This window comes from Garra rufa, chromosome 13, assembly GCF_049309525.1.
Source record: "Garra rufa chromosome 13, GarRuf1.0, whole genome shotgun sequence".
Classification (NCBI taxonomy): domain Eukaryota; kingdom Metazoa; phylum Chordata; class Actinopteri; order Cypriniformes; family Cyprinidae; genus Garra; species Garra rufa.
The window spans coordinates 20,662,167-20,734,255 of NC_133373.1; the positions used below are offsets into that span (position 1 = coordinate 20,662,167).

General features: G+C 36.8%; 1 protein-coding gene and 1 non-coding gene across 2 annotated transcripts; one reads left to right on the top strand and one right to left on the bottom strand.

Moving 5' to 3' along the window:
- The first annotated feature begins 18,411 nt into the window (after positions 1 to 18,411).
- LOC141283939 (small nucleolar RNA U3) lies at positions 18,412 to 18,623 on the top strand. Its single transcript, XR_012338305.1, has one exon. It is a non-coding gene; the product is annotated as a small nucleolar RNA U3 (small nucleolar RNA).
- Positions 18,624 to 28,387: 9,764 nt separating this feature from the next.
- On the bottom strand, positions 28,388 to 55,791 carry LOC141283634 (prospero homeobox protein 1-like). The gene is made up of 4 exons (XM_073816942.1): positions 53,942 to 55,791; positions 52,263 to 52,371; positions 51,989 to 52,183; positions 28,388 to 28,874 (listed from the first exon to the last, which is right to left on the bottom strand). Exons 1-4 carry the CDS (start codon positions 55,732 to 55,734, stop codon positions 28,689 to 28,691), a joined length of 2,283 nt encoding a protein of 760 aa, XP_073673043.1. The 5' UTR covers positions 55,735 to 55,791; the 3' UTR covers positions 28,388 to 28,688.
- Positions 55,792 to 72,089: the final 16,298 nt, after the last annotated feature.

Here is a 72,089-nt window from a genome sequence, read left to right on the forward strand (position 1 = left end):
AGCGCACATTTATCTAGGTTTAACGTTTTAAACTAACATTGTTTTATATCTGAACTGTTTTATATCTGTAGATTCTATATCTATATATTTTATATCTATACATTCAACACCGAGAGCGCAGGTGGAGCGCCTTCATATGGGTCTGAGGGCACTCCACCTGCGCTTTCGGTGTTGAATGCTCTGATGTTAGTAAGACCATTTAAACATGTAAATTACACAAACAAAATGTTTACTGTGTAAAAAGAAATCAACAGTGATTGGTAAGCCTATATTTGTTTTTTTTGTAGACCTAGTACTACATTATGTATATTTCAGCAACTTTCGCTTCTCAAAGAGCGCAAAGGTTATAGCAGATGTCCGTCAAAGTTGCGTTCGTTACTATAGCAACAGTAGACTCGTGTTTTAAAAATCAAACAATCAGTAAAAACGAGAAAAACAAGATAGATGCATAAGACAATGCATAATGGATGGTCTCTCAGAACTTACTGATTGCAGCTGAGAAACGAGTCGTGCAGCAGTAAGAACGTAACCATAACAGATACACTTTAAAGCAAAAATAATCATTTTTATTCAAGCATTAAACATTTATAAGTTAATTAAATGTCAATAATTAACTGCACAAACTATAGCAATCACGGAGTGGTCCTTGCTCTGTCCTAAACATGGATATACTGTACATTATGCGTGTCCAATCAGTCATTTGTAATACAATACTGCCACCTGTTGGCGCATTTGTGTAACTTCGAGAACCTCTGTTATGTCGTGATCACTAGAAAAATAACTCATGATAACGAGAAAACAACTTTTGTTATGTCGTGATAACGAGAAAAATAACTCATGATAACGAGAAAACAACTTTTGTTATGTCGAGATAACGAGAAAAATAAGTCATGATAATGACAAAACAACTTTTGTTTTCTCGAGATCACGAGAAAATGAAGTCGTGATCACGAGAAAACAACTTTTGTTATGTCGAGATCACAAGAAAATTATGTCGTTATCACGACAAAACAACTCGTTATGTCGAGATCACGAGAAAATTATGTTGTGATCACGACAAAACAACTTCTGTTATGTCGAGATCACGACAAAAATATGTCGTGATCACGACAAAACCAGAAGAAAAAAATAACACTGCATGGCCTCTTAGGACTTCCGTAATTATCTGTTCACCTTCTTAGAGTCATATAACTGCATTTCTTTCATAGAAAGAAAGTTTAGTAGTACCTCAATATTCTCTGCTTTCAGTAAATCATTAAACTACAGAAAAATATGAGCATTTTAATCCACATAATGTCTGCCATGAACATCAGAAAAAGAGATTTCAGCTAATCTGCAACTTCATCAATCTCTTTTTTTTTTTTTTTATCAATGCTCAGGAGTTCTCTGACATCACCAATGCAACTACTGAAAGAGAACTAATTCATAAAAAAATTCTTGGAATACATCATAAACAGCAAAAAACAAAAACAAAAAAATGCTGTGCAATATTTTCAGTAACTTATTGCAAATAGCTAATTAAAGGTTTAATTATGTATTAATACTGTATTAAAATTATACTCACTGCTACTTGTGAAATTGCTGCCAGTAATTTTTAAATAGCAGCTAACATTATGCAAAGGCCTTTGAACTTTTTTGTTATATAAGGTGTTATTTAGTGCATATAGTTTTTTATTTAATTGTATTAACGTATAATGTAGGCTTATCTGGATGTTTTGAGAACGTTATATGAACAAACTCATTTTAATTTATCATTCTTTTGGCTGTATTTAAACAAAGCATTGCGGTCATATTTTTGTGTCTCTACAGGTTAAAAAAATTGTTTTAGAACATCCCGATTAAAAGATAAGGGTACGCCTACACGTAATGGTATTCAGGTGTCAACATTAATTCCGGAAACACTGATAATTATCCCTTATTCTGTCTCCTATGAGAATAATCATTAAAAAGTCATGCATTTACTACCTAGAAAACATGCACTAATACCTGTCCGCCATCGTCCTTGATATAAGGCAATCCAGTGCAAAAAGCACAGGTGCGCAGGTGGTGATGGTTCATGTTCCAGTATCAGCACCACTATCCCGCCTCCGGTGTGTTTCGGACAGTTTACATTTCAGCTTGTTAACGTGTAAACGTCAACACCAGAATCACACTCAAACACAACATCTAAACCAATCACACGTGGAAAAAAAAAATCAGCGATCGTAAAGTCTTTTGTTACTCCTTGTCAAGCGTCAAATGAATGCAGATGAATTGCTCATCCCCGAGACCGTGTGAAGGAAACAAGACTGCTTTCTTGTCCCAGGAAGAAGTAATTAAAAACCGCAATAGTCTCACTTGTTCTCGTTTAAAGATATTTATTTTAAGTGTGTCTGTAGGGAAGAGCGTTGTGGGTGCGCCCACGGAGGCCGTCAGCTAATTAGAAAAGAGCTATCATCTGATGCTGGACGTGCACGCGACACGGGATGAGCTCCAGCCTTGCGCAGCGTGAATAAGGGCGGAGGATGGAAGATGGCGGGGAAACATGCCTTTTAAGACGGCGTCCTATTAGCTGACTGAGAACAACTTGACAGTGGTCGAAGCCGCCTGTTGGTTGTTTTTAATAAAATCTCGCCCTCTTCTGTCGAAAGTCCGGCAAACCCTGACCACTATCTGAATCACTCAGTCTATTTATGACATTCTTAAAGGCTACTAACTAATCATTATCCTTTGAATTTGTTCAAATGCGTTAATATTATTCAGTGAGCACCGCTTAACTAATTACACATTTAGCTGCATTCACTGCATACATGGGCCTAATTACCGTAATCTCGAGTCAACAAAACGCAACGATTGCACTTTCATTTTCACATCACATTCTACGCAACATACCAAACAATAACATAAAGACTAGCTAACTATGAATTAATAAATGAATGAAAAGTAAAATAAGTTTTTTATATTATAAAACCGTAATCTTTCAGTAAAGAATACAGATTTTGCTTTGTGACTTTGCAACCCTTTTAATGACTCCAAATATATTAGAAAGCCCTCTTTAAAAAACAGTAGCCTAATTATGGAGGATTTTTTTTTTATTACATTTTTTTGTGTGCAAATTCAGCAAAAGCAATAAATTGTTTCTACACAAGTAAATCTAAATTAGGCTCTTCTCCAATCTTCCATTTTTCTCCATTAATTTAAGTTTATCACGTATCCTTTCTTATTTTTATCTTTTAAAAAGCTAATTCGTATGTGACATGTTACATCTGATATGCCCCTGTGCTTTATTCTGTCACTGTAAAAAAAATTAAGCCAGTTCAACTAAAAAAAACTTAGTACTAATTTCCTTTTGTTTTTTCTTGTTTACTCAACTTTTGAAAACATCAGCTACACTGACTGAAAATAATTTGTCAGTGAAACAAAAAATGTCTAGTTGAGTCAACTTAACATTAGTAGTTTTCTGGAGACCTGCACCTGCAGGACAACAAGTCTTTTTAAGTTGTGCCAACTGAACATTTCTTGTCTGAACGGCCGGAAATGACAGAAGTTGAGTGAACAAAAAAATACTATTGGAAATTAATTGCTTTATATTGATTGTCACCATCATTGAGATTCATAAGCTGATTCTTCAGTTCTATGTCTGCCATTCCAAAAACAAACAAAAGAAAAACTGTATAATTTGAGTATAAACTTTTAAATTTCAATTTGCAGACATAATGGTCTCCTATAATAAATCGTGTGCAATATAACATTCACTACATAATGATTATTTTCAGTATCAACATGCCAGCATCTTCCTAATCATATTTTCCTTAAGATTCTACAATGATGTGTCCTTTGAACAGAACTATAGCAGTAAAAGAAATAACATAATTGTAGATTTTAGGGTCAGACCCAACTAAAGCAAATACTGACCACAGTGATGGTGATGTTTTAAGAAATGAAACATCTAAACCTCTGTTAATTCTCATTACGAAATTTTGTATGACTGAATAAAGTCTGACTGAATACTGGTTAATAATGAGTGAAACTGGTGCTGCTGTTTAATCCTCTGCAGAGATATTGAGAGATTTAATGTGCTTTATTTCAGTTGATTTCATCTAAGGCTGTGACTGGAAGTCAATTATAGTTGTGCTTCTGTTTGTCCCTTTCTTTCTCCTTCTCATTAAATTAAGTTCTGCTTCAGTGTTATTTTGTTGTGTTACTTTATTACTGTATTGTGGTACCAAATACACAGCAAAAAATGTGTCCACACTCAGTGTTAAATTAACACTGGGGATTTTGTTATGTATTTGGTACCACAATACAGTAATAAAGTAATACTGAAGCAGAACATCATTTAATGAGAAAAAAGAGAAAAAAAGGGACAAACAGAAGCACAACTACAACTGACTTCCAGTCACAGCCTCAGATGACATCAACTGAAATAAAGCACATTAATTCTTTCAAGATCTCAGCAGAGGAGGATTAAACAGCTCCACAAACAGCGGGCACCAGCTTCACTCTTTATTCATTATATTATTCATTATTAACCAGTTTGACTTTATTCTGTCATACAAAATTTCATAATGAGAATTAACAGAGGTTTGGATGTTTCATTTCTTAAAACATCACCATCACTGTGGTCAGTATTTGCTTTAGTTGGGTCTGACCCTAAAGTCTATAATTATGTTATTTCTTTTATTGCTGTAGTTCTGTTTAAAGGACATGTTGTTTTAATATCTAAGAGAAAATATGATTAGGAAGACACTGGCATGTTATGTTTGTTATTATCTTTGGTAAAATCTTAATCTGTATTCTTCTCTGTATTCAGCATTGTAATTGGTCTATGATTTCTATGTATTCAGCATTGTAATTGGTCAATGATACTCTTTTTATCTCCTGTTCTTTTTATGCATTACATGTCTTGTATTATTTCATTTTATAAATTTTTTTATTTCTTTTAATTAATGTCTTTATCATAGTTCTTTATTATCCTCTTCATCTACATTTGCTGTGATATGTTGAAGTAAAAATCATTCTTCCCTTAATTGGTTCCGTTTGTTCAAAATAATTATTTAAAACAGTTTCTTACCTCCCTTAAAATATAGCTAAACCCATTCACCTCCACTCCATCTTTATTTTTTAAGTTCGTTAATAATTTCTGTTCTTCCTCTCTCCCCAAATCAAAAAATAATTTTGTAGATTTTTCTCCCTCCACTGTGTATTTTGCCTTATATTTACATTAGTTAGGGGTTTTTACATGTAGTCATGAGAGCAGCTATTGGAGCCATAGAATAAAATGAATAAGAAAAAGTTCAAACAGATGCATAATTATTCGTCTGCCTGGATAACCAATCACAGCCTTAACGTCACTGAAATTCAGTCAGAGATGTCCCAACCAGATGATTTTCACATCATTTGGTTAAAAAAATTCTAGCTTACCACATCCAATTCTCAAAAGTCTTGTGAACAAATGTTCCGTATTTGTGTTTCATGTCCTTATTTCAGTGAGTTCAAAAATTTTGTTTTTCACTAACCATGCATAAACGTTGTTTTCTAAAAAACACAAACATGTACATTCATGTTGCTTACATATTATTGTAGCCCAATTAGACATTTATATGTTTTTAAGATACTGAAAACAGCACAAATGTCAGGGCATGTCAAAACTGGCCCCAAAACCACCTCGGACCCCAGTTAGCTGTGTTTACACAGAGTTCAATATTCAACTAATAATTTGAATGCAATGTACAAATCATCAAATACCATTAAATATTTAGTGTCTGTATAAAATTCTTTCCTATGGAGAGTTTGGTTTATGAGGCCAATACACTGTAAAACCCAATAGTTTAGTATAGTTAGTTATCTTTACTTCTTTACTAGTTTCTATACTTACTAGGTTTTACAGCTACTTGCAAGTAAAACAATTTACTTACAGCTTAGAGTAAAGCTTACTTAAAATATTCAAGTAGCCACAAAGGAACCAACAACATTAATAAACCAGTGAGAGGCAGCAGTGCATTAATATGTTGGTAATGTGCAAAAAAAAAAAAAAAAAGAAACGTTTTTGAGGTGGGGCAATTCTTAATAGACTTTTGCAGTTATCTTTCTTTCACTATTTTCCCAAAGTCATCTTAAATGTTGAACTTTCTATACAACTGAAATATTTGAGAGAACATCACATAAGCTGACTGGTTGATTTAAAAAAACAAAAAAACTTACCATTATAGTAATTAGTGTTCCCTTTGGTTGGGCACTTGAAACTTAGTTATAATTTATTTTCTATTGATACAGAAAATGTGTCATGAAATCAGAATTATTCGATTTCAAGGAAAGAAAAATAATAAGGGCATTGATTTCAAAGAGTGATGTATCTTGTAAGTAAGTCATTAGATTTATTTATATTTATTGTTGTTGTTTTGCATGATTATTAATGATCCTTTACTAATTTAATGCTCTTTATAAACACCTTGAGAAGCTTTTAATTGGGTTGATATAGCTCTTTAATGTTTGTGATAATATGCTCGAATCACACACAGACTTTAAAATTCAGCACGTGAATCACAACAATGGAAACAATTCACTTTTGTTTATTTTTATTAATTGTGACAACAACCATTTTATTAGCTCTTTTTGGTGTGCTACTGACACAAGACAGCAAATAAAATTGGCAAATAAAAACAACAACAGTAAAACAAAGCAATTGCATAATTTATTCATGCCGCAATGTACTCAGGGAGTCAGTGAGTAGCTATACTAACTGCAAATTGATATTACAAAAACATTGTAAGTTAAATGAACTGAACTTTGTAATTAATATGACTAAGCATTTTAATGTAAATAAACATATTTTTTAAAGTTCCATTACTTTAATTTTTTAGGGTAACCAGTTTCCAAGTTTTTAAAGTAAATTCAACTTATCCGTGTTTAGAGTGTAAGAGACTATTAAATAACTCTTTCTCCCCCCTTTATAGTACAATGTGACTTTATGTGTCATTGAAATGTCGAACAAAATTAGCCAATTTATCCGAGATCAAGGTAAGCCCATATAGACTGGGTCATCGGTTTACAGATACCCCCTCCCCTCGCACAGCTGCAGATCATTGAAATTTCCAAAGATTTCGGAACAGTTATGACGCAACAAAAGTTTAGTCACAGTAATCGTGTGATTTGGCAGTTTGATACACATTCCAATTCACTGGTTCGAAAAAATTAATTGCAAAGGTTTCCAAGCATCACAAAGCAATTTTTGAAACACACCTATCACTATGTGCAAGAGTGCAACTAATGTCAAGATTCTAAAATGCTCATAATTTTTTATCTAAATATATAAAACCTTTTAGAGGAATAGTTTATAGACTTGTAGAGAATTGCAAATTCTTGTATCCTCTGACTTATCCTCTAAAAGATTTTCTATGTTTAGCTTTGACAGACACACAACAAAACATCACCCAGGGGGCAATAACGGAAGGTTGATATTCCACATCGTAGGTTAACACCAGACTTCGAGGGGATTGGAAAAGTGTTTCGTGCCTGTAGCTCTAGAAAATCAGATTTTTACTGTGGCCGTGTAGTACAGTGTTTTGTTTAAAATAGCAACTGAGAACAACAACGGCTGTGCGAAACAAGCAAATCAGGCACATGTTTCTTTGGCAATGTGAGGTCAGCGTAAGTGGGGACGGGAGAAACAAACTTTTTTGAGACTTTATATGGACTGGACCAATTGATCAACGCAATAATTTGCTGTTGAACTCAAGATGGTGCCGCACAAGGCAACCACTGTGCTAAGCTCTCCATTTGTTTTAGTGTTTGTGTTAGTTTTGTTAGTTTTTCCTGTTTTTTGTTTCGCAAACACGATCAGTTTTACCCGGTATGAACTGCTGAACATTCAGCAGAACACCACAAAACCTCTAATTGGTTTTCAATTATTCTGACGTTTTGTTGAACGTAGTAGTTGGTGGAGCGGCGGCGCTAATCAAACACGCTCATGTAGTTTAGACAGCGCGGAATCCGAACGGCGCAGAACTAGGCCCAGAACTAAGACCCTAAAGAAACATATAAACTTGTGGAAAATGGGCATCGTATGACCCCTTTAATATTATAACCATCAAGTCTAGTCTAGTTACAACACAGTGACATTGTTTGGACAGCTAATTTATAATTTATTGTCATGTGTGTTCATAGGGCTTTGGGAGACATGAGGATGTGTGAAGATCTGAAGCAGTGGAGGCCAGCTGTTATTAGCCACCTCTAATGTTACTGGACTGCAGCTTCCACTCCTAATGGAGATGCAGATGTAATGAAGGCCAAGTGTAAAAGCATGGTCAGCTATGAATGAGATCTAAACTTTTACTTCCTTCTCCCAGCATATGCATCAGCCCTCATAGAGCATCGGAGAGTGGAATACTGCAGGATGCCACAGACTCTACGAGAATGCAGCACTGTCTATCCTGCACTACACCTGCTCCCCTTTCCAGATCCCTCCAGAGGATCAACAAGGTCAGGCTGTTGGCGTGTACAGATCTGGCCATTAAAAATGCGTCTATTTTCACGCGGCAGCCTGCAATTCGGCACGCGTGGCCACTCGTCCTGCCGCAGCGGCTTTTTTAGATTTTTTTTACAACGTTGTTGCGCTTTATATAATATCCACCAGGTGGCGCAAGGAACAACATTCTGTAGCCAAACACCATGGCCAGCTCTAGGGGGCATTGTTCACAAATATCAGTACAATAGTTCAATGATTCCTCTTTCCTGAAATTATGGTTCAAACCAATAGCAAAGAGATAGCCTATTCATAAGCAGGTGCAGTTGTATTGTTATTTTGTTTTCTTTCTTTGTTTTCCTGACGAACATTTATTAGACTGCATCGGAAATAGAAATGTTAATTTCGGTTATTTTATTTTTCCAACCGACAACTGACGTAAACCGCTAAATTCGTTTTCAGGGATTAATTATACACAAGCAAGAAGCAGCATAAACATCAGAACCTCACGCGCAGAGCTTATGCACAGAGAAAAACCCTATAAACCTATTTATAATAATAAATAAAATAGGCCCACATAAGAAATATATGTTTTTCTTTTCTGAATGAATAATAATTTAACAAATTAATAAGTAGCAAGCCTGTATGCAGAATTTTGGGCAATTTCTGTGATGCGCCCTTAAACCAGCATCTTGTTTCCATTTTTATTTTTTTTTTATTTTTTTTTTTACAAATAGCCTACACATCTTTTTTTTTTTTTTGTGATTGTGATTGTACACAAATAACATAAATATGTAAAATAGCATAGTTTTGAGCAATGCCGTACTCTTGAACGAGTATTGTAAGCTGTATCCACTTTATTTAGGGGAAACAAATCAAGTGATCCTGACGGCGCCGCGGGCAGTTAAATAACTCGACAACTTTCACCTTCAGAATAAAATACATTATATATTTCAGCCTTTTAAAGCAACATCAAATTAAGATATGCATGTTTAAGAGGTAGTTCGTCTTTTTCTTTATCAAAGATACACAATTTTAGATACACTGACAATTAATTTGAGTAGAGACAGATAGAAATGGGAAGGATAAATATAAACTACAGTATTTTTGCGTTTATGGTGCTTAGAAATTTATTCTAAGCGGGCAGCGGGCGAATAATATAGTTAATATAGCACGGAGCTGGTGGATGCGGAATAAAACCTTGTGGAAGCGGGACTGGAAAAGCACTTTGTTATATCCTATAGACTATTTAGATACTTCATCATCAAGCAAAAATTTATTCATAAGCAGGAGCAGTTTTATTATTATTTTATTTTATTTTTTTCCCTGACGAACTTTTATTAGACTGCATTGAAAATAGAAATTTTAATTTCTGTTTTTTTTTTTTCCAAACGACAACCGACGCGTTTAGTTATTATTAACGACAAGATTGTGTTAAATTACATTTAAATTGAAACGTGGCTGTGACACATTAATAACAGTTAAATTCGTTTTGAGGGGTTAATTGTACACAAGCAAAAAGCAGCATAAACATCAGAACATCACGCGCAGATCTTATGCACAGAGAAAACCCAAAAAAGCTGTATGTAAAATAAATAAAAATGCCCATATGCGAAATATAAATTTCTTAATGAATAATAATTTAACAAAACGAAATAAAATAAAATTAATAAGTAGCAAGCCTATATGCAGAATTGTAGGCAATTTCTGTGACGCGCCCTTGAACCAGCATCTTGTTTACATTTTTTTTATTTTTTTACAAATAGCTTACACATCTGTTTTTTTCATTGTGATTGTACACAAATAACAGAAATATGTAAAATAGCATAGTTTTGAGCAATCCCTTACTCTTAAACGAGTATTGTAAGCTGTATCCACTTAATTAAAGGGGGGAAAAACGTGATCCTGACGGTGCCGCACACAGCAAAAAGGCCAGAGTTAAATTAACTCTCCAGGGAGTTTATATGAGTTCACTCTCAAAAGTGTAAAGTGTTAAAATCAGAGTGTTAAATTAACACTGAAGCAGAGTTAAAGTTAATGAGATAATTAGTGATTAAGGAAGTGATGATTGATCATTATTGAAGACACCTAATGTTAACAAGCAGAATCACCAAAGGAGAAAATCACATTTTTTAAGAAACCATTACAGTGGTCAGTGTTTGCATTAGTGTGGCTCTTGACCCTTATATCCTTAACATTAGATCTTGCTGGGCTGCTTTATTTGAGGGAAAACAGCCAGACAAGCCAAGACCACAAATCATCAGGGGATGATGGTTACGTTTTAATGTGATCATTGCTTGACCTGAGTCATTGAACTTAATTTAGAGTCAAATCTCAGAGTTATTTTCTTTTAAAGGAATTGTAACTCAGAGATAAACTTCCAAGAGAGTTCAGTCAAATAACTGTTGTTTACATTAAGTCTCATGAGTTCACAACAAACAATTCTCTCCATCTTTCTTTACAATATATTTTGGAAGAATTTCTAATAAGTCAAAATTTGTTTGTGTAGGCACACACAGAGATCAAGTACCAACGTATGAATCTCAGGAACGGTGACAAACGACGTATTCAGATCAACTCTGAACTCTCATAATTTATTCATGCCGCAATGCATGATGGGAGTCATGGATGAGTTCTGATTGGTTACAACACACTTTTTGATGGTCACCATTGTTGTGATTCTCACGCTGATTCTTCATGTCTGTGTGTCTTAACTAGAATATTTTCTTGTTTGGTGTAGACTTTGATCAAAATACTTTTTATTTACATATCTGTCTGATTAAAGATGTGGTCCTCATTCATAGAGTTTCTGTAACCAGTGATAAAACCCATGGTCTATTACTTCACAAAGATTTCTTGAAAACATGTTTGCCTTTTGTCTGGCAGTTGTGACACTGTTACAGCAGCCAAACAAGATCTGATTTTACAAACTTTAAGTTTTAAGAGCCCAACTAATGCAAACACTGACCACTGTAATGGTTTCTTAAAAAATGTGATTTTCTCCTTTGGTGATTCTGCTTGTTAACATCAGGTGTCTTCAGTAATGATCAATCATCACTTAATTAATCACTAATTATCTCATTAACTTTAACTCTGCTTCAGTGTTAATTTAACACTCTGATTTTAACACTTGACACTTTTGAGAGTGGAATCATATAAACTCCCTGGAGAGTTAATTTAACTCTGGCCTTTTTGCTGTGTACTTCATCATCAAGCATGGGCGTCGGAAGCAAAATAAATGTGGGTGGGTCCTCCCCCAGAAAAACAAATACTTTAGTATATGCCATTTTCTGTAGTCTGGTGCCTTTTATTTAATGTTTTTACACAATGCAAATACTCCATATTTACAAATATTACAAAAGACGGCTGCTCTGCAACGTATTCAGTGGCGTAAATGATAATACGAGTAACATATCGTTTTTGACGCGGGAGACCCGAGTTCGCATCCGCCTTTTGGTGAAATCATTTTCGAAATCGTCTCCCTTTTCACTTATATCACATCGGAAAGGCATTTGTTTATTTGTTAATTAATGAAATAATTGAAAAGTTGAAATAAAGTATCAACTAGGGTTAGGTCACCTACCGTAAGTGTATCTGAGCACTATACTGTACTTTTAGGAGTGATAATAATTAATTTTATTATTACTATTGTTATTATTATTATTATTATTATTATTATTATTATTATTGTCTTTAGATTTGTTCTTACATTTTGATGCCGTACATTATTATGGCGCACTGCCCATGCAGTTTTTTTTTTTTTTTTTTTTTTTTCTTAAAAACTAATTGAAGTGAAAGGGAAGAAACCCATGTAGATTTGGCCTAATGTCCATAAATACTATAGCCTAGTATTATATCCTAATATAGAAAATAATTTAGACAAATAAACAGAAGGCTCACTTTTCAAAACAATAAAGCTTAGCCTATATGACTGACAACGAATACAACAATTGTTAAGTATCAAAAGTGCTCCAGTGAGTTATGCAATTTTTTTCCACCTTTTTTTCTTTTTCTTTTTCTTTTTTTTTTAAAGTGGAAAAGTAGTTCTTCTATTTCGGAGAAGTTCATTATGTCTGTCTCTTAACAGCTTCCAGTCACGAACTGCGGGTACTCCGACCAACGATCAGTAAAAGTTTTTTTTTTTTTTTTTTATTCATCTTTAAACAGCTCCGATTTACATCATTTTAGCCTGGAACTAGGCTTAAGTCTGTTCTGGGAAACCAAAGGGAAGTGTATTTTTTTTTTTTTTTTTTTTTTCGTTTTCTGAAAAGTAGCCGTTAATGAGGCATCAGAGTTAAGCGGCATGCAGTATAAAGAGCGAAATGTTTATGAATGGCAGAGTGGGGGTGGGGTGGGGTGTTGAATGCTGTCTGTTGCCTTGTTGTAATCAACATTTGGAGACTATTTTGGGGGTGGTGGGGGCGGATTCCGACTGCATTCAGTTGCATTTCGAATTCAGCATTCAAATGCATGCCAGGGAGAAGGGGAAAGCTTTCCTCACACGCTCCACTTTTTTCAAAACATTAGTGTCCAACCTGACACGCGGGTCAGTGGATAAACAACCCGAACCCGACCGTTTTCAAATAACCCACCCGCAACTCGGACCGCAGAATAAAAAAAATAAATATTGTACCCGACCCGCCTCCTGACCCGTATGTTTAATACTAAAGTGATTAAGCTGTGGAGATGCAGTCTGAAATATCCCGACATCAGAAATCCATTGGTGTACAAGCTAAAAAATAAAATTAAAATAAAATAATGTGTCCTGTTGTAAAGTCGTTGCCGTATTGTTGTGTATGAAGTTCAGATGTTATTATTTTAAGAAATATATATGTTTTAGGATTCTCCTTATTTTTGTTTTAGACATCCATCAATTACGGTGAATAAAAAAAATTCCGCGCTGGTGGAAACAAGACTTTCGCTTCTACTTTTGAGACCGGTGTTCGGACGTTTTTCTAAAAAAAAAAATAAGAATTCAAAATTCTAAATTTATTGTCATAAAAACAGAAGGTGAATATAATTCAAAAATGTTAAGTATTTGCTGATTAAAGAAAACATGAAGGATGCCGCTTAATATTTGGCTTTTATGTGAACTTTAAAGCTTATCCCTCATTCCATTTGTTTTCTTTGTTTTGTAATCTTTATATTATTTTCGTGAAATGTATTTTTGCTCAACATGCATTTCTCGTGGCCACGAGTTTAATGAATAAACCAACCTGCGTGACATTAGTAACCCAGAATTATTTGAGATATTTCGTTTTGAGTTAAGAAATTGTTTGCCTATATTAATTGTTATAGAAATTAATACAATATTAAATAATTATACAGGCGATGCTGTATATGCTAATGCTGTCTGTGCGCAATGTAGACAGCTTTCACAAGTGTTTACATGTATTACATGTTGGCCTACTTCAAATTAAATAGCCCTGCAAGAAACATTTCATGCATCCCACAATCTTGTCCATTGACTGACCTTCTTTTTTTCCCATTATATTTGTATTATTCGTTTGTATTCGTTATTTTTTCCTTCATTTTGATCTCGTTACATAACATTCTGAATGTAAATGATACTGTAAAGGTTCTATGACTGGGGTTTTTACTGGAATGCAGTTTAAAGGTTAAATTTAACATATATTGTATTTTATTTAGTCTAACTAATAGACAAATAACTGAAGAGTGAATCATTCACGTAGTTTCATTTGGAAATAATTTATCGTCACACAGTAAAATAGGCCTACATTCCTTCTCTTAACTAAAGAATTGAACATATAAAATATGAATTGAACATATTTTATTTTGTTTAGTCTAATTAATAGACTAGACTATATAAATATTAAACTGTTTTACTGAGAAATGAATCATTCACGTAGTTTCATTTGTAAATGAAAACATAAATACAATCAAAAAGTCAAAACGTAATTGGCATAATTGTTAGGCGTTAAAAATAAATAGCCCTAACCAGGTATTGAAATAATAATAACCTATAATAAGAATAAATAATAAGTGATTTAGAGCTATCTACTTTTTTCTTTATTGTGAATCTCTTAACCTAAATAACTTTATATATGCTATTTGGCATATATTTAGCAAATATTGTGAACTACAATTGTGCCAATAAAGTTTTGACTTTATGATTGTATTAATGCCCGTGTGTGACCATACGATTTACAAATGGAACGTGAATGATTCACTCGACAATGAAACACTATATAGGTTATAATTAGACTAAAAATGAATATATGCCATATAGTATAATCAAAGCTTTCATGGCATGTCAGCATTTATCATTTAGATTTGGAATGTTAAGAGATCGAAATTAAGGGGGACATACTGAATATAAACGAATAATAAATTTATTACAGAAAAAAAAGGATCAATTAATGGATAAGACTTAAGGATGCATAAAATGTTTCTTGCAGGGCTATTTAATTTGAAGTACTTATATGTAATAAATTCTTGATAAACTTTTGAATGCTGTCTACATCGCGCACAGACATTCGCATATACAGCATTGCCTATTGTTAATATATAACTTAATATTGCATTAATTTCTATAACAATTAATAAAAACATTTCTTAACTCAAAATAAAAAATATTAATAAACCTGTCTCTGATAATCCTGGGTTATTGTCACGCAGTTTGTTTATGCATTAAACATAAGGATGTCGCTACCTCGACAAAATGATCTTGTGGCCTCGACCTAATATGACCTTCCCAGGAATTAATATCTCGTGGCAATGACAAAAAGTAATATGATGTTCCCACGAATTCACATGTGTGGCCACGACAAACATAAGTGAACCGAAGGTGTCCCCTCCAGGTTACCGTACCTTCGGTTCACTTATGTTTGTCGTGCATGTTTGGTACAACTACATATGTATATATTAGCAGTTGCAATGTTGTGTTTTGAGTTGGGTATTAACAGTGTTGTAAAAATATTTAGTGCTGTATAAATTAAACTGAATTGAATTAACCATAAATGCAGATCTGCTTGATATATATGTGTTGTAGACTTCATAAACAATTTTTTATACAGTAAGACAATTTGTGATTGTGATTATTTTTTATTGATTGTCACCAAAATAGGGCCTTTCAAAACCTTTATAAAGTCATCCTTCCTCTGTAAACTGTCTACTAATAGCTGACACAGCACATGCAGGTAAGGGCTTCCTGATGAATACCAGCGGACAACTTGCCTGTATGCTGTCAATATTAATTGTCTTATACTAATGGCATTAAAAAGTGTGACTTTACAGGTATTTATGACCTACATAAAGTCACCTTGTAATTGAGAAACAAAAATGTTCAGATAATTTTGATATTCAAATCTTAATTTTACTATTTATTTGTAAATTCAAGTATTTAGCTCAGAGTAATAAATTATCTCTACCCTAAACATACTCATGTCTGCTGGCCTGGAGAGCATATAGGCTATCTGTAGAACCTATTATGAGTTCAGTCAGCAAGCCTCAAACCTTGGGTGCAAAGTCAGAGACAGCACATCAAGTGTGGAGGGATTTCCCACATAAGCATACAAGGAAACAAAAACGTGTTTATCGCACGGTAGTGTGACATGCTTGATAAACGATTATTAGTTTCTGGTACTGGTAAGTAGAATCAATACCTTTAGATGACCAATGCTATGCTTTTGCCTGATTAGATATGGTTAGCTAACACTGATCTCTCACCAAGACACCTGCCCTGTTTTCCTGACACCACAACTTCATTTGTCTCCTCTGACAGTTGTTCTGTTTAATCCTGGCATGTCCCTGTTCTCTTGGCCACATAGCAGGCTCATAATTGTGTCTGTGGTTCGTCATACGAGTGTAAATAACCATTTAAAATTTTCTCCGCATCGAAACGGTCATTGCGATCCATTGTTTTCCTATGGTTTACATTGACCGCTCTCCCTCTCGTTATGTCACTGCCGGTTTTGGCATTTTTTCAGATGCGGAAGTAAAATTATCTCAAAAACGACTTGATAAAAGCCTTAATAGCGTATTTTGAAGTATATTTTAGATCTGGTTCCTACATTATTTTTCCATACATGAATTCACTGGAGTCTTTAACCTGCAATAACCACTTTAAAGAAGATGTGCTGTTCTGATCTAGAAGCGCTTTTCATTAACTGTACGCAGTTCTGTTTGCCGCACGTGAGCCCAGCGCTCCAGAAACTCTCTAATCAGATCACAGACACAGAGCAAAAACACCCGGACTCTGTTTTAATCTATCTTGGGGATTTTAACAAAGCAAATTTCTCCCGTGAACTGCCAAAATACAGTCAGCATGTTACATGTCCCACCAGAGACAGTATTATATTGGACCACTGTTACACCACAATAAGGAATGCATATCACTCTGTCCGACGGGCAGCTTTGGGGCTCTCTGATCACTGTCTGGATTATCTTATACCAAACTACAGGCAAAAACTTAAATCTGCTAAACCTGTAGCAAAAACTGTAAAGAGATGGTCCAACGAAACAGAGCAGCTTTTACAAACCTGTTTCGAATGGACTGATTGGAGTGTTTTTGAAGCTGCTGCCACCGATCTGGATGAGCTCAGAGAGACTGTAACTTCATATATCAGTTTCTGTGAAGATATGTGCATTTCTACCAGGACTCATTTAACTTACAACAATGACAAACCATGGTTCACTGCAAAACTCAGACAACTCCGTCAGGCCAAAGAAGATGCTTACAGGAAGGAGAACAAAGTCTTGTATAAACAGGCCAAATGCACACTGGAAAAGGAGATCAAAGTAGCAAAGAGGAATTATTCCGAAAAGTTAAGGAACCAATTCTATTCCAGTGACTCTTCATCAGTGTGGAAAGGTCTGAAAGACATCACCAACTACAAGACGCCATCCCCCAGCACTGTGGAGAATCAGCAATTGGCAGACGATCTGAATGAGTTCTATTGCAGGTTTGAAAAAACACCATTTACACACCTCCATCAACCCCCATCTCCCCCACTCCTGCACTTCAGATCAGTAAAGGTAATGTGCGCCAGGTCTTCAGGAAAAAACAAAAGATGAAAGGCACCAGGCCCAGATGGTGTGACGCCAGCCTATCTGAAAACCTGTGCTGACCAGCTAACCCCCATCTTTTCACAGATCTTCAATAGGTCTCTGGAGTTGTGCAAATTCCCTGCCGGCTTCAAATGCTCCACCATCATCCCCGTTCCAAAGAAACCCAAGATAACAGGCTTTAACGACTATAGACCTGTGGCGCTAACATCTGTCGTCATGAAGTCGTTTCGAAAAACTGCTTCCGGCTTATCTGAAGGACATCACCGGACCCTTACTGGATCCCCTGCAGTTTGCTTATTAAGCAAACAGGCCTGTGGTTGATACAGTGAACATGGGTCTGCACTTCATCCTGCAGCATCTGGATAAATCAGGTATTTATGTAAGGATCCTGTTTGTGGACTTCAGTTCGGCCTTCAACACTATCATCCCAAACCTCCTCCTGCCCAAACTAACTCAGCTCTCTGTGCCCACCTCTGTCTGTCAGTAGATCAACAGCTTCCTGACAGACAGGCGGAAGGTTACCAAGCATCAGGAAGCAATGTTTCACTATGTGCAAGAGTGCAACTAATGTCAAGATTCTAAAAATGTTTATCATCTTTTAATCTAAATACAGAAAACCTTTTAGAGGAAGAGTTCATAGACTTGTAGAGAAGTGCAGATTGGCACCTGACTTATTCTCTAAAAGATTTTTTACATTTAGCTTTGACAGGCACACCACAAAACATCACCCAGGGCGGCAATATAGGCAGGTTGGTATTCTACATCATAGGTTAACACCAGACTTTGAGGGGATTGGAAACGTGTTTCGTGCCCGTAGCTCTAAAGTGTGCACAAAAAGGTTGCGCAAACATTTAAGCCCTCCAAAGTCAACTACACAAAACCATCTAAGCGGAGGGGCGCTTAAGAATGGAATTCCATTTGAGTTGGGGATAAAGGTTAAGACTATGTTTTCAGGGATCATTTCTATAGTTTTTGACTTGGAGACGTGTTTCGAAAGTGTTTGTTTCCCAACCCACGATGACGAGCTGTGATGCTACTTTTTGAGAGTGAATCATGAATGAAGTGGCGGCCTTCACCGCAGCTTTGTTGTTGATGAGCGTTCTGTATTGTTTTTGGCAATATTGACGAAAGGAGCATGGGTCTGAGTGGTGGATTGTTTTTAGGAGCTTGGGTTTTGTGTTTGTTGTCCAACACTCAAAAAAATTATTTTTTCAGTTTTGTTCACTTTACCTGAACAATTCTTGTTAAATTAATGCAATTTTAGCTATTTTTCATTTAAACATGATTGTGTCATGTTAAACTGACTTAAAACTGTCACTCGTTGGTTTAACATGAAGTTTTCATTTTAAATGTACATGTTTCAATCACTTAGCTCAGTCAAACTGTTATGACTGAATTAAAAAAAAAATATATATATATATATAATAACTTACATAATATTTATTATTTATTTTAAATATTTTTGTTTATTAATTTATAGATTGTAGAAAAAGATGAACACAGCAAAAAGGCCAGAGTTAAATTAACCCTCGAGGGAGTTTATATGAGTCCACTCTCAAAAGTGTCAAGTTAAGCGGAGTTAAAGTTAATGAGATAATTAGTAAATAATTAATCATTATTGAAGACACCTGATGTTAACAAGCAGAATCGCCAAAGGAGAAAATCACATTTTTTTAAGCAACCATTAAAGTGGTGAGTGTTTGCATTAGTTGGTCTCTTGACCCTTGCTTTCTTTGGGCGAAAACAACCAGACAAGCCAAGACCACTATTCATTAGGGGGTGATGGTTATGTTTTAATGTAGTCATTGCTTGACCTGAATCATTGAACTCACTTTAGAGTCAGATCTCCAAGTTGTTGTTCATTAAAGGAACTGTAACTCAGAGATAAGTTTCTAATAGAGTTCAGTCAAATAACTGTTGTAAATAATTAGTCTCATGAGTCCACAACAAACAATTCTCTCCAGCTTTCTTTAAAATATATTTTAGAAGAATTTCTCACAAGTCAAAACTTAGTTGTTTAGACGCACACAGACATCAAGAACCAGCGTATGAATCTCAACAATGGTGACAAATGACATTCAGATCACAAAGATTTCGGTAACACTTTCTATGAAGCCTGTATTTATAATGCATTATAAGGACATTCTTAATGCATTATAATGCATGCATAATGCCTTATAAATATCATTATAATATGTTATATATTTTTTATAAATAATCATAACAACAGTTACAATGCACTATAATACTTACCTTTTTGTGCTTATAACTTTGATGAGTACAATGCATTATAACACCAGATAAAGTCTCCATTTATAATCCTTCATACGGGTATTATTAATGTACTATAGTGCACACGTAATGCCTTATAAACACAATTATGATTTGCTGTATCATCTAATTAATAATCATAAAAACAGTTACAACACATTATAATACTTACCATTATAACACCAGATGAAGCCTGCATTTACAATGCATTATAAGGGCATTCTTAATGTATTAAAATGCATAATAAGAACATACATATAAGAACGCCCTTATAATGCATTGTAAATGCATACTTCATCTGGTGATATAATGCATTGTACTCATCAAAGTTATAAGCACACAAGGTAAGTATTATAGTGCATCATAACTGTTGCTATGATTGTTTATAAAATTATATAACATATTATAATGCTGTTTATAAGGCATTATGCATGCATTATAATGCATTAAGAATGTCCTCGTAATGCATTATAAATACAGGCTTCATAGAAAGTGTTACCAAGATTTCTTGAAATCATGATTGCCTTTAGTCTGCCTGTTATAACACTGCTACAGCATCCAAACAAAATCTCATTTTAAAAATGTTAAGCTCAAGACCCCAACTAATGCAAACACCTACCACTGTAATGGTTTCTTAAAAAATGTGATTTTCACCTTTGGTGAATATGCTTGTTAACATCAGGTGTCTCCAATAATGATCAATCATCACTTAATTAATTAGTAATTATCTCATTAAATTTTAACCATTAATTCAAGTTAAAAATTAGTCTTTAGATCATGTTTAGTGAATGTCATCTGTTCATGTTAAATGAACACAAATATTTCAAGCTGGTTTAACATAATTCAAATGCGTGGAAATGTGTGTCATAATTATATTAAGTTACACCAACGATTTATTTTTTTGAGTGAGCTGTACATTGAAAAAAATGTTATGTTGAATTTACTTAATTTTATTACGTCAAGGGGTTGCAAGAAAAAAAATTATCTAAATCCAGATATATTTTTTAAGTTGAGTGAATTTATATTTTATAAGTTGAGTTTACTTACATTTTATAAATTGGTTGTACTTATATTTTATACATTGAGTTTATTAATCTCTTTCAGTAATTTCAGATTAATTATATTCATATTTTGAGTAGAATTTGCTCAAATTAATTGTGCAACCAGATCAATTTAATCATTTAATTTCTATATATTAAAATTAATTTTAATCCAATATATATTTTTTTAATCTAGCTGGCAGAGGTGGGACCAAGTCTTTCTATTCAAGTCACAATTTAAAGCTGAGGATCAAATGTTGATGTTTCATTGGTTAAGATGATGCTACCATTATGAAGATCAGTGTTTGCTTTAGTTGGGCTCTTGACCCTTGACTTATTATGTTAGATCTCTCGCTGCAACATCATATGTAGTGCTATAGATTAGAGAGTTTGAATGTAATATGATAGTTATCAGGTAGTGGCCTGATTATATGTAGAGTAACTACTATTGTGTTTAGGTGTTGAATGAGTAGCTCTGTGAAGCTTGACATGTAATTTTTAGTTTGCTACATGTAGGACATACAAATAACTTCAGCTCTTGTGCTATTTAGATACATGCAGACATCAAGAACCAGCATATGAATCTCAACAATGGTAACAATGAACTAAATTCTTCATGCTGCAATGCATGCTGGGTAACACCATAGTAAAAACTCCCATCATGCACTACAGCATGAAGAATTATTGTCACCACTATTGAGGATGGTATGATAAGTGTTAATGTCTAAAAGCCTGAGCTGCTGTAAGTTTCTCAATATTTTAGCACTACAGTGGCATTTTTAATAAGACTTTCTCTCCAGCTGTTTAATAGTTAAATGTCAGTCTATTAACCAAAGAGTAACCATCACCTGATATTCACTCACATGATTTAAAAGCAAAACATGTTAACTGGACTATTACTACAAGTTTTTGATTTAGTAATGTGCAAAAACTTGCTGTAAAACCATATTGCAATTGCTTAAAAGCAATTTACTTTGAGTTACTAAAAGGGTCAAAAGCCCAACTAAAGCAAACACTTATCTTCATGATGGTAGCATCATTTTAACCAATAAAACATCAACATTTGATCCTCTGTAATTCTCGATAACAGCAGGTGTTTATCACTAATGCACAATCATCATTTAATTAGTCACTTAATTATCTCATTACCTTTAAAGGAACCGTATGTAAGAAATTTATGTCAGTTAATCATAAAATGGCCCTGACATGTCACTAGACATTAAGAAATCATGTTCATTTCAAATACTTATATCACTGACAACAGCGGTCCAGGATATTGTCATTTAAAAGTGAGAGTTGCAGCCCTCAACTGATGTTATTGTTGTCATTTTGTGTTTTGGTCTGAGGCTCCACCCTCCAGCTATCTACCAATCACGAAGTCAGTAGAGTTTCGTGATCTGGGTTGCCAGCTCTGTTACAGCTGCAGCTATACGAACGTGTCAGATAAAACATGTATAACGTTATGAAACGTCAAAGACCTCGTTATGATTCCGAAATACGTCGTGACAAAGTCCGAAATAAAACAAGGATTTGTATAGGAGATGCCTTTGAAAGATGGAGACGGCTGAAAACGGAGAAGAATTTGAAGATAGACGCCATCGTTGGTAATTTTCTCCTGGACAGGTAAGATTCATCTATGTTTGGCTAACTTTGCTTCCGTACACAGTGGATTTCCCACGGTCGGCCGTGCTAAATGCGTTCATAAAAAGCTTTATATCGCACCACTAGCAGGGTATGAAAACAACCTATGTTCCGACTGAAATGTGGTATTACAGTACATCTTTTCGAAATATTTGGCTAATCGCCATCTGTAAATTTTTGCGATACATAATTACTTCGCAAAACATCTCTTGTGAAGCATAAACATAATTAACAGAAGAAAAACACATTTCTATGTAGGACTCGTCACTTGCCATTGGAAGCTCCTTGTAGCAGCCTACTCCTGCAGCTTAGCTGGCAACCTCGAGTCAGGGGTGAGCGGGAGGGGATACACCGTTCTACAGTATTTTGAAAGTGATTGCAGTACCAGTTTTGGCCGCAATCCTACATACAGTTCCTTTAACTCTTTGAGGACTTGGGCTTTAAATTGTGACTTGAATAGAAAGACTTGGTCCCACCTCTGCCAGCTGCCATGTTCCAAAACACAGCTTGAGCTGGTCTAACTGGATTTTCCAGTAGGGTGATGCAGCATTCAAACGAGTGCATCACGTTAAATCCCCCCGCTTTGGCGCCTTCAGAAAAACAATGTGTCTGCACATGCGCAGACCGGACAGTATATGGAAATTAAATGAAACGTATTTTTTTCGAATTACTTTTAATTGAATGAAATTAACTTGTTTTACACAAGGGCAGTGAATTTGAAAATTAATAATAAAAAATAAGTAAGATTAAATAACACATTAAAATCAGTTAAATTAACCAGATAAAAACATGTAACATTTACAAGGGGTCAGAATCATTTTTTTCAGTGTACAAGTGCCAAGTGCATACACTGTATGATTCAGGACTTGCATGTGGGAATATGCTGATGAATTATAACAGACGCATGTCTAGCTGTGTCAGCATTTCTGTCTCAAACAGTGAGCACAACTGTTTTCTATGCTGTGAAGTATAATGCTGTGAAGGAAGAGGGCAGGACTACTATGTTTGGGGTATTAGGCTGTCAGTCAGGGCAATTCTTTCATTAGACCCCAACAATCCACAATAGAATATAAAGAAAAAAACTTACTCTTTAGAAAACAGCTTTTACTTCTCTTTCAGTAGTAATTTGCATATGGAGTTATAGACTTTGGAATAATAGTTCATGTCTTTGAGCTTTACAATATAGAACAAATATCAAAACCTCAAAGTAGGAATAACGAAGCAAAAGGTATATAATCGTAATGATAAATATGGTCGATTTCACAACACGAAAAATACACACCACAAAATTTTAACTTCTCACACCAGGGGCACATTCTTTGTATGTGGATTACTTAGTTATCTGGATTTTACTGTTGGCATGACTGAGGAAGTTTTTCAAAGCTCATCTTGGAGTTGCTGTCATAACAACAGGTCCACAAGTTCAAGCCTGGAAGCAGGCTCATTTCACATTAACATGATTAGATTGCATCTTTTTAAACATGATACTGAAAGTCTGGCCCTGCCACTGTTTTCTTACAAAGGCACCCTTTGAACCAGAAAAGTGATAATTGAAAACAACAGCAATAACGATAATTTTTAAATAAATGTGGTAAAATAATTGTAATTGTTGTGTAGTCTGTACCCAGCAGGCACCTTGATGTCAATTTGACGTCAAATACTAGTCAAGACTGCTGTAACATCTTTTTAAATTCATCAGAGATGCTGTAAAATCTTTTTAAATTCCACTTGGATGGCAGTTTCTGAGCAAAAATAGCAAGTTAATCTCACACTGAAATTGATTTAATGTACATGTAGGCCAATTCAATGTATATTTTCATTGTCTGGCGATCTGGAATTTTGGTATGGAGTTAAAGAGAAGGATTATAAATTTTTTGGTAATATTATATCACATTGTGAGTGTATATTAGCACCGTTTGTTGTTTTCTCGTGGCATAGAGCGCTTGGACACGGAAGCGCTGACACGTGACGTCAGCCTTAACAAGTGCATATGTTTGTCGTTCAATTTACATCAAATCATTTTCATGTCAAGTTTTTGAGTTCAGTTTGATTTGCATATTTGACCTGTTTTTTGACGTCAAACTGACGTCTTTTCAACATCAGTTGCCCAGTGGGTAACACTGCAGAATTTGATGCAGAATCAAGAACAATCACTTGTCTATTAGCACAGAGACAGCACTCATAAAGATAATAAATGATATTCGCCTAAATTCTGATTCTGGCAAAACATCAGTGCTGGTATTACTACAGTCGTGGCCAAAAGTTTTGAGAATTACATAAATATTGGAAATTGGAAAAGTTGCTGCTTAAGTTTTTATAATAGCAATTTGCATATACTCCAGAATGTTATGAAGAGTGATCAGATGAATTGCATAGTCCTTCTTTGCCATGAAAATGAACTTAATCCCGAAAAAAACTTTCCACTGCATTTCATTGCTGTCATTAAAGGACCTGCTGAGATCATTTCAGTTATCGTCTTGTTAACTCAGGTGAGAATGTTGACGAGCACAAGGCTGGAGATCATTATGTCAGGCTGATTGGGTTAGAATGGCAGACTTGACATGTTAAAAGGAGGGTGATGCTTGAAATCATTGTTCTTCCATTGTTAACCATGGTGACCTGCAAAGAAATGTGTGCAGCCATCATTGCGTTGCATAAAAATGGCTTCACAGGCAAGGATATTAAGATTGCACCTAAATCAACAATTTATAGGATCATCAAGAACTTCAAGGAAAGAGGTTCAATTCTTGTTAAGAAGGCTCCAGGGCGTCCAAGAAAGTCCAGCAAGCGCCAGGATCGTCTCCTAAAGAGGATTCAGCGGCGGGATCGGAGTGCCACCAGTGCAGAGCTTGCTCAGGAATGGCAGCAGGCAGGTGTGAGCGCATCTGCACGTACAGTGAGGCCAAGACTTTTGGAAGATGGCCTGGTGTCAAGAAGGGCAGCAAAGAAGCCACTTGTCTCCAAAAAAAAAAAACATCAGGGACAGATTGATCTTCTGCAAAAAGTATGGTGAATGGACTGCTGAGGACTGGGCAAAGTCATATTCTCAGATGAAGCCTCTTTCCAAATGTTTGGGGCATCTGGAAAAAGGCTTGTCCGGAGAAGAAAAGGTGAGCGCTACCATCAGTCCTGTGTCATGCCAACAGTAAAGCATCCTGAGACCATTCATGTGTGGGGTTGCTTCTCATCCAAGGGAGTGGGCTCACTCACAATTTTGCCCCAAAACACAGCCATGAATAAAGAATGGTACCAAAACACCCTCCAACAGCAATTCTTCCAACAATCCAACAACAGTTTGGTGAAGAACAATGCATTTTCCAGCACGATGGAGGACCGTGCCATAAGGCAAAAGTGATAACTAAGTGGCTCGGGGACCAAAATGTTAAAATTTTGGGTCCATGGCCTGGAAACTCCCCAGATCTTAATCCCATTGAGAACTTGTGGTCAATCCTCAAGAGGCGGGTGGACAAACAAAAACCCACTAATTCTGACAAACTCCAAGAAGTGATTATGAAAGAATGGGTTGCTATCAGTAAGGATTTGGCCCAGAAGTTGATTGAGAGCATGCCCAGTCGAATTGCAGAGGTCCTGAACAAGAAGAGCCAACACTGCAAATACTGACTCTTTGCATAAATGTCATGTAATTGTCAATAAAAGCCTTTGAAACGTATGAAGTGCTTGTAATTATATTTCAGTACATCACAGAAACAACTGAAACAAAGATCTAAAAGCAGTTTAGCAGTAAACTTTGTGAAAACTAATATTTGTGTCATTCTCAAAACTTTTGACCACGACTGTAGATCTCAGTGCTGCATTCGACACTGTCGATCATAACATTCTTCTAGATAGACTGGAAAACTGGGTCGGGCTTTCTGGGATGGTTCTAAAATGGTCCAGGTCATACTTAGTAGGGAGAGGTTATTATGTAAGTGTAGGAGAACATAAGTCTAAGTGGACATCCATGACATGCGGAGTCCCACAAGGCTCAATTCTTGCGCCACTGTTGTTCAGCCTGTATATACTGCTTATAATGAATGCATAATGCATTATAAAAAAACTTATAATATGTTATATCATCTCATGAGTATTCATAAGAATGTATTATAATTTGTACTTTTTTGTGGTTATAGCTTTTAAGAGAATGATTACCTCCTCATAGTTATAACATATTATAAGTCTCATATCTTGCCATGTTTCTCATGTCACTTTACTTAAAGCATACAAAGACCACTTATAAGTAATTATAATAATATTTCCGAAAGAACCCTAAGATCAGGTATCAGTTTAGATAAATGTGTAATATGAACAGTTTGATGATTTTAATGGTACCCTTCAGACAGCTTTTGATAAGTAACTCTGCAACTGCATGTCAGCTAGCAGTAATTATTATTAAGCTGAATATATGCTAACACTAAATTTCGATGTTTCCCCAAAAGACAAACTATTATGTTATATTATAAGTAACTTTGCAAGTACATGAACATTCTACCTAGCCCAACCATAACCTAAGCCTACTAATACTCTAAGGAGTGTTAGTTGGCATGTAGTTAGAAAGTTTAAGCTTATAGTCAATAGACTTAGGGGACCATCAAAATAAAACGTAATATAATGTAAAAAATAAATGTAATATGATATAGTCCATTATAAATTAAGAAGATTTAATATGCCGTTCATTGTGTGTTATAAATGATCATAATCTTAAAAGTTATAACCTCAAATACTCAAGTATTATAATGTATTATAATTGTTGTTATGATTATTCATGAGATGGTATAACATATTATAAGGTTTCTTATAATGCATTATGCATTTATTATAATGCCTTAGAAATACCGTTATAATGTGTTATAAATAGGGGCTTCATAGAAAGTGTTACCGATGCTTTTTTCCAAAGTGATGTATAAAAAAATATGAACTAATTTGTCAAAGAGTTGAACAAAAATCATAATTCATAATGCCAGGTTTATTAGACAAATAGATCTGGCTGCATTTAAAATATGTGGTACATAATCAGTGTCACTGATTACAGTGGCAATATTTAAGCTATCGTATTTACCACAATCCTGTATTTTTAGCAAAGCAGAATTATTTTAAATTTCTTCGCTGTATCACCATTGCCATTTGCAGGGTTTTTGAATATCAACATATTTGCCCTTTACATTCAACACAAGGATGCACAGTAATCTTAGACAACCTAATCCAAGAACCAAATTAGCCAGAGATCAATTATTACAATAAGATCTGGCAAAGGTCAAATCATCTCATATGTATTAAACGGGGTACAAAGAATAAATCCGAGGAGCCTCTTTTACAAAATGTTGCGTAGAAACTGTCCTACCGACTTAATATTTTTTCAAATGTGAATATGTATGATTTAGAGATCAAACATACGCATGATTTGTATGTGTATACCTTTCTTTAAGATGAAATTTATAAATCACAAATGGACTCGAAATTGTGTGTAGCCGAATAGTTTCAGATATCTGCCTTGTAAACTCTGCCTAATTAATGTCATTAACATCTAACAGAGCACCAGTCAGCTTCCAAATCCTTTACTTGAGAATGGTGAGTGACAAGAATTGCTTAGATTTCTGAATACTTGCAGTACTCCTACTCTACCACAAGGAAAAGTGTGTACATCTGCTTAGACCCTGACAATGGTGCTAAGCACTTTGTCACCTTAGAATTATAAGGTTCTATCTGACATTTTTGTCAAATTTGAGTTATTCACATATTCTTATTCTATGACAACTTATTTACATTATCTGATGTTTCTTTTGTAAGCTGTGTACATGTGGGGCCTTTTTTTAGAAAACAAAAATGGTTCTATCTACAGAAGTCTATGGAACGCAAAAACTTTAAAGCTCAATATCTCGGAAGTTATTGCTCAGAACGCAGATAAAACCTTATAATTCTAAGGTGACGACTTCTCTTTGGCAAAGACAGTTTATAGAAATGTGAATTTTGGTGTGGATTTTAGTGTATGCGCACTCTTAGATCAAATCTGTTTATACGCACATTTTGTAAATGAGGCCCCAAGACTCTGAGATAGGTCCACAATCAATAGCCTGCATGGACCGTTGAGAGATAAACTAAAGGTTACCCAATGAAAAAAAAAAAATCAATAAATAAGATGCTACTTTATATAATACATTCAACTGTAAAAGGGAGAAAAATAAAAAAAGGTAAAATCCTGCATCTCAAATTATCAATATACATTTAAAAAAAGAAATGAAACAAATTCTAGTGAACTTTTTAACACATTACTCTCGTAAGAGTTCATGAAGGCAATTTGCTGATTTAAATATCTCTGGAACCTCAGAGTCCAGTTTGCAGATAACTTTATAAATGGCCTTCTTCCATGATGGATCCACATCTCTACTGGCCACTATAGCACTGAAGAACTCACGCAATGTTATCTGAGCTACCTCCAGGAAACGTTCAGGGACCTGCAGAAACACACAAGAAGTGGAAATTAAATCAACCATGAAATTAGAAGCATTCACTGTTACAGAGAGATCACAGGATCTCTAGATCCACCACATAATCATCAGAATAGTCCTTATAACACTGCGTTTTGCATTTGAAGTAGGTAAATTAAAATATATAGGCCTATTGCATTTGAGTTGAACTTTTTTGTGTTGTGTTTCAGGGTAAAGTAGTAAACACACCACAATTCTTAAAAAAAATATTCATATAAATATAAAACTGAACAAAAGTAAAGAGGTTTGTCAGATTAACTTAATTAAGTCATTACTCTGATTATTGTCAATAATTTTATGCTAAATTTATGAGTGTTTCTTTCACATTATTAGATTTGTGGACTTTTACTTGAAATAATAGTATTTAATATTTTTTCCATGGAAAAGAAAAATTGCTTGCGTGCCCCTGGATTTACTACTGGGGGATGAATGAATGTTGTCTTTACTGCAGCAGTTCTCAACTCCGGTCAACTTCTGCTCATTATGTACAGTGAGGGAAAACAATTATTTGATCCCCTGCTGATTTTGTAAGTTTGCCCACTGACAAAGAAATGACCAGTCTATAATTTAATGATAGGTTTATTTTAACAGTAACAGACAGAATAACAAAAATAAATAAATAATAGAAATAACAGAAAAACGAATTTTAAAAAAGTTACAAATTTATTTGCATTTTAATAAGTGGGTATTTGATCCTCTTTCCATCAGTAAAATATTAGGCTACCAGGTGTCTTTTATACAGGTAATGAGCTGAGATTATGAGCACTCTCTTAAAGGGAGTGCTCCTAATCTTAGCTTGTTATCTTTATAAAAGACACCTGTCCACAGAAGCAATCAATCAATCAGATTCCAAACTCCCCACCATGGCCAAGAACAAAGAGCTGTCCAGGATGTCAGGGACAAGATTGTAAACCTACACAAGGCTGGAATGGGCAACAAGACCATCGCCAAGCAGCTTGGTGAGAAGGTGACAACAGTTGGTGTCATTATTTGCAAATGGAAGAAACACAAAATAACTGTCAATCTCCCATGGTCTGAGCTCCATGCAGTTATCAGCCCAGAACTACATGGGAGGATCTTGTCAATGATCTCAAGGTAGCTGGGACCATAGTCACAAAGAAAACAACTGGTAACACACCACGCCGTGAGGAACTGAAATCCTGCAGCGCCAACAAGGTCCCCCTGCTCAAGAAAGCACATGTACAGGCCCATCTGAAGATGAATGAACATCTGAATGATTAAGAGGAGAACTGGCTGAAAGTGTTGTGGTCAGAAGAGACCAAAATCAAGCTTTTTGGCATCAACTTAACTCGCTGTGTTTGGAGGAGGAGAAATGCTGCCTATGACCCCAAGAACACCATCCTCACCGTCAAACATAGAGGTGGAAACATGATTCAGGCTTCTTTTTTTTTCCAGGACAACTGCACCGCATCAAAGGGACGATGGACGGGGTCATGTACTGTCAAATCTTGGGTGAAAACCTCTTTTCCTTCATTCTAAATTTAAGAAAAAATATAGAAGCAACTGAAAGCACATGTACACAAAAAAATCACGCTCTGTCCAGTTTAATAATCGATATAATCTATATATAGGCTATCTATAATGTTTGTTTCATCTTAGGATAATAGTTATATATTATATAAGATTATATATAATTATGATAAAATTAATATATTTAATCTTAAAATTATTTCATCATACAGGTGCTGGTCATATAATTAGAATATCTTCTAAAAAAGTTGATTTATTTCGCTAATTCCATTCAAAAGGGTGAAACTTGTATAATGTATACATTCATTTCACACAGACTGATATATTTCAAGTGTTTATTTCTTGTAATTTTTGATGATTATAACTGACAACTAATGAAAACACCAATTCAGTATCTCAGAAAATTAGAATATTGTGAAAAGGTTCAGTATTGAAGACATCTGGTGCTCCACTCTAATCAGCTAATTAACTCAAAACACCTGCAAAGGCCTTTAAATGGTCTCTCAGTCTAGTTCTGTAGGCTACACAATAATGGGGAAGACTGCTGATTTGATAGTTGTCTAAAATGTGACCACTGACACCTTGCACAAGTAGGGCAAGACACAAAAGGTCATTGCAAAAGAGGCTGGCTGTTCACAGAGCTCTGTGTCCAAGCACATTAATAAGAGGTGAAAGGAAGGAAAAGATGTGGTAGAAAAAAGTGTATAAGCAATAGGGATAACCGCACACGCAGAATTGTGAAACAAAACCCATTCAAAAATGTAGGGGAGATTCACAAAGAGTGGACTGCAGCTTCAAGAACCACTACGCACATACGTATGCAAGACATGGGTTTCAGCTGTCGCATTCCTTGTGACAAGCCACTCTTGAACAACAGGCAGCGTCAGAAGCGTCTCGCCTGGGCTAAAGACAAAAAGGACTGGACTGCTGCTGAGTGGTCCAAAGTTATGTTCTCTGTTGCTTGAGGTCCAGTGTAAAGTTTCCACAGTCAGTGATGGTTTGGGGTGCCATGTCATCTCCTGGTGTTGGTCCACTGTGTTTTCTGAGGTCCAAGGTCAACGCAGCTGTATACCAGGATGTTTTAGAGCACTTCATGCTTCCTGCTGCTGACCAACTTTATGGAACCTAAACTTAACCCCATAGAAAATCTATGGGGTATTGTGAAGAGGAAGATGCGATTTGCCAGACCCAACAATGCAGAAGAGCTGAAGGCCACTATCAGAGCTACCTGGGCTCTCATAACACCTGAGCAGTGCCACAGACTGATCAACTCCATACCACGCCGCATTGCTGCAGTAATTCAGGCAAAAGGAGCCCCAACTAAGTAATGAGTGTTGTACATGCTCATACTTTTCATGTTCATACTTTTCAGTTGGCCAAGATTTTATAAAAATCCTTTCTTTTATTGGTCTTAAGTAATATTCTAATTTTCTGAGATACTGAATTTGGGGTTTTCATTAGTTGTCAGTTATAATCATCAAAATTAAAAGAAATAAACACTTGAAATATATTAGTCTGTGTGGAATGAATGTATACATTATACAAGTTTCACTTCTTGAATGGAATTAGTGAAATAAATCTACTTTTTGAAGATAGTCTAATTATATGACCAGCACCTATAGTGAAAGAGTAAGAAAGGTGAGTTGGACTATAGCTTGAGCTGCAAGGTTTCTCTGAATGACAGTGCATGTACAGCCAGCTAATTAAAAGCTCTGTCAATCAGATCTGTAATTAAGGTGTTTATTGTGTATGAACTGATTTTGAAGTCTGCGCTCATGGCATTGCTCAAAGATCTGACGAGAGCGCATCTGTAGACGGTGTCATATGCACTGTAAAAAGTGATTTGTTGATCTTACTTAATTAAATTGTGCAAACTCGTTGCCTTAATTCAATTAAGTAATGTTAACTTAACTTTATTTAGTGTAATTTAAGTATTATCTACTAATATAGTTAAAGTATTCCGTACTCACTTTGATTTAAATTAGCTTAAGTCATTTAAGTTTTGTTAACTTAATTGAATCTGTAATCTGAGCAACATTGAGAGCAACTATGCTAATTAGAATGACTGACTCCCAGAATGCATTGGGGCATGAATAAATTATGCAATTGCTTTGTTTTACTGTTGTTTTTGTATTTGCCGATTTTATTTGCTTTTATTTGATTTGATTTTTATTTGTCTTGTGTCAGTAGCACAACAAAAAGAGCAAATACAATGATTATTGTTACAATTTATAAAAATAAATGAAATGGAATTGTTACCATTGTTGCGTTTAGTGTGCTGAATGTTAAAATCTGTGTCTGACTCAAATGCGGCTTGTTGCAAGATATTGCCACAAATAGTAAAGGATTATAACAACCCCAATTAAAGCTTCACATGGTGTTTATTATAAAGAGTTAGTTTATTATTAATCAACATCAAAAGCATATTAGCTACTGATTTAATTCTAAATAAGATCACCTTTTTTAAAGCAATCTTATTTATTATTACTCTTTCTTTGAAACCAAATAACTTTGACTTCATGTTGCATCAATAGAAAGAGAATTATTAACATATTAATGAAGTTCCAAGTGCCCAACTAAAGGGATCACTAACCACTATAATGGTGAGATCAAACAAAAATATTTTAGGAAAATTAACATCAATTTATGAAGTAAGCTCTCTCTAATTTTTCAGTTGTGTTGACAATTTAACATTCAAGACGACTTTGGGAAATGACTGAATGCAACTAGAAAATGATGACTTCCAAAGTGGAGGAAATTAGTAAAAAGTCTATTAGGCTAAGAATTGCCCCGCCTCCTTTTTCTTTTCTTCTTCTGTTGTTATGTCGCATATTAGCAACAAATTAGCGCACTGCTGCCTCTCACTGTTGTGTTAATGTCATTGGTTCCTTTGTGGTTACTTAATTATTTGAAGTAAGTGTCACTTAAAACAGTAAGTAAATTGTTTATTTTGCCTTGAAAGTAGCTGTAACTTAATAAAACCTAGTAAGCATAACAACTAAGTAAAAATAACTAATTATATCTAAGTAAGGTAAACTGTTGGATTTTACAGTGTGGGGTTGCGTAGAGTTTCTTCTATGTGAGAGATGAAAGGCTGAAAGGAAAGTGTGTGCGAAAGCCCATATATGAAGATGGTCTGGGCGTGTTTTATGCAGATAACTAACCTTATGTATGCGACCACTTATTTAGAATACTCCAAATTCACAAATATTAGAACAAGGATAAGAACAAATTCATGTGCGTATACACGTGTTGTGAATAAGGCGGAAAGTTTTTGTGAGAAGTTTGAATGTGAGTACAAGTACAAATAATCTACACATTTATTACTGAATGAGACCCAGTGTCTGTTGGCTATGTCTAGTGTTATGACCCTGTTTTTCCCTTTTTCTGCCTCTTGGTGGCAGTATAACATCTAGTTGTGACGTCGCTGCCAATTAAAGATACTATTGGCGCAGAGTTAAAAGACGTGACTAATCATCTCAACGTCACTTCCTCTGGTGGAACTTTGTTCTCCAGAGAAGTCTTTTGCGCCAACTCTCTTTTGTTGTTTATTCGTTTGTCAATATTCTTTACCCCATTGGACTTTTTTTGTGTTTATTTCAATCCTAGACATTTATGTTTTTCTTTGTTTCTGTAATGAATAACTTTTTCCTTAATAAATAATTTTTGCAATTTAAATATTCTTTCGTATGTGTTTGATCCTCTTTATGTTACGGTCGGGAACGAGCTGGCTGTGACATAAATTGGAGGCTTGTCCAGAATCCTTTGGGGTAGAAATGTTGTTGAGTATTTTTTTTTTTTTTTTGTGAATGGTCACCTTTATGAATGAGAGCTCTGGTTAGGAAGAGTGTATCCAGCTGGGTTGTGTATACACAATCCTTCCGACGGAACACGTTTGTTATTTTTTATTATTTTTTTTTATTTCGCCTTTCTTGTTTTTGAGGGTTATTCTGGGTGGAGATCTAGTTCTCTGGCGGGGTACGCTTTCTGACTTTTGGTCTTAAAGACTGAACGTCACTGAATTTAGCATTTAATGCCACCCCGAGCCCTGTACACCTTCGAAGACTAGGTAGGAATTAGTTAGTGTTTTCTTTCAGATAGGAGCTGGAGTTTCTCAGTTTATAAAGGTGAACCTGCAAATAATCGTGTTCATATTTTTAGTGCGTTCTTCTCTTTCATGCGTATATACAGTGTGTTTTGACTTGTGGAATGTCTTTGAAGTTTTTGTGAATGAATAGGTGACATACATATGTAGTTCTCTCGTTGAAGCAGTGGCTTATGGGAGTTGTAGTTCCAGTAAATCCATTTCACGTGCGTTAGCGGATTGTTTGTTTGTGTTGTCGCATAGGTGGATGTTCTTGCGAAAATGTCTTCGGTGCTCAAAGATTTCTTTGCCTGCCACTCAGAATCTTTACTTGAGCTGTGCACAAAGGAGCAATTAATACAAATTGCCGAGCGCTTTAGTATCAATCTTACTACTCAAGACAAAAAGTTAAAGGACACGCTTGTGACAACTGTGAAATTATCACTGGTGGATAGAGGTAAGAACTGAGTCTATTGCTCCCAGTGAATCCTCTGTTTTCCCCTTGTGATATTGATGTTGAAAGTGAATTAAAATTTAGAGATATGTCACTGCAAGAGAAACAATTGTTTTTGGATGCGGCGAAAATCCGTGCTGAGCATGAGAATTGCGCTATGAGCGAGAGAGAGAGGTGGAAAGAGAATTTGAAGCTAAGAAATTAGAACAACAGTTGTCTGTACGGAAATTGGAACTTGAGTTGGAGAGAGAAAGGGAAGAGACAGTTCTTCAGTTAAAGAAGTTGGAGTTGGAGTTAGAAGCAAACAAAGCGGATGCTTCACGAGTTGATGTATCTCCGGTACTAGAGCAGTCGGCCGAATTAGGCGAACATGTGTTTGATGTTCACCAAAATTTTTGATTAGTTCCACCTTTTTCTGAAAGGGAAGTAAAAAAATATTTTGATCACTTTAAATGAGTTGCTTTATCTTTAAAATGGCCGAAAAAGTTTTGGACTGTACTGTTACAGTGCATTTTCACAGGTAAAGCTCAGGAAGTTTATTCTGCTCCCACCCTAGAACAGAGTGGTGAGTATGATATCGTGAAGTCTGCTGTATTGCACGCCTACGAACTTGTACCTGAGGCATATTGCCAAAAGTTCAGAAATCTTAATAAAAATGACCACTGCACTTATGTTGAATTTGCAAGGAAAAAAAGAACATTTTTTTTTATCGATGGTGTACTTCAATGAAAATTACAACTAAAGAGCAGTTAAAAGAATTTTGAAGCACTGTGGTCCTCCTGCAGTAGCTACCTATTTAAATGAACACAAGGTGAGCAAACTTTCTGACGCTGCAATCATGGCCGATGAGTTTGTGTTAACCCATCGGGGGTCATTCAGTTCAGTGAGCTTCAAAAGTGACATATCCAAGTGTAAGTTTTTCACTCAAACTAAGACAAAGCCTGCAGTGTTGGGACAAAATGTTAAGGTAGCTGTTACTAGGTATTATAGTTAGACTGCACTTTCAAGAGACCTGGTTTGTTTTTATTGTAAAAAGACTGGCCATAAAATCTTTGACTGTCCTGTTCTTAAGAAGAAGGAAAGATTTTCAAAGTCTGTTGCTTTAGTTGCTACTTCACCCTTCGTAGATGATACTCTTGTGGATGGAAATGTCTTTTTGTCTAGTCGCTGTCATAAATCTGTTGATCCAAATGTCATTGGCTCTATTGATTATACACCCTTTATCACTGAAGGAATGGTGTCTTTGCCAGGGACTGAAGAGATGGTCCCAGTGCGTATCAATTCAATTCAATTCAATTCAATTTCACTTTATTGTTGGAATTTCTTCCAAAAATTGTCTTGCATCCCATTTGCGTTTACTGTCTAACATTACTTCACAACAATACACATTACACAATACAAATACATTCAAAGACATACATGTCAATAACAATCCATCTACTGTTCAAATACTTAAGTATCCTCCCCTCCTCTGAGTATTACTGCCTACTTTGACCCCCAGTTCTGGTTAATTAATTTTACTGACTGATGAACAAAAGATTTCCGTAATCTATTCGTTCTGGCATATGGTACTCTCAGTCTTCTATTTGATGGCAACGGTTGATATTCCTTATATAGAATATGGGAACAGTCAGACATAATTTTATGTGTCAAGGACAGCATTTTTTTCTTATACAACTCATGAAAACTTGGCTCAAGGCTTTGACCCACGGTCTTAGAACAGTTTGATATCAGCCTTGCCAGTCGAGCTTTAAGTTGAACAGAAAGACAACTATACCATGCACATATTCCATATTGTACAACACTCTGTATTACAGACTGAAAAAACATGAACAGAATCTGTTTATTTACTCCAAAAGATCTTAGTCTCCTGAGGAAGTAAATACGCTGTTGTACTTTACAGCAGACATACTCTATATGCACACTCCATGATAAAGCAGCGTCCACATAGACACCCAAGTATTTATATGCAGACACTATTTCAATCGGTGTATTATGTATAGTTACTTGTATTTGTTGCCCTTCCTCTGAAGGTCCAAAGTCTCCTTAGAGACACGGGAGCTGCGCAGTCGTTCCTTTTGGAATGGACGTTGACGTTAATTTCTGAAACCGCTACTGGAACCCTTGTATTGGTGAGAGGTTTTGAAATGGGGTTTGTTAAAGTGCCTTTGCACCGAATCCATCTTTCCTCTGCCACAGTAACTGGTGATGTTTTTGGTTGGTGTCCGTTCTGCACTTCCAGTTCCTGGAATTACATTTATCCTGGGAAATGATCTAGCTGGGGGGAATGTTTGGGGAGAGAGTAATGTGGCAGCTCCACCCATTGTAGCATCTATACCCAGAAAATCTGATGTTGAAAAATGTAACAAAGAATTCCCTGATTTGTTCCCAGCTTGTGCAGTAATTTGATCGATGGCTAAGCAACTACCTGAAAATCCAGCTGCAGAAGTTCCACTTAATGACACCTTCTTTTCTGCCATTAATACAGATGAACCAGCCTCTGATGTCTCTCAATGTCTTGAACAAAAAGACTTGAAGGTCTGTTTTTCACCTCTTTCTAATCAGGAAGAATCTACAATCCTGCACACTGAAATTGCTGATTCATCAAAAGTGTTTTCTACTCCTGAAGAGATTGGTACTGATTTTGATACTGGTGATTGCTCTTTGACTTTTCTTTTACAGATCTCTCGAGGGGAGCTAATAAGAGCACAACAGACCGATGATACACTTAAGCCTCTATTTTCTGCAGTAGGTTCCAGAAAGGGTTCAGATGATCTTCCTTCATCTTATTTCCTTGAAGATGGCCTTCTTTGTAGAAAGGGGACCATGCATAAAGATGAGGTGGAACCTAAAATCCAGATTGTAGTTCCTCTGTTATTCCGAGATTCTGTATTGAAATTGGCTCACCAAGGACTTGCTGGTCATACCAGAGTCCGGAAAACTTATGACGACAGTTTTACTGGCCTAGGGTAAAACAAGATGTGGCCAAATATATACGGCCCTGTCATACATGTCAGCTTACTAGTAAGCCCAATCAGAAAGTGCCAGTTGCCCCGTTTCAACCTATTCCTGTGGTTTTCAATCCTTTTGACCATTTGATTATTGACTGTGTTGGTCCTTTGCCACGGTCTAGGGCTGGTCATCAGTATCGTTTTACTATTATGTGCCTGACTACCCGTTATCCTGCCGCTTATCCTTTGAGGACCATTACCACGAAGTCCATTTTACGGTCCCTCACTAATTTTATGTCCACTTTCGGTGTTCCCAGGGTTATTCAGTCTGATCAGGGTTCGAATTTTATGTCGAAAAAATTTTCAAAAGCCCTGCATCAGCTTAGAGTTTCCCACAATATTTCTACGGCCTACCATCCACAAAGCCAAGGAGCTCTTGAGAGGTTTCATCAAACCTTGAAATCTCTTTTAGGATCTTATTGTGTGGAACTTGATGCAGATTGGGAAGAGGGTCTGCCATGGATGTTACTGGCTATACGGGAAGTACCCCAAGAAAGCCTGGGTTTCAGTCCGAATGAATTAGTGTTTGGGCATGCAGTACGAGGACCTACTGCTGTTTTAGCTGGTGAGTGGCATAGTTCAACGTTACCTCAAAGTATCGCAGACTATGTTAATGGGTTCCGGCGTAGGCTTTATGAGGCACAAACTTTAGCTCAAAATAAATTGGCTAAATCTCAGGTGAAAATGCAACAGCTCTTTGATAGAAAGGCTAAGTCTTGGAGTTTTCAGATAGGGGATCGGGTACTGGCTTTATTGTTTATTGTGACAACATGTGCTCCTAATTTTGAACAACAGGGTGTCACTTCTTTTCCTTCCTGTAGCACAAATGTTGACACTTTGGTGGACTTTGACGAGGATGCTAATCTTCATTCTTGGGGAAAAGTAGATGGGCGGCTTAACAACTCTCAAATCCTTGCTGGTTTGCCTGGGTTTTTGTCTTATTTGGGTGAGGGGGAAAGGAATGACATTATTGAGTTGATAATGTCTTTTCCTTCTCTTTTTCTTGATACTACTGGTCGTACTTCCATTATCGAACACGACATTGATGTAGGGACCGCCTCTCCTATTAAGCAAAATGCTTATAGGGTTAATCCTGTAAAACGTGAATTGTTAAATCAGGAAGTAAACTATCTACTTACTCACAATTTGGCTGAATCTAGTTTTAGTTTGTGGAGTTCTCCTTGTTTGTTGGTAAACAAACCCAATGGCTCGTATAGATTCTGCACTGATTATTGAAAGCTCAATTCTTTGACAAAACCTGATTGTTTCCCTTTACCATGTGTTGATGACTGTGTTGATCATGTCGGCTCTGCCAAATATGTAAGTAAATTTGATCTTTTAACCCCCTGGTGTCGACAAATGCGTATACGCGTTTTGTGGCAGTTTTCCAAAAGGAACTTCAATTACTCTGTCATTTCTGATTGTACAGATAAAAGCAGTACATCAATCGAATCTGTAAAAGGTCTACTTTTATTTGTATATACTCACAAAAACAAAAAAAACATTGTGATTTTGCAAAATAAAGAAAACAAAAAGGGTGTGTTGTCTGCCGCGTTGATCTCCATGATCTTCATTCAAAAACGTGTCAGTAAAATATACTACAACTCAGCCAATACACAACACAGAGACATGAGCAATATGTCTAGAGAAAGCTTGATATGTATGTTTTTAAACGAAAAGTAAGTTTTATCGAAAACAAATATTCTGTGATAAAGTAATCCATATGAAACCAACACTATGTCCAGTCTCTCCTGTCTGCTTCATTATTTTTTAATTAGATCACGCCCACGAGATATTCGCTTTTCATATTCTAATCGTCCACATGAGGGTGCCGTGCCAAAAGTAGACGCCCACATCACGGTAAACAAAGGAGAAAGATGTTTCTTTCAAGTTCATCCGGGCTACTTAGTCCTTTCTGGAAGAAGACGCGCTGTCAGGAATAAAACTTACTTCAGAAGATGAACATTATGTGAGACACGGCGCGATCCAGCAGAGGAGATATTTACATGAGTAAGTTTTTTTATTTTATTAGCCTACTTGTTAGTTATTACTGTGACAGAATGTGCACACATTTTACCAGTTAAGACTTTTTGCCAACTATAATTCCTGACTACAGCAAGTGAAACATTATAAAGTACGTTTCATTTCACTGCATCTAAATGTCTCACGATGCCAGGATGTTTTTAATAGTCTATACAATCAAGAATGATGCAATATAAAGGTAATAGTGTTCACGTTTAAGCTTAACAGTTATAATATAGCCTAGTTTCTTTGTATTGTATAATACACACAAAGCATGCTCATGTTTATAACTATAAGATCATATTATTTATTTAGTTATTAATGTATCTTACAGCAATAGAATGTAATATGAGGGTTTACACTGAGTGTATGTTTAGACAATATGTATTAGTAATACCGTGTTCTTGAATGGATGTTTAACGCGATAAACAATTATTAGTAGTTTCTCAGATATAAAATGTCCTTTTTACATTAATCATAATATATATATAAATAAATAGTATGATGCTCCTGATATTAACATGCTTACAGATGTTTTGTTTTTGTTGTTTTTTAGTGATCTGAAACCTGCTCAACAGATGAATCCTGCTGAGATTTACTTGAGTCTCCTCAAACTGTTTTCCTGAGAGCACTGTACCAACTTCAGATGTTAAAGAAATTAACAAGTGAATCTCAAGTTATTTTGCGTGATGAATAAATCTATTCAAAATAAGCTACAAACATATTTTGTCCTTACATCCCTCCTTCATTCTTTTCTTAGTTCCCTCAGTCAACATTTGACAGAATAGCTCATTATGCGGCTCATTATGCAGGTCTTTGTCTTCTTAGGTGTAAATCACAGCATTATTCATGATCATTCACGCCTCCTCGCATACAGTCGTTCTAAACAAAGTGTCTTCAAAAATTTAAATCTATATATACTGTTTTGTGTAAACAAGTGAACTAGATGATTTTCACGTCATTTGGTAGAAAAAAAACTCTAGCCTACCACATCCAGTTCTCAAAAGTCTTGTGAACAAATATTCTGTATGTGTTCCATGACCTTATTTCAGTGACTTCAAAAATGTAGTTTTTCTTTAAGCACGCATTAACGTTGTTTTCTCAAAACACAAACATGTACATTCATGTTGCTTACATATTATTGTAGCCCAATATGTGCTGATTACAATGTAATCAGATTTAGGTCATTCATATGTTTTTAAGATACTGAAAAAAGCACAAATGTCAGGGCATGTCAAAACTTCTTCAGGGCCCCAAAACACCCTCAGACCCCAGAGGGTTAAAGGGGTATTGGCAGGTGCCTCTAACTGCTCGAGCGAAAGAGTTATCTGCCTTTGTTACCCCTGACACTTTCTTACAGTACACAGTGATGCCTTTTGGGGTTCGTAACGCTTCTGCTATGTTCCAACGTCTGGTGAATTGTATATTGTCGGGAATGCCTAGATGTGAGGCATACCTTGATGATGTCATCTTATATAGTTCTTCTTGGTCCAAACATCTTGATCAAATAAAAGACCTATTCTCCCGTTTAGCTGAGGCAAACTTAACCATCAACCTCGCTAAATCTGAATTCGGAAAGGCGACAGTCACTTATTTGGGTAAGGTAGTAGGAAACAGGTGTGTAAAACCATTAGTGCTAAAGTCAAAGCCATCTGCAGTTGTCCTATCTCTACTAATCGACGTTAATTGCGTAGATTTTTAGGAATGATAGGGTATTATTAAAGTTTTTGTCAGAAATTTGCTAGTGTAGTTTCGCCTCTGACTGACTTATTAAGTCCGAAAACTGAGTTTCACTGGTCTGAGGTTTGTCAACAAGCCTATGATAATTGTAAAGCCCTGTTAGCTCCAAACTTTGAAAAATCCTTCAAGCTTGCAATTGATGCTAGTAGTTGTGGAGCAGGTGCTGTTCTATTACAAGAAGATTCAAACCAAGTTGAACATCCTGTTAGCTAATTCTCAAAGAAGATTAATCGGCATCAACAGGTTTATTCTACTGTTGAGAAAGAACAGAACGCTGCTCCAATCATCATTTATACCGATCACAACCCTTTAGTTTTTCTTAATCGGATGAGAAATCGGAATCAGCGACTTATGCTATGGAGTTTAATTTTACAGCCTTTTCATTTGGACATTAAACATGTACGAGGAAAAGATAATGTAATTTCTGACACTCTTTCCAGAATAAAGTTTTATGATGTCTGTGTAGATGTTCTTCTCTTCTTCTTTTTGCATTTCTAGGGCCCAGGAGTGCTGGGAGATGTGGGGGATGTTTCATAGATAGATTAATTATATTTTTGATTTGTGTCTAATGCTTTCCTCGTGTTTTTCTTCTCTCTTTCTCTTTGATTCCTTGCAGAATCTTTTTGAGGAGAGAGGTGTTATGACCCTGTTTTTCCCTTTTTCTGCCTCTTGGTGGCAGTATAACATCTAGTTGTGACGTCGCTGCCAATAAAAGATACTATAGGCGGAAAGTATAAAAGATGTGACTAATCATCTCAACTTCACTTCCTCTGGTGGAACTTTGTTCTCCAGAGAAGTCTTTTGCGCCAACTCTCTTTTGTTGTTTATTCGTTTGTCAATATTCTTTACCCCATTGGACTTTTTTGTGTTTATTTCAATCCTAGACATTTGTGTTTTTCTTTGTTTCTGTAATTAATAACTTTTTCCTTAATAAATAATTTTTGCAATTTAAATATTCTTTCGTATGTGTGATCCTCTTTATGTTACGGTTGGGAACGAGCTGGCCGGAACTCCAGAAGCTGTTCAAAATCCTGCCCATAGTTATCCATAAAATTATATATCTCCAACATCATTGTTAAAGAGGTCATCTGATGCCCATTTTCCACAAGTTGATATGATTCTTTCTTAATGAAAATTATATAACATACGTTGGTTAAAATTTTGTGTCAATCGGAACACAATTCATGCACAGAGCTCACTTCTAACAAGCTGGTTATCTAAATCAGGTGTGTTATCAAAGAGAGACATGCAAAATATGCAGAGCGGGGGTACGTCGAGGACTGGAATTGAGAACCGCTGGGTTAAGCCTGGAATACACTACACGACTTTTAAAATTTGAACAAATTTTTAAAACACTAGACATCATACACTTACCGACTTTGCAAATAGTGGCAAAGGAAAACTGGCCATCATCCACTACAGGACTGAGGATCATACACAGCAACTAGCGTCAACTTCTCCAGACTGTAAATCGTCGGAAAATCAGGCCAAAAATCGTGTAGTGCATTCCAGACTTTAGGAGACATTCTTGTCTACCCCTGCTCCGGCATTGAAACAATGGCAGACTGTTTACAGCTCACTCAGAGCGGGTTTGTGCTAAAACACCAGTGCCAATCAATAATCATGTGAGGAGCCTGTGCCTGTGTGATGTCACAGAGCCAAGAATCTAAGAATGGCTTGATCTGAGAAAGTGCCAATGATTTATAAGGATTAAAAAAAAAAAAACACTGGGTGGATTTTTGTCATTATAGGGTGGTTGTGTACACACACTACCAACAAACATTTATGTTCAAACAACATTTATAAGTGAATTTGACATGATGACCCCTTTAATGTATACAATGACTTCAAATGGGGAAGTTGCAGGCAAGATTGTGGTATGCGCAAAAGATGACAATCATGGGATCTAAGTGACCTGGCCGGATTGTAAGTGGTGAGCAAATCGGACAGATACCTATCAGCTAAGTTGTTTAGAGCTTTATAGACAAATAACAGAATTTTGTAGTCAATTCGATATCGGACTGGCTGCCAGTGCAGGGAGCGTCAAATTGGTGAGTAGACAGGCAGCCACATTTTGGACCATTTGAGGGCGAGAGAAGGAAGAGAGAGGTAACCCGAAATACTAAGTAATACAATAGTCAAGTTGTGTAGAGATAAAAGTGTGAATAACATTTTTATACATTTTTCATGCTTAAGAAAAGTCTGACTTTAGCTAATCAACAAATATGATAAAAACTGGTACTAACTATTGTATTAATTTGCTTTACTAATTTGAGACTATTGTCTATGTGGGCAACTGTATAAAAACGTCTTTCTCAAGAATTTTGAATAAGAACGCCTAATTAGAGATAGGACTATAGTTTGCATATATTGCAGCATCAAATGAGAGTTTTTTGAGAAGTGGGGTCACAGTAGAGAGTTTAAAACAGGCTGGAACCAGTCTAGTCGACAGACAATTATTATTAATACACAAAATGTTTGGACCGACTGTATTGAAGATCTTAAAAAATGCAAAGGAAGAATGTTGTGAGGAGAAAAAAATAGGTTTCAAATTTAAAGCGGTTTTTCAACATGTCTGAAGAGAAATGGCACAAATTCGCTCTACTGTGAACAGCAGAAAGAACGATCAGACACTGGTTGTATCAAGGTAAACACTTGGGCTCGAATAATATTGATCTTGTCAGAGAAGTTGAGGAACTTTTCACAGTTAAAAGAGATAACAGAGAAAGACTTGACAGAGGGATTTAGGACAAAATCAATTGAGAATAGCGTTCTAGAACAGTGTGAGTTTTTTTTACAATATCCGATAAAAATTTATGCTTAGAAGTCCTGACAGTCTTTTTTTTTATAATTATTTCAGGAAACGTTAAGCATTTCGACTGATATTTGGAGCTTGTCTTTCTTCCATTTACGTTAAAGCCTTCGGCTCTGCTGTCGTAGTGATCGGATATCGTCATTGATCCAGGGCTGAGACTTATTTCAAGGACAAACAAGTTTTCGAGGTGCAATAAAATCCAAGATGTCAGAACATTTGCTATTAAAAAAATTAATCTGGTCATTAACTGAATCAGAAATAGGCAAATTATCAGTCCCCAAATAAATTTCAGAGAAGACGTGATTTGCGAAGTCAAACTGTAAGACCAACGTGCTTGACGTGGTAAGGTTTTAGGTGGAGCTGGAAGAGGTGTGGAAAAGAGAACTGGTCTGTGATCAGAAGTTGGAATGACACAGATGTCAATGTCAACCACAGACAGCCCATATGTCAGTAGTAAATCAAGCGTGTGACCATGACGGTGTGTATGATCGTAACATCCCCTAAAACATCGGCAAACTCATTTGTGACCCTGGACCACAAAACCAGTCATAAGGTTAAATTTTACAAAACTTAGATTTATACATCATATGAAAGCTCAATAAATAAGCTTTCTATTGATGTATGGTTTGTTAGGATAGGACAATATTCGGCGGAGATACATCTATTTGAAAATGAGGAATCTGAGGGTGCAAAAAAATCAAAATACTGAGAAAATCACCTTTAAAGTTGTCCAAATTAGGTTCTTAACAATGCATATTACTAATCAAAAATTACATTTTGATACATTTACAGTAGGAATTTTACAAAAAATCTTCATGGAACATGATCTTTACTTAATTTCCTAAGGATTTTTGGCATAAAAGAAAAATCAATAATTTTGACCCATGCAATGTATTTTTGGCTATTGCTACAAATATACCCCAGCGACTTAAGACTGGTTTTGTGGTCCAGGGTCACATTTATAAAGTTACTAGATGAAGGGGGGTGATAAATTAGTAAAAATAAAATGGGATGAGGACAGTGTAAGTATATTTCTTGCACCTCAAAACTACTGCAGATTGCCATAAGTAATAAGCGGCAGTGTATTTTATTTTTAAAAACAGTCACAAGTCCCCGGCCATTCTGTCTGTTTTTGATATGTGATACCCTTATTATTATTGTTTTTTTTTGTTTTTTTTGCCAATGAATTATTGTGACTGTATTTTTTACTTTTATCTGCATTGTTTTTCTTTACAAACAAATACATAACTCTTTTAGCTAAATAAACGCAAACATCAGATACATGTAAAAATATTTATGATGATAAAAATACTGATGCCATTTGAGTTAAAGTAAAGGTTTCTCAATGAAAGCAATTAGTTATCGGCTGTGTCAGTAAAATGCACTATAGGGAACTTTTGGCTTCTGTGTAGTGATTTATATTTCTCTTGCATATGCATCAGAATCAGATGCCTTGGGAGTGTAAACAGGTTGTACCTGTACGCATGTGAGATTTGACTAAGTCTGTGCGGCAGCAGTGTTGAACAAAAGTGCCTCTACTAATAGTAAAGCTGTAAGTTCAAATGCTTTTTTTGGCTTCATTTAAGTGTTTACAAACTTCGGGAAGTCAGCTTGTCAGTGGTTTACTTATAGAATTCTTTGCAGTCAATATAATGTGTTAGTCAAATACTGTACATAATATTTTAATGTCCAAATAAATAACCAGCTAAGCTCTCAAAACCAACCACTGAGACAGATATTTAATACTGCATTATAGAACAATCTTCAAAACTTCCTCTTTTGCATTCAACGGGGAAAAAAACAGCATACTGGTCTGGAATGCCAGAGCATGGGCCAGTAATGCTTTTTTTGCATGAACTGTTCCTTTAAGAATAGTTGCCAGATCTCTGGAGTTGACCTTGTCTCAGAGTACAGAGGACAGTACTTTGACTCAGTCTTCTTCTGGGAACATGTTTTTATTTGATCTGCGCTCACCAAACACACATTGACCATGAGAGATAGAGGAAGCGATATACTTGAAGAATCCATGAACTGCACACACACACTCTAAACTGCTCTGTTTAATCCATAACCAACCAACATGGGAATGTAGTCCAGAACACTTCCCATGCTGAGAATTGCACAGGTGTAATGCAGAGGTGTTACTGTTTGTCTGGTTGATTTGGGGGCTTACAGATGGCCTCTGAAAGCAAGGCATCAAAACTGTGCAGCCTTGATGAAGGGTAAGCAAACACATTGAATTCTGGCCTTGAGTCGAGCCTTGCATTTTACTTTCACACAGTATTATAATGCCATGTTTTTCAGGGTGTGTGTGATGAAACTGTTCCACATTCCACATTTAAATAGTTGCACCACTCACTTTTAAATAAAATTGTTCTTTACATTTCTGAGAAGTAGTTAGGTTTAGGGGTTAAGTCTGATCACACTTAAATATTCACTCAAGCACACATAAGTATTGAGCATATTTGATTTTGGAGTGATGATGATCTCAAACAAAGCTGTTGTCCAAAATGTTAATTTAAGTTGCATTGAAGAACATGATCACTATTATGAGCAATTGGATTAGAAAGAAAGGAAAAGAGAAATAGTAAGTAGTTGTGAATTGACAGTGCTCTCAAAGATAGAACAGTTAGTGAGAACAAGAGAAAAATCAAAAGAGAAGTAAAAAAAAAAAGAATAATTACATTGATTAATTACATCTTTATCAGTCATCTATTAGATGTGTGTATGGCCTTCATACAGTATATCTCTAGCACTGACTGAGACAAATTGTGACCCTAGGTGATCTTGGAACATGACTAAACTCAATCATACATCTGAAACTGCAGTGTGTTGTTTTTCACTGCACTACAAAGACCTTGATTCCTCAAGGTCAGAGGTGTGGATATCCAAAAGACTGTGTTTCACCCTCAGGTAAAAGTGTAGAACAACTAAAAGAACACACTGATATCACTTTAGAAATCTGAATCCTGAATTCAGCACAATTTTTCACTGAAAATGGAACATAAATACACTGAAAAAGGACAGTCAGCAAGCTTAACTCACACCTTCCAATAACTGCTAGAGCTACCGTATGTTTTGCCACACTGGAAATATGACAAAACCTTAATATCACATTCAGAGCCATCTACACTTTCAGGTTGATTTATTTTATCCTTATGGCCTTATCCTGCCCTTTACCCAAATTGACCTATCTATTTTTCCAAGCACATTTTACCAATCCCAAACCACATCAATCATAATAACTACTATTAATTTTGTATTTAATCATTTATATGTGGTATATAATTGTCCATGAAGGCCGGAAGTGAAAAATTCCTTATATACAGGTAGACATAATTATTAGGCACATTTTCTTTTTCCAAATGAAATGAGCCAAAAAAGAGATTTAACTCTGACTGAAAAGTCAAAAATGAATAAATGCCCATGAGAAAGGTGCAATACTAATGCAATACTAGAATTTGCAAAGTTAAGGCATGACCATTGGACAGCGGAATGCTTGCTGGGTCAGCACAGCGAGATAAAACAGGTGGAGAAGAAAAGACACATTAACTGCAACAGAATTAAGAATTAGGGTGAAGAATTAGGTGTGAAACCATCAGCACCACCATTTCCCAAAGCTGCAAGAAGTCTCCAGAAGTGCAATGTGTCAGGTTCTCAGAAAGTTTGCTTGGGTAAAAAATCCTAAAAAAAGACCTTCAATTAATAAGAAAACCATGCTGCAGTGTTGTGAAATACAGGAGGATTGTTTTTTATAGGCTTTACAGACAGATAAGTTGACAGTGACGCTTGAAGGACCAGCATCACATCATCTTATACAACCCTTTCAAGAATTTATCTTCCAGAATCTGGCAGTAAGTTTTGGGAGTTCATTTTAGTCCACCTCTGCAGGACAGACTTTTCAGGATAGGAGATAGACTAAAACTGAAGTCCCAAAACTTACTGCCAAATTCTGGAGGATAAATTATTGAAAGAGTGCTACAAGAGGATGTGGTGCTGCTCCTTCAAGAGTCACTCTTAACTTATCTGTATATAAAGCCTATAAAAGTCTCCATGTATTTCACAACACTTCAGAATGGTATTCTTATTAAGTGAGTGTAATTTTTAGGATTTTGTTACCCAAGCAAAGTCTCTGAGAACCTGACACGTTGCACTTCTGGAGACTCCTGGAAGGTTGCCTGGAAAAATGTGGCGCTGGAGACTAAATGGTTCCTGATGGTTTCACACCTAATTCTTTACCTTAAATCTTAATTCTTTTAAATTTAATGTGTCTTTTCTTCTCCACTTTTTTTCTCGATGTGCTGACCCAACAAGCATTTTGCTGGTCATGCCTTAACTTTACAAATTCTAGTGTTGCATTAGTATTGCATCCTTCTAATGGGCGTTTATTCATTTTTGACTTTTCAGTCAGAGTTAAATCTCTTTTTGGCTCATTTTATCTGTAAAAGAAAACATGCCTAATAATTATGCGCACCTGAATATAAGGAGTTTTTCCCTTCCAGCCTTTATGGACAATTATATAAAATTGTAATGTATGAATAATTAAATACAAAATTAATAGTAGTTATTAAGATTGATGTGGTTTGGAATTGGTCAAATGTGCTTGGAATAAAATATGACCAGAACATCAATGTGCCTAATAATTATGCACACAGTGTATTTCATATTTCCTTGAAACCAAAAATGATATGTTAATAATTAATAATTTATTTTAAAAAAATGTCAATTGTGAGCACACTTTGAGGCATTGTAACACAGCTGTGAAACAATAATTACAGTACATGTCTTTTTCTTTTTTGTGGATGTTAAAATAGTTTCACTTATCCAAGTCTAATAGGCAGAGGTATGTAAATGATTAAAACGTTCAGTTTATCAAAAAGTTTACACACTGTGGCTCTATGGCACTATTAAATCATAACAATGCTGACTTCAGTCTAATGATGGAACACTCCGGGCAGCCATCCGGGCACTAAAGTCAACATTTTCATGACACTGTTACAGTATGGAATGCATGTCAAGCTTGTGTCTAATATGGGTGATTTTGATTTAAAGCTGGTATTAACAGGACCTTTTTTTTTTTTTTTTTTTTTTTTTTTTTTGCATTTGTCTTGATTCAAGTGCGTTTAGGCTACCGGCATGACTGCATTCAAGCTTTATAAGTCATCACTCCTGGGTGGAGTTCCTATAGTCTGCAGTAGCCGTGATGTCAAAACCCAGAAGATTAATTCACAACTGGCTCCCTCAGGATTTTCCTGTGGTTTTTTATAATGGGATTTTCCAATTCATGAGTAAAATAAGGTCTGTGGTTAACATAACTTGTTGATACTTCTTAAGTTCTGTTCTACAGCTTAAACCACACACTCACACCAAAAATGTTCTAGTATAGTAATGTAGAAACACATAAGCACAACTACTTAAAAAAGTGTGTTTTCAGTATAGGTGTGTGCAATTCACACTTTAGAGCAAAACATTAAAATGTACCATCAAGGTATGTTTAACACAGACATTTAATTCACTCATTAATTGAGGAAAAAACATAAAAACCAACAGGAAAATATTGAGGGTACCATCAATGAATTAGTCTTCTGGGTTTTGACATCACAGAGGCAGCACTCTATAGTGCGAAAAGCAGTGTCTAGGAATGAATCAGGGTCAGAAATTACCTTTTCTTGTAAGGGGCCAACCTGTAACTGATGTTAATTACCATTTTTTTACACTGGTATGGGACATATAAGTACAAAAGTAGTACAATTTCTCATTTCATTGGATAAACAGAAACAGACTCACACACTTACACAGGTAAAAGTCAAGGTGGTTGATTTGTGTGTGGAATTTGCATGCCATGGCACACTTTCCCTAAGCAAAGTTTTAATCAGCCATCACATCTCTTAGACACCTACTGAGAAAATCCTTAAAATGCAAAACATGTTCGCTTCCATGTCTTCACACAGATGAAGCATGTGACAGAGCTAACAGTAGATTTGTACACTGATCTCTGCACTATTTGCAAATTCCTCATTTATTTATGTAAATAGCAGTGTTGCTGCAGTTCCTGAAACCAGAACAGAATGTCTTGTGTCTCTATATGTGTGTGCTAGTGTGTAAAAGACTGCCCATTTCTTCGATTCAGTCAAATTAGGAAAGAGCAGCCACAGGTAGGAAAAATTATATCACTGAGATCAATTTAATCTCTTGTATCATTAATATGACTACTCTGGCTTCACATTCGTTATCTTCAGAAATCTGAGTAAAGTCAATGACTTTCTTGTCAAATTTAGCAAAGACAAGATTATCTAAATAATTAATTAAGTAATGCTATCCCCATTCATTTTAAGTGAAACATCTGAGACAAAGTTGACACTTAAATCATCACCAAACGTTTGCTCTAGAGACTTCTGAGAATTTTTTCCCTTAAGGGCCATTGGAGGCAGAAAATGCATGAGAGATGGAGAGATTCTGTTGCAGTGAGAAGGAAAGGGTAGATTTCTATCACATGACTCCAGCAGATTTGTGCCACAGAAACACTCAGCAGTGGCGGGTCACCTTCCCCTATAAACACACTCAAACAAACCCTTCCGCAGCACTTCTGTCCCACTCTTCTGCTGCAAAATTACGTCTTCTACCACCTTCTTTATAGTGAAGACAGCAGAAACTTTCCATTGTTTTTATAATAAGCTAATTATGTTTTCACTACGAGTCCAAGAGCTCAGGTTTCATGTTTTGCTCCTTTCTGTATTTAATCATTTCTTATGAAAGCTTTAGTTTAGTTATAATTATTAATTATTATAGTAATAACTTTGTAATAGTAATAACTTTGTTAACTTAGTTAATAACTATAGTGTAACTATAGTTACAGTTATAACTTTTTAGTTGAGTCCATATATTCTTAAATGTTGTCTTTTTTTGTCAATATGTGCGAGCTGCGTGAGAACAGATAAATAGTGTTTTATATAGTTGTTTTTATATAAACTTAGACAGTATTGACCATTTCACAATACAATACACATTCTGATACAATACAGCCATTTAACATACAGTATTGCTTTGCATTACAGTATTATAAATTAACTGCAACTCAAACTGCACCAAATGTGCAGAAGAGTGTGAAATGGGCCGCTCAAACAAACAGTGCAACGTTTTGAAAACAAAGTCACAATGGTTACAATCTCCAGGAAGAGATAGTTGACTCTTATAGTTGACTCTTAACATTAAAGCAAAGTGAAGTCTCTGTGTATGTGTATGTGTATGAGTGCACCTGGTATTTATCATGTTATGGGGGCTTATAAATTATGTAGAATGAGCTTTTTTGAGAAAGTAAAAGTGTGCACAGTCTCCTTTGAGGGCTAGGTTTAGGTGTAGGGTGATAGAAAATACAGTTTTGTACAATATAAAAACTATTACGCCTATGGAATGTCCACATAAAAGATGGAAACACAACGTGTGTGTGAGTGAGTGAGCACATACCTCAAAATCATTTGCCTTATTGTAGTGCATGTTGAGCACTTTGTAGAGATCTGAATCACGGCTCACAATGATATCATCCACTGCTGCCACACCATCATTTATGGCCTGCCTGGCAAACTTCTCCATCTGGATGTAGTAGAACTCTCTGAAGTTACTGAACCACTTTATCAGCTGAGACGTAATGCACCTGTTAAACTAAAAGAATATTAAGCAACGAGCGTTAAATACTGAATAGTTAATAGGTTTTAAAGAATCTCTATCAGTCTGCACTCACCTTCACATCTGAGAAGTACATCTTGAGCATGCTAGAGCTTGGGTACCTGGTATAGAAGAACATCAGTTTGGCCTTCTTCAGATGATTTGGGGACAATCCCTCCTGGATTTAACACTAGCAGTAAAGGAAAGTAAGCCTAGTGCTAAGATTTGCTTGACATTATCATCTCATCACTCAAGGTGTCGGCTCGTCACGTTCAATAAAACATGGAAAACACCACACCAACATATTTTACATCAGAAACTCATTTTACAGGCAAAGCGGGCAACGTCTTTCCCTACGCCCTGATCCCAAACCTCCAGATGTCAAAGAGATAAAGATAGGATTTGCATATCACCTTCAAATGTGTTTGTAACCTTCATTTTAGCAGGGACGGAACACAAATATAGCGGTAAAGGCTTTGGGAGGCTCTTTTGGGCATGGCAAGTTGGTAATGTTTTCCATAGGTGAAAAAAAAAATTGACCTAACATTCTTATAAATAAATTATTATAGACTTTTGGTAGTAGATCAGGAGAAGGCAAAAACATAGTTTGGAACAGTTTTTGTGTACTCAGTAATGAAATTATAAACAAACAAACAAAACTACATAGTGTAGCTGATGTTATTAAATAAATTATAAATCTACCAAGGACTTCTATGTCAGACCTTTGAAGGGAAAACAAACAGTTTGTCTGATCTTTCTGCCAACACAGCATATTTTCCTCCATACTTTCAGCATTCATCAATGATCTATTTAAGATAAGAGCACACTGGAAGTTCAAACTGCACTGTGTGTGACACTCCTGCTGTTGTCCTGCACTGACCTCTGCTAGACAACAAAATGGCTGATTTTCCAGACAAAGAGGACTGAGCGGCCTCCTTTAAGGCCTCGCTGAGCTCTGACATCAGTGCAAAGCCTTTTGTGTGACTGTCAAAAAAAATAAAAACTCAACCACTGCCAATATTACATTGGACAGACAGGGGAACCTTTATCTGCTTAAAATACCATCAGCAAGCAAATCCTAAATGTTTATGTGACTAAGATATTAATATAACCATAGACCCAGTCTACCTAATTCATTATGTAGTCCACTACATTTAAAGGTCACAGTTTGAGCATGCAAAACTATTTTGTTATGATATTAGCAGAGTTATACAGTTACTGGTTCATGGATCTACCTTTTCAGAACTCTTTAAAATGTTTTGTATGTTTAAAGGATTACCAAATGATTGTATTCCTTAAGAACTAAATGCAGTTCTGCACCCAAAATTAAAATCATTCTTACTATTCTTTTGTCAATAAAATAAAAAGAACATTTGCTCCTATGCTGTTTGGCCACTGGTTAACATTAGCATGGCCTATCATTTCAGAGACAAAGTGAGTAATTGCATTTTAATTAAATATTAATTATTAATTCGATCAGACTACATAGGGAATAATGTGCACTGACCAGTAACATTTTAAGACGTAAATAGCAAATAAAGTATGATTTCACGTTGCCGTCAAGACCTAGAAATAATCGAAACTGTAATTTTGGGTTAATTAGAAACCAGAAGAGAACTTACAGAATATAATGAAAAGCAAATATAACCATGGTGAAACATTTAAATGAGAGAAGCATGAGAAAAAAAAACGATTTTTAAAATCTTAAGCACCAAAAAAAAAAAAAAAAGCTTTCACTACTATGAAAAGGATATTGTACTGCCTGAGTATGGAGAGATGTCTGACATGTCCTGGAGGTCCCCACATTCAAATTTGATGAGTGACAGTCCTTCAGCAGTGCTTCCTGGGAGAACTGGTGAGCAAGAACGATTATGCATCAGATGCTGGCTTGAACCCATTTTTGTTCGTAAGCTGGGGATCTCCCTTGACAGATCCATTGAGCCAGGAGAGTCTTTACTAAAGTATCCTGTTGATGAGGCACCAAGCATGTTCTGAAATGAGTAGCCCACAAGAGGAAGTGAAAATGGGTGACGGAATGATGGGGAAATGAAGCCTGGGTTTCCAGAAAGAGAAGATGGGTGTAAGGAGGGATGAGGGTGACCATTCTGAGCTCCGGGATCTGAGGACTGGTGGTGTTCAGATGCAGATTTTCGTACTACCAGTGGAAGTGCCTCTGTCTGATCACTGGCACAAGGAAGAGAGGCCGCGACCAACGAATCAAGAGGGCTGGGAAAGATAACATCACCAAAGCACTGCAGTCTCTGATTAGCAGTGTGGAAGTTGGAGTTGTCACCATTAAAAGCAAAGTGGTCCTCATTTGCTGGGAGTGATGGGAATACTTGTAAAAGTGGCCGTGGAGGTTTTGAAAAAACATTTACCACAGTGTCCACCACTTGAGACATGGCAGAGTTTAACTCCTGCTTAAGAGTTTCTGCCAGTTGCTTGCCTACTTCATGCATAGACATCAAACCTTTGCTCCTCAAAGAACCTTCATGTTTGGCTATCTCTCCATCCAGCAATGCTTGCTCATGGAAAAGGGCCTTCGCCTCATCCAGAAAGCATCCCGAATCCAAGTCTGCTATCTCATTATCAGATCGATCAGCCACAGAATTTTGAATATGTTCATTGATGCCACCATCACCTAGCATCCCATCAGATTGTATACTGTCTTCTAAGAGATTCCCTCCATCTGCTTCAGAATCTGTGCTGTCATAGATCTGGAAAAACTTTTCTTGAAGCTGTCTCAGCTGTTTCTGCATGTCTTCCAGGTGTAGTTTCAACTGTCTGCGTTCTTCAACCTTCTGCTCTTTATGTGTGGAATCCAGCTGCTGGAAGTTATGCTGCTGCTGCTGAGGTAATTTTTGTTTCCTTTTGTTCTCACGATTACATTCTTGTGGACTGAAGGACTGCACAGTAATCTCGGTTTCTCCCTCCAACTCCCGTTCACAAGCCTTTCCATTGGAAATAGAGGTTGCCATCACATTTGGTAAGTGGTTCATTCCACGAATTATGTTCTCGACACGAGCACGCTTGGCCCGAAGGTGATCTTCATTTAGCCTTTCAGAGTCCAAGTGGTTCTGTGAGATTTTTCCAAATGGTGAGAGACTTTCTTCCACACACTCCTGGGATGAGTTGCTGCAAGTGTCCTCCTGTAGTGGTTCAGGTTCTGCGTTCCTGGGGATTACTGACTCCCTGCCTCCTGTTCCTCTCGTTGCCTTACTGCTCTTGAGTAGCTTTGTGATGATAGTGGCACCAGAAAAGGGTATCATGTTATCCTCATATGAGCTGCCCTTTTTAAGCAGTTTGCGGAGAACGTTTGATTTGGCCTCACAGTGCTGAGCCCCTTGGCACTCAAGCACATCCTGCTTCTTACTGTAATGGGAGTTCATGGCATCAGTGATGACAGTGGATTTGGCTGTGGTGACAGTGATGAAGGAAGAGGTTTGTGTTGATGAGGCAGATGAGCTAACAATTCTCTTCACTCCAATGTCTACTCGTCTTCGTTTGGTCTGTCGATTTAAATGAAACCCTGTATCATGGTCTGGCATTTCGGGTGCTTCTACTGACCCATTTCCCACAAGCCTGAACTTTCACACCCTCTTCCACAGTCACCTACTGACAAAAAAACAGAACTAGTGAGAAAAACACAAAATAATCTAGAATCTTTTGTACTGGAATCATACCAGAATCTTCCAAAATGCACTTTTTTAATAAAACTACCAAATATGATAAAATCTAAAACAAATATTTACAAAAAATTACACAGCATATTATACTTAATATTACATAGTAGTTAAGCCTTTATTCATTATTATCGTTCTGAAGCAAAGGAGAGATTTGAATGCAGACATTAAACAATTAACAAGAAAGTAAGAAAGAAGAGAGAGAAAGAAAGAAAGGTTCAAACAAGGGACACATTTAACACTAACACTAGCTTGACAATGTGTGCTTTGTGATGCCATCTATCTATTTTTTTTTCTTTTTTTATGTTTGTAAATGTCTTTAAGACATTAGAAGTGCAACACTCACTCTGCAAACACAGGCTTGACTTTGTAATAAAAGATGCTAGATAGATAGATAGATAGATAGATAGATAGATAGATAGATAGATAGATAGATAGATAGATCTAGTATAAAACACATTACTAAGGTCTTACAAATGTTTTACAAAGTGTGTATATACCTAGAAATACTATTAATTATTATTGACATCTATGATCTCGTTTGCTTAACTGCTTTTGTATTTTTTCTCCATGTTTCTGCATGCTGGTTGGTCTGCTGGACTTGGGTCACACCATACAAATTTGATTTTGTGGACAAAGGTTTTGCAAATATTAAGCTATTAAAAAATAAATAAATGAAATGAATAATTATGCCAAAATAAGGTTTTGTTTTAATAACCAATACAGGTGTATCAACTTTCGATTTATTATTATATTACAGGCTAATGTGAAGTTATTTTTTTCCTCCTAAATTTATGAATTGGAAAGTGATCGTCACGTCATTTTCCTGACGTATTTAATATTTATTTATATGACGTGGACAAATAGCCACACGGTCTAATTTATTGATAAGGGTAACATAGTTTCATGTTAGGCTACATTTTAAATCTCATATATCAGCATCCAACTCGATCGAAATCATATACATAAATCATAAATAAAGAAAATGACAATCACGTAAAAGTCCAAAAGAAACATAAATAATGCAAGGCAGGAGAAAATTCAGTTTAAACCTATGAAACGATGGAACACGGTGCGTTTTCAAATGACAGTGCTAAACAGTAAAAGAGAAGTGAACGTCAGTATATTGTTACTCCCTCACCGATAAACTTCATCGTTCACTGTCATACAGGACAAGAGGTCACTTACCTCACAAATAACTGCCAAAGAAGCTTCTGTGGTTTGCGAGATGATAAATAGTATAACACGAAATAAAATCTTCCAGTTGGACGAGACGGTGGGGATAAAACGGTAAGTGAGTGACGAGCGGGAATGATGGAACAGTACCAGTCCAGCACACTGCACGCGCTCCTCCAGCTGTAAGAAGCACTTAAAGACTCCAATGAAGGAAACAGGAAGACACAGCGTCATTAAATCAGTCTGATGTAACGCGGTACCCACCAATAAGAGCAACCTGATGACCACTCCACAAACCAAGCCTGATATTCCAATTGTGTATTCAAATTAATGCGCGTCTTTTTCCTTCATTTGACAAACCAGACTCACCCGAGTTCAGTCGGCTATGGCCGAACACACAGGTAAAGGCACGGACCTAAAGGTTTCTCTCTCTCTCTCTCTGTTTTTTTTTTGTCAGGTTTTGTTTAACAGAAGCTTAATGCCAGAACCAAAACGTGTAAAAATAAACTAGATTTGGCCCACACCTCATTGTTTAAAAAGTAGTAGCCCACCATTCTTACTCTCTCCATTGTTTTCTGCACTACACAGTTGTGTGCCCAGGGGGAAAGCAGACTATCTTTGTCTGCTGAAAAAAAAAAAAAAAAAAAAAAAAAAAGGATTTAATGAAAGATAATAACAATTTACAGTACATGTCAATGTAATTAAATAAATGCTTTTTTATTAAAAAAAATGTATATTAGCAATTAAACTCGTATAGCAAGACAGTTTGGAAAATTAGACAATATAACAACTAGACAATTTTTGTTCTCTTCTATTTTCTTGGTTTGCAGAAGATAAGTTGATTTCCCATGCTGCAAGTTAGTGTTTTTTAAGGATAACTGAATTCAGACTGGAGCTTGTATTCCACATCAGGCATCATCAAACAGCAATAAATTAATTAATTAAAATATATGACCATTGTATAGGCATAAATTGCCCCATCATCTGTACTAATTTATATGCTCCTTTGGGTTGGGGAGGTTTGTTTAAAAACAACACATAAATTAACAATAAAATATAAATTAACAATAAAAAAACACCATGTTCAGAATTATTTTTATTAATGGACTGAACAACTCAGATAAAGATAAACCTAAGACCTGTTATGAGAAACTTGAATCATCAGATAGAGTAACTGTGTTTATACAGAATAGAAATGTTAATTTTGAATATAGGCCATAATGTCATAATTGTGATAATTTAAGAAATGGACAAAAGAATAAGCAAATGGCAAGCCCCAGATGAGACTGCCAGCCACACCAGCTCTATATTAAATAAGAAAAGACTGTGTGAGAGAGAAAAACAGTAGGTCTGATGTGCAACACTCTTACTGGCCAACTAGCTGTTTATCTCTTTGGCTCACATGCTTGCACTGAAGTGCAATGACAGAAAGGCCACTAATCTGTGATGGTCATCACACCAGATCTATCTATCTATCTATCTATCTATCTATCTATCTATCTATCTATCTATCTATCTATCTATCTATCTATCTATCTATCTATCTATCTATCTATCTATCTATCTATCTGTCTGTCTGTCTGTCTGTCTGTCTGTCTGACTGACTGTCTGTCTGTCTGTCTATATGTCTGTCTGTCCATCTTTCTATCCAGCTGGCTGGCTGGCTGGCTATCAAGCTGTCTAATCTCTGGTTATTTTCCCATTATGAATATCCTCCTCCTGTGCTTTGATGTTCTCTTGACCTACTGATTGTGCGACAGAAGGTCACTAGACAGTATACTACAAACAGTACTCCAGCTTTACCTGTTATTTTTATAAAGACTAAGTGGAATAACATAGATAAGAGCGGTGCGTTTGTAGTACATGTGTGGTAATTATATTTGACCTCACAGTGCTTTATAGGTTAAACTGTCTCTTTTTCATTTAGCCATCTATAAAAGAAAGTAAAACGATATCTTATTATAACAACCACAGCAGAAAATTAGTTGAGGTCTTGCCAGAATGTACAAGTTAAATCTTTTGGCAGCTACACATCAAGACTAGACTCTGGTAAATACATTAACTTCAAAAATAACACCAAAGTGAATTCAAGCAAGAGTTAGCCCCCCAAAATTTACATTTTGTAATCATGCATTCATCCTCATTTGTTCCAACACGTTCCAAAGTGTTTCGTTTGATCAGTTGAAAAAGTTCACTTTACACTTAGTTTTCAGACAGTTGTGAATTATTTTCTTGTTTCCCACACCTGAAGCAATATACGAGTAACTGAATGCAACAAATTTGTTTGTTTTTGCTGTTCTTTTCCATATAGTGAAAGCATATAATATCCCTCTTAAACTCTGCGAAAAAGTGAAAAAGTGTTTCAAAATGTTGCTGCTTCATTTACATGACCTTCCTCATATAGTATCAGCCCATATATGGTCTCATTTGAAAGCTTAGAGTCTCCTCTTTACGAGGAATACCATAACTTTTAGTTTTTCATAAAGTAGTACAATTATGCTTAGAATTTATGTCGTACCACACACAAATTTCCGCCTAACGATTGTGAAGAATTATTACAAAGAATGTGTTTTTCTTATATTTTTCACAAAACAGACAAGTCATATATAACAAGAAAGCTCTCATTCTCAAGAATCTGACCATGTAAATCATTTTATTGTGTGACAAACACATATCGAATAATCTTCAATTGAATCGCGATGTCAGAATATAATAAAAATTGTTTCAAAATGTTGCTGCTTCATTTACATGACCTTCCTCATATAGTATCAGCCCATAAATGATCTCATTTGAAAGCTTAGAGTCTCCTCTTTACTAGGAATACCATAACTTTTAGTTTTATGATACATAAAGTAGTAAAATTATGCTTAGAATTTATGTTGTTCCACACACAAATTTCCGCCTAACGATTGTGAAGAATTATTACAAAGAATGTGTATTTCTTATATTTTTCTCAAAACAGACAAATCATATATCACAAGAAAGTGCTCATTCTCAAGAATCTGACCATGTAAATCATTTTATTGTGTGACAAACACAGATCAAGTAATCTTCAATTAAATCGCGATGTCAGAATATACTTGAAGAATATGATCATATATTCTATTACTTTCCTCCACATACTACTGCTTCAGTTAGCCGCAAATAGCCATATCTTTTAGATTAGGATCTCTTCTTTCAAACAAGACCATTTTCACGTTTCTGCGTTGCTCCATTGCTGAGAAATCCGTTGTTTTGCCAGATGCGCTCCTCGAAGAACGGGCGCGGCTTTCCAAACGCGCTCTAAGCCGCTCAAACAGGTGTGTGTGTGTCTTCGGCTGCATTCAGAGCGTGTCAGTAGATCAGGTTACAGTCTCCGGCCGCCTGCTGTGCTGAACAGAGGTGTGAACGATGACACATCTCCCTCTCCAGCGCGCAGAAGAAGAAGACACATGGAGAGGTTCCGGGTCACAAAAGATGCTTCGACGGTGCAGGGCATTGTGGGATATGTAGTTTTTGGACTCTTAAACCGGAGATATGTGTCTCAGAGGAATATAGCGGTCTCCATTATCCAAAATAGACGCTAAATGAATAAATAACGGGCCGTTTCCATGGAGAGCAGAGGATCCGCGGCTCATAAGCGCGTCTATAAGTATTACAGTGCTTCTATTCAGGTTTGTTTTATTCTTATAATTACTTTGAAACGTAAAGGACACCAAAACAATCTGCCAAGCTATGTATTGAGTGTATATTGAATATTGACAGTAAAGTACAGTAGGTGTTTCAGTAAATACACAGGCAAACATAAAAATGAAACATAATTCAGTCAATTATCATGAAAAGTGCTATGGTACATAATAAAATAGTATTCTAAGGGGTAATGTGCTTTATAAAACCTGTTTTTGCAAAAAAACAGAAGGACACTTTTAAGGGGAAAAAAGGGGAAAAGGGGCAATGCAACTCCCTTCGGTTATACATTTACATTACATTTACATTTATTCATTTAGCAGACGCTTTTATCCAAAGCGACTTACAATTGGGAATACAACAAATGATTCATCCTAAGGAGGCAGATCGACATAGGAAGTGCTCAAAAATACCATATGTCAGGCGTTGTTAGATGAGTACAGGCTAGAAAGGGAAGATCAGGAAAGAGAGGAGAAGAATTTTTTTTTTTTTTTTTTTAATTGAGTCAGATAGTGTCGAAAAAGATGGGTTTTCAGCAGTCGCTTGAAGACAGTAATGGAGTCAGCGTTTCGGATGGGGGTGGGAAGATCATTCCACCAGGCAGGGACATTGAAGGAGAATGTTTTGGAAAGTGATTTCGTGCCTCTCTGTGGTGGTACAATAAGGCGTCTTTCACTAGAGGATCTCAGACTTCTGGAGGGAGTGTAGATGCGTAGTAGTGAATGGAGGTAGGCCGGTGATGAGCCGGTGGCTGTCCTATAGGCCAGCATCAGTGTCTTGAATTTGATGCGTGCTGTAACCGGTAGCCAGTGCAGGGATATGAAGAGAGGTGTGACATGGGCCTTCTTGGGCTCATTGAAGACGAGCCGTGCTGCTGCATTCTGAATCATTTGTAGAGGCCTGATTGTACATGCTGGAAGACCAGCTAAAAGAGCATTGCAGAAGTCCAGCCTGGAAATGACCAGGGCCTGGACGAGGAGTTGTGCAGCATGCTCTGTTAGGAAGGGCCTGATCTTGTGATCTTGTTGTGCAATGCAAACCTGCAGGATCGAGCAGTTTTAGCTATGTGTTCTTTAAAAGTCAATTGGTCATCAAAGATTACACCAAGATTTCTGGCTGAAGTCGATGGGGTAATTGTTGATGAACCTAACTGGATGGAGAAGTCATGTTGTAAAGTTGGAGTGGCGGGAAAGACAAGGAGCTCAGTTTTAGCTAGATTGAGCTGAAGATGGTGTTCCTTCATCCATGCAGAAATATCCGCCAGGCAGCCAGAGATCCTTGCAGCTACTGATGGATCATCTGGTTTGAAAGAAAGATAGAGCTGTGTGTCATCAGCATAGCAATGGTAGGAGAAGCCATGTGCCTGTATGATGGGGCCCAGAGATGTGGCATATATGGAGAAGAGGAGGGGTCCAAGAACTGATCCCTGAGGAACCCCAGTGACCAGTTGATGAGTTTTGGAAACCTCCCCTCCCCAGGCCACTCTGAAAGACCTGCCAGAGAGATAGGATTTGAACCAGCGAAGTGAAGTCCCTGTGATGCCCAACGATGAGAGGGTAGACAGAAGGATCTGGTGATTTACCGTGTCAAATGCTGCAGAAAGGTCCAGTAAGATGAGTACTGATGATTTGGAATCAGCTTTTGCAATCCGCAGGGCTTCAGTGACAGACAGTAGTGCCGTCTCAGTTGAATGGCCACTCTTGAACCCTGACTGGTTAGCATCCAATAGGTTGTTCTGTGAGAGAAATAAAGATAGCTGGTTGAAAACAGCTGGTTCCAATGTTTTTGCTATGAACGGAAGGAGAGAGACAGGTCTATAGTTGTCTATGAGTGAAGTGTTAAGTGTAGGTTTTTTGAGCAGTGGGGTTACCCGGGCCTGCTTAAATGTAGTGGGGAAAGTGCCTGTGAGAAGATATGTGTTGATGATGTGTGTGAGCGCTGGTAGGATTGTAGGGGAGATTGCTTGGATAAGGTGTGAGGGGATGGGGTCTAAAGGACATGTCGTCGGATGGCTGGAGAGGAGAAGTTTGGTTACTTCTGCCTCAGAATGGGGATGGAAGGAGAAGAGGGGAGTTTCAGCCGTGGGTGTGGTCAGTTTTAGTTCCTGTATATGTGGAGCTGAGAACTTATTACTGATAGATGTAGTTTTGTCTGTAAAAAATGTGGCAAAATCATCAGCTGTTATAGAAGTGGTGGGAGGTGGTGGAGGGGGACAGAGCAGTGAATTAAAAGTTTTGAAAAGGTTGCGTGTGTCCGGAGCATTGTTGATCTTGTTGTGGAAGTATGAAGATTTGGCAGTATGGACTTGGGTAGAGAAAGATGACAGCAGAGACTGATACATACTCAAGTCAGATGGATCCTTAGATTTGTGCCATTTTCTCTCAGCTGCCCTAAGTTTGGACCGATGCTCACGAAGAACATCGGATAGCCAAGGGTTGGAAGGAGCAGCCCGTGCTGGCCTGGAGGAGAGAGGGCATATATCATCTAGGCAAGAAGTAAGAGTGGAACATAACGTGTCGGTTGCTGCATTAGAGATGTGAAGTGGGTAGGAGAGGGAAGAGAGGAGGATATTGATGAAGAAAGATGGGAGGGTGAGAGAGAGCGTAGGTTTCGTCTAAAAGTAACAGGTAGGGGGGATGGGGGTGCACAAGTAGCAAGATGTAGGTTTAGTGTAATGAAGAAATGGTCAGAGATGTGTAGGGGTTTGACCACAATGTCGTCTGAAGTACAATTTCGTGTGTAGATGAGATCAAGTTGGTTGCCGGATTTATGAGTGTATGCAGTGGTAGTGCGTTTTAGGTCAAATGAAGCAAGGAGTGAATGGAAGTCTGCAGCATAGGGTTTGTCCAGATGCATGTTAAAATCTCCAAAGACTAGAAGTGGGCTGCCATCTTCTGGAAAAGAGGATAGCAGCCCATCCAGCTCTTCTAAGAAGATGCCAAGTTGACTAGGAGGGCGGTAAATGACCACAACATGGAGTTTGATAGGAGATGTTATAGTGATTGTATGAGATTCAAATGAGTTATAATTGCATAGAGGAGAATGGGTTGAGTATTTCCAGTTGTTGGAAATCAGAAGTCCCGTACCCCCACCCCTTCCAGTCTGACGAGGGGTGTGAGAGAAGGAGAATTTATTAGATAGAGCAGCTGGGGTTACAGAGTCATCTGGACGTATCCAGGTCTCAGTCAAACCTAGGATGCTCAGGCCAGATTGCAAAGAAAATGCCGAAATGACTGATTGACAGTTCCAAAGTCCAACGGTGAAAGAGAAAGGTTCAGTGGAAGAGGTGTCTATTGGACGCAGGTTAGAGAGATTGCGTCGGCGTGTGCGTGTGATGTTAGTGCGGTGTGTAGAGAGCACCGGAATGAGTTGGAAACACATGATAGAGGAGGACAGAAAGAAGAGTGAGAAAAAGGAAAGGAGTACTTAAGTGCGTTGTCGGTGTCGTTGCTCGGATAAGTCGCGCAGGAAAAGTCGCAAGTCTTTACTCTTGTCGGTCTTCACGCGAGGAGGCTGAACGCTTCCGCTGACGCTTCAGCGTCAGCTGGTATGACACCGTTAAATACACAACCAAACAAAGCTTTACTGAAACAGCTAGGGACGCCTCCTGGGCTCAGTCAGCCGCAAATGTATTGCACGCACGCAAAATGGCTCTAATCGAAACTTAAATGCAACAAACTTCGCACTTCTAATTGCTCTGGAAGGGCGCGATATGAATAACCAAAGCTTCCCTTGGCCGTCCGCTCAGTTTTGAATTTTAATAAGCACAATCAAAACTACTATTAAACGCAGAAACCACTAGCAAGGCAAATAACAGAACAACGAGTGCTTAACTAACAGCAGCTTAATGTAAATATAAACGAATACCCTAGTTAAATAAATATAAGAGTGCTTTTAACCACAGCGCAATGTAAACCGAAACGAATAAATGAACGAATCCAACGACAGAGTGCTTTTAACAGCAGATCAATGTAAACAGAAACGAATAAATGAACGAATCCAACGACAGAGTGCTTTTAACGGCAGCTCAATGTAAATAGAAACTAATAAATGAATAAATCCTAAGACAGAGTGCTTTTAACAGCAGCACAAAGCAAACAGAAACGAATAAATTAATAAATTCAAACGAGTGCTTTTAACTGCAGCTCAATGTAACGTTCGCCTATTAAAATAGTATTTAAGCAGCAACTTACCCGCAGTCGTTCTTTCTCCTCTGAGGATTGGAATCACTTTCAATAACTTTCAATTAGAAACTGTTATTTGAAAAAAATCTTTTTTCTGGTATATCCTGAGACCTAGTGGAATCAAACAAAACAATTTGCAAAGAACTGAGACACCTAAATCCTGAGTAACAGACTTTCAAAAAAAAACTTTTGAAAAAAAAAATCAAAAAGCGCCTATGTTTTTTTGTTTTTATTGTAATATTTGAAACCTATATAATGTTATTTATAAAGAATTACACTGATATTATGTAGTTTAAAAGGTTTTCTATACAATGAAACCATTTTTTTTTTATTTCCTCCATTGTATGTGTATAGGGGAACCATTTGAATTTAGGTAGGCCAAATGCAGGCGGAAATCCCCCAAATAGCTGCAGAGCTTAAGGGGCTAATAAGCTCCAAAAACAGACTTGGTAAATTCTGAGAGTATAAATGTTTATGTGAACTATTTTTTTATGCTAGGATCTAAATCAGGATCAGAGCAAGTGATCACATTACTTCAATTTTGAAATCTTTGCACTGTCTGCGGATATTGGATCGATTTTACAGTTCTTATGCTTATACATACAATGTACTGCATGGCCTGGCTCCACAAAACCTCTCCAAGCATTTTACACTGTATATTCAAAAAAAAAAAAAAAATCAAATCTTAGCTTCTTTCCACATGGTCCTTTTGTAGTCCATCAAAATGATCAAATACATCTGAAAGGTTTTTTTCAACTTATTCTCCTAAATTGTAGAACAAACTTCCAGCCTATACTTCTAATGCATTGTCAATTGGTATTTTTAATTCTTACCTAAAAAAAAAACATATTTAAGTTGGATTTTTAGTTGATTGCAATATGTATGTTCATTTATTGTTAATGTATTTTACTAGTTTGTGAAGTTTGCATTGTTTAACATCTTAAAAACAAGTGCTTTAAGAAAAGGTCCTAAATTCAGTTTATTTTTTATTACTTATCAGAGGAAAAAGATACATGCTCACTTGTTTTTTTGTTTATACACACACACACACACACACACACACACACACACACACACATGTTGGGTTTACATGTTTTATGGGGACATTCCATAGGCGTAATGGTTTTTATACTGTACATACCGTATTTTCTATCGCCCTACACCTACCCTACACCTAAACCTAGCCCTCACAGGAGATTGTGCACACTTTTACTTCCTCAGAAAAACTCATTGTGCATGATTTATAAGCCTGTTTCCTCATGGGGACCTAAGAAATGTCCCCACAAGGTCAAAATCTACTGGTATTCCTATCCTTGTGGTCCCCACAACGTGATGAATACCAGGTGCACACACACACACACACACACACACACACACACACACACACACACACACGTGTGTGTGTGTGTGTGTGTGTGTGTGTGTGTGTGTGTGTGCGTGCGTGTGTGTGTGTGTGTGTGTGTGTGTGTGTGTTTACTAGTATAAACAATTGTATCTGCAAGTGTATTCTTTTTACTTTGTGGCATAGCAGTAGTAAAGTAGAGATTGTATTCTACTCTTGCCCTGAGCTATCAGCCCTCATGCTCATAAATCTACTTCTCTGTGGTGAGGAGGGCACTGCGCACCTTGTCAGAAACACCCACATTAAGCACTAAATAAACCAAAACATCCTGCCCTCTGCAGCACTCCAGAGGCCCCTGAACGAAGCCTGTGGCACACCAGCACCTCTCTTCATTAGGGCAGGTCGCGTCTCCTTCCCTTTCATTCATCTCTCAGTCTTTCCTCAGTCACCTGGCATCTGTTTGTATATTGTGTGGTTCATGGCTGTCCTCCACTCAGGGCTTTAAAGCATTTTTTTCCCCATTCCAATGACTTCCTGATCTCTGTGATGCCATAATGCAGGAAAGTCGGTACTAAAGCGGAGGATGCAAACACCCATTTCCTGTCGTGTGCCAGACGCACTGATGTTAGACTTTAATTGTGGTCCTGCAAAGGAAGTGTTCCATATCTGGGACATTAGATAAAGAACAAGCATCAGGAGATTATAATAGCTGCTCAAATTTTATGGGTGATAAAAAAAAAAAAAAAAATCACAATCATGTCATACCCTGTGCACAGAGGTGATGTTGATTGTATTATAAAAACATAAATCCACATTTACTTTAATATTAAAAATGACAATATTACAGTGTGATGCTGGTTGAGTTTTCAGTTTTAATCTGTTAAATCTCCAGTGTTCTCTCTCTAAAGCATCATGTCTCTTACCTGAATTTCACAGGGACACTTTAAAGCTTAATTTTCTTTCTTTTTTCCTATATTATAATCCCAATTAGAGTCTTAAAATACTACAACTGAAGTTAAAAACATTTAAGAAGGGTATGGCAAATTGGAGCTCCAGCAGGAGCTCCTCCCGAGCCCCTACACAGCTAAAAACCATGTATGATAAGATTATAATGAGCACACAAACTTGTGAAATGACACTCACAGCAAATTCTGGTCTTTGGAATAAACTCCCTAGTAGTTAAAATTAAATCAATCTGAGTGTACATGTGTGACTATCAAATAGAATCCAGCAGAGTGTTAAAATAGCTCTTGGAGTTGAATTTTTAACACTTTTTCAGTGTTAAAATTTAACACTTTCTGGAGTTAAAATATTAATCTTCTGGAGAGTAATTGTAACTCTAAAAATAAGTTAATTATAATTTAAACTCCTTAACCAGTGTTAAAAACACTTATTAGAGATAACACAATATAATGTTTTATTTGGAAATGACAAAACTGAATGCCATACTCTCGGCTTGCTGCTTTCATTTGAGCAAATTCATAGATTAGGTTTAGATTAGGTTTAGAAATTCCATGCATGTTAATCCCAGTCAACAATTTGATCTCACAATGATGTCACTACGAGCTCACAATATTCTCATGGTGCGGTCACGATTTGTGTGTCACAGTGAACTAAAAGTGTAACCACACAGAGCTCTCACTGTGTGCTCATACTTTGTTCACAACATGAGGTCACTGCACAATCACAGTGCACTCATACTGTGGTCAAAATATGAGGTCACATTACACTCACTGTGTGCTCATACTGTGATCACTGTGCGCTCATACTGTGATCACTGTGTGCTCATAATTTGATCACTGTGAGGTCACTGCGCACTCACTGTGTGCTCATAATGTGATCACTGTGTGCTCATACTGTGATCACTGTGTGCTCATAATTTGATCACTGTGAGGTCACTGCGCACTCACTGTGTGCTCATAATGTGATCACTGTGTGCTCATACTGTGATCACTGTGTGCTCATAATGTGATCACTGTGTGCTCATACTGTGATCACTGTGTGCTCATAATGTGATCACTGTGTGCTCATACTGTGATCACTGTGTGCTCATAATTTGATCACTGTGAGGTCACTGCGCACTCACTGTGTGCTCATAATGTGATCACTGTGTGCTCATACTGTGGTCACTGTGAGGTCACTGCGCACTCACTGTGTGCTCATACTGTGGTCACTGTGAGGTCACTGCGCACTCACTGTGTGCTCATAATTTGATCACTGTGAGGTCACTGCACACTCACTGTGTGCTCATACCGTGAGATCACCATATAACACCACTATGCTATAATTGTGTTATTTCACTGTTATCTAAAATGATTCAGTTAAGTCAAACTTTTACACCCACATTCTTTATTTCCATCAACAAAAACAATCAAACAAAAAGTCAGCTTTTTCCTTTATTTGGTTTCCTTTTCAGCCTGGTGTTGGTGTTGGACAAAAAAAAAAAAAAATCTACTTGGCCAATACATTCCGTGTCTGGTGTTGTTCTGGTGATTACTTTTAGCCTCTTCACCTCTATTTCATTTTGTTTGTGAAAAGACCTGACACATTCTAAAAACACAAAGAGCAAGGTGTTAACATTACAATTTCTATAGCAGCATCCAGATGCACAAACCAAAACTTAAACACTTACTTTTCAAACATGTCAGGAGCACAGGTGGCAACACCTTCTTCCCATCTTTCCCCGTTCTGTTATAAAGACAGAGAACATTGTCTGACGCTATGCTTTTTAAAGCCTGTCTCACCATCTCACCTATATTGGAGCTGCCATGAGTATGGACAAAGTCCCTTTAAGGCAAGTCATGTCACTCTGCGGCCATCTTTGAAACGCCTCATGGGCAGGCAAGTGCAGCTCCTATCTCTTTGAATGGGGAAACATCAAATTCTCCAAAACAGTTCACCAAGCTTACGATTAAATTTCATCTTTTAAATCTCCAAAGAAATCCAACAAGAACTGCCTCATAAATATGGTTCCTTGTGCTCCAATAGCGTTAAAAAACGCTTATTTTTCCGGATAAATAAGCCACGTCTCAGAGCGCCGACTGTTTCTATAGCAACTGGGACTTCTGACGGCAGCCGCAGTGATGCGCTGACTTTACTAATCAACGATTGGCTCTTTCACTAAGAGGGCAGGGCTTCGCGGCCATAATGAACGTTGCATTTTCCCCCATTCAAAACTATACATGTCCTTCTCAAAAAATTAGCATATTGTGATAAAGTTCATTATTTTCTGTAATGTACTGATAAACATTAGACTTTCATATATTTTAGATTCATTACACACAACTGAAGTAGTTCAAGCCTTTTATTGTTTTAATATTGATGATTTTGGCATACAGCTCATGAAAACCCAAAATTCCTATCTCAAAAAATTAGCATATTTCATCCGGCCAATAAAAGAAAAGTGTTTTTAATACAAAAAAAGTCAACCTTCAAATAATTATGTTCAGTTATGCACTCAATACTTGGTCGGGAATCCTTTTCGCAGAAATGACTGCTTCAATGCGGCGTGGCATGGAGGCAATCAGCCTGTGGCACTGCTGAGGTGTTATGGAGGCCCAGGATTCTTCGATAGCGGCCTTAAGCTCATCCAGAGTGTTGGGTCTTGCGTCTCTCAACTTTCTCTTCACAATATCCCACAGATTCTCTATGGGGTTCAGGTCAGGAGAGTTGGCAGGCCAATTGAGCACAGTAATACCATGGTCAGTAAACCATTTACCAGTGGTTTTGGCACCCCTGCTGAAAAAACCAGCTAATACCAGCCTAGGCTGGTTGGCTGGTCTTAGCTGGTTTAAGCTGGTCTCCCAGCCTGGCCAGGCTGGTCAGGCTGGTTTTAGCTGGTGGTTTCCCAGCCTGACCAGCTAAGACCAGCCTGACCAGCCTGGCCAGGCTGGAAAAGTGGCCAAAACCCCTCTAAAACCAGCCTGACTTCCAGCTATGACCAGCTAAAACCAGGCTGGTTGACCAGCTAAAACCAGCCAACCAGCCTAGGCTGGTTTTAGCTGTTTTTTTCACCAGGGACTGTGAGCAGGTGCCAGGTCGTGCTGAAAAATGAAATCTTCATCTCCATAAAGCTTTTCAGCAGATGGAAGCATGAAGTGCTCCAAAATCTCCTGATAGCTAGCTGCATTGACCCTGCCCTTGATAAAACACAGTAGACCAACACCAGCAGCTGACATGGCACCCCAGACCATCACTGACTGTGGGTATTTGACACTGGACTTCAGGCATTTTGGCATTTCCCTCTCCCCAGTCTTCCTCCAGACTCTGGCACCTTGATTTCCGAATGACATGCAAAATTTGCTTTTATCCGAAAAAAGTACTTTGGACCACTGAGCAACAGTCCAGTGCTGCTTCTCTGTAGCCCGGGTCAGGCGCTTCTGCCGCTGTTTCTGGTTCAAAAGTGGCTTGACCTGGGGAATGCGGCACCTGTAGCCCATTTCCTGCACACGCCTGTACACGGTGGCTCTGGATGTTTCTACTCCAGACTCAGTGCACTGCTTCCGCAGGTCCCCCAAGGTCTGGAATCGGTCCTTCTCCACAATCTTCCTCAGGGTCCGGTCACCTCTTCTCGTTGTGCAGCGTTTTCTGCCACACTTTTTCCTTCCCACAGACTTCCCACTGAGGTGCCTTGATACAGCACTCTGGGAACAGCCTATTCGCTCAGAAATTTCTTTCTGTGGCCTTCTGGACAGCAGTCAGGTCGGCAGTCTTACCCATGATTGCGGTTTTGAGTAATGAACCAGGCTGGGAGTTTTTAAAAGCCTCAGGAATCTTTTGCAGGTGTTTAGAGTTAATTAGTTGATTCAGATGATTAGGTTAATAGCTCGTTTAGAGAACCTTTTCATGATATGCTAATTTTTTGAGATAGGAATTTTGGGTTTTCATGAGCTGTATGCCAAAATCATCAATATTAAAACAATAAAAGGCTTGAACTACTTCAGTTGTGTGTAATGAATCTAAAATATATGAAAGTCTAATGTTTATCAGTACATTACAGAAAATAATGAACTTTATCACAATATGCTAATTTTTTGAGAAGGACCTGTACGAGTGACATGTCTTGGGTATTCTATAGTCTTTGGTATGGATGAGATAGTGTACCTGACAAAAACATACATAATATTGTCATGATTAAAATATACCAGGCTTCAACATTTCTTTTACATGGTATCTGCTGCAAAAAAACAAAACAAAACAAAAAAAACAATAAAACTGTGGCTTTGTTGCAAAAATAAACGCTAAATTTATATAGTAGTACTAACATAAAGTTCTCGATAATTTTTGTCTTCTTCAAGCCTCTGACAGAAGGCGTTAAACGTTTCAAAGCTGGAGCACTGTTGTTTTTTAAAAAGTTCCTCATGGGCATCTTCTTCTGCCTGCTTCACGAGAACAGACTTAACTTTTGCCAAGTCATTCATGATGACAGCTTGTCTCTGTTCCAGCATTTGAATTTGTTGGAGTATCTTAGTATTCAGATCTGAAAAATTGTAAAGTTAGATTGTTATATAGCAAAGGATGTTTTATGTTTTTATGTCTGTATAAATAAATAATGTCTAATTAATATATCACATACCAAACAATTACTGAAGGTAAAATGGCTGGTGCACATGTAGCATGTGTGAGCAGTACTCTGCTAAAAAAAAAAAGACCAGACCACATTGCACATCTAAAAGTATGTAAATAGGCCACTCACCATTTCTGCGGTGTAACAATACCATGCACAACTTTTTCTTCTTCTTTACATGTTTTATGGTGGTTGGAAGACCAGCTTAGATGGTGCATTTACCACCGCCAACTGGACCGGAGTGTGAAGCATTCACAATGAGCTCACGCTTTACACACATGGTGAG

Bases quoted from the DNA above. Each gene is read 5' to 3' on its own strand.
- LOC141283634 (XM_073816942.1), bottom strand. From the start codon at position 55,734: ATGCCAGACCATGATACAGGGTTTCATTTAAATCGACAGACCAAACGA. The intron at 52,372-53,941 runs AATATCCTTTTC...CTGCTAGTGTTA, and splicing joins TCTCCATACTCAGGCAGTAC to AATCCAGGAGGGATTGTCCC. The intron at 52,184-52,262 runs GTGAGTGCAGAC...ATATTCTTTTAG, and splicing joins TGTACTTCTCAGATGTGAAG to TTTAACAGGTGCATTACGTC.